This window comes from Notothenia rossii (genome assembly GCF_949606895.1).
Source record: "Notothenia rossii genome assembly, chromosome: 4".
Lineage (NCBI taxonomy): Eukaryota > Metazoa > Chordata > Actinopteri > Perciformes > Nototheniidae > Notothenia > Notothenia rossii.
The window spans coordinates 5,392,620-5,463,372 of record NC_136902.1 but is presented as its reverse complement, the minus strand read 5'-3'; the positions used below and the strand labels follow the sequence as shown (position 1 = coordinate 5,463,372).

The 70,753-nt window shown below is 39.1% G+C and overlaps 7 protein-coding genes and 2 long non-coding RNA genes across 9 annotated transcripts; all 9 read left to right on the top strand.

Annotated features, from left to right (window-relative positions):
• The first annotated feature begins 716 nt into the window (after positions 1-716).
• Positions 717-2,703, top strand: LOC307037868 (zona pellucida sperm-binding protein 3-like). Its single transcript, XM_079679064.1, has 8 exons — positions 717-800; positions 879-1,063; positions 1,142-1,245; positions 1,319-1,410; positions 1,485-1,665; positions 1,739-1,844; positions 1,920-2,008; positions 2,562-2,703. Exons 1-8 carry the CDS (start codon positions 734-736, stop codon positions 2,686-2,688), a joined length of 951 nt encoding a protein of 316 aa, XP_079535190.1. The 5' UTR covers positions 717-733; the 3' UTR covers positions 2,689-2,703.
• A 5,473-nt stretch (positions 2,704-8,176) lies between these two features.
• On the top strand, positions 8,177-9,107 carry LOC307037979 (zona pellucida sperm-binding protein 3-like; the record flags this gene model as incomplete). The annotated part of the gene is made up of 4 exons (XM_079679251.1): positions 8,177-8,410; positions 8,486-8,591; positions 8,690-8,775; positions 8,975-9,107. Exons 1-4 carry the CDS (start codon positions 8,202-8,204, stop codon positions 9,105-9,107), a joined length of 534 nt encoding a protein of 177 aa, XP_079535377.1. The 5' UTR covers positions 8,177-8,201.
• A 17,522-nt stretch (positions 9,108-26,629) lies between these two features.
• LOC307037946 (zona pellucida sperm-binding protein 3-like) lies at positions 26,630-29,586 on the top strand (the record flags this gene model as incomplete). Its single annotated transcript, XM_079679186.1, has 10 exons — positions 26,630-26,667; positions 27,050-27,191; positions 27,270-27,454; positions 27,533-27,636; positions 27,705-27,796; positions 27,871-28,051; positions 28,125-28,230; positions 28,306-28,394; positions 29,303-29,394; positions 29,477-29,586. The coding sequence occupies exons 2-10, from the start codon at positions 27,125-27,127 to the stop codon at positions 29,584-29,586; spliced, it is 1,026 nt and encodes a 341-aa protein (XP_079535312.1). The 5' UTR covers positions 26,630-26,667; positions 27,050-27,124.
• A 1,244-nt stretch (positions 29,587-30,830) lies between these two features.
• Positions 30,831-34,115, top strand: LOC307037933 (uncharacterized protein; the record flags this gene model as incomplete). The annotated part of the gene is made up of 4 exons (XM_079679162.1): positions 30,831-30,894; positions 30,976-31,142; positions 31,233-31,336; positions 33,763-34,115. 4 exons carry the CDS (start codon positions 30,831-30,833, stop codon positions 33,857-33,859), a joined length of 432 nt encoding a protein of 143 aa, XP_079535288.1. The 3' UTR covers positions 33,860-34,115.
• A 557-nt stretch (positions 34,116-34,672) lies between these two features.
• LOC307037876 lies at positions 34,673-35,118 on the top strand. The gene is made up of 2 exons (XR_013807797.1): positions 34,673-34,930; positions 34,998-35,118. It is a non-coding gene; the product is annotated as an uncharacterized lncRNA (long non-coding RNA).
• A 6,876-nt stretch (positions 35,119-41,994) lies between these two features.
• Positions 41,995-44,367, top strand: LOC307037867 (zona pellucida sperm-binding protein 3-like). Its single transcript, XM_079679063.1, has 10 exons — positions 41,995-42,141; positions 42,220-42,404; positions 42,483-42,586; positions 42,655-42,746; positions 42,821-43,001; positions 43,075-43,180; positions 43,256-43,344; positions 43,902-43,993; positions 44,077-44,181; positions 44,261-44,367. Exons 1-10 carry the CDS (start codon positions 42,075-42,077, stop codon positions 44,272-44,274), a joined length of 1,035 nt encoding a protein of 344 aa, XP_079535189.1. The 5' UTR covers positions 41,995-42,074; the 3' UTR covers positions 44,275-44,367.
• Positions 44,368-45,864: 1,497 nt separating this feature from the next.
• Positions 45,865-49,117, top strand: LOC307035315. The gene is made up of 4 exons (XR_013807065.1): positions 45,865-45,924; positions 48,562-48,650; positions 48,740-48,920; positions 49,010-49,117. It is a non-coding gene; the product is annotated as an uncharacterized lncRNA (long non-coding RNA).
• Positions 49,118-61,286: 12,169 nt separating this feature from the next.
• On the top strand, positions 61,287-63,458 carry LOC307037194 (zona pellucida sperm-binding protein 3-like; the record flags this gene model as incomplete). Its single annotated transcript, XM_079677972.1, has 9 exons — positions 61,287-61,368; positions 61,445-61,629; positions 61,711-61,814; positions 61,887-61,978; positions 62,053-62,233; positions 62,307-62,412; positions 62,488-62,576; positions 63,175-63,266; positions 63,349-63,458. Exons 1-9 carry the CDS (start codon positions 61,302-61,304, stop codon positions 63,456-63,458), a joined length of 1,026 nt encoding a protein of 341 aa, XP_079534098.1. The 5' UTR covers positions 61,287-61,301.
• A 1,394-nt stretch (positions 63,459-64,852) lies between these two features.
• Positions 64,853-70,118, top strand: LOC307037193 (zona pellucida sperm-binding protein 3-like). Its single transcript, XM_079677971.1, has 9 exons — positions 64,853-65,018; positions 65,107-65,210; positions 68,382-68,470; positions 68,560-68,740; positions 68,836-68,941; positions 69,040-69,125; positions 69,325-69,416; positions 69,485-69,551; positions 69,619-70,118. Exons 1-8 carry the CDS (start codon positions 64,854-64,856, stop codon positions 69,547-69,549), a joined length of 888 nt encoding a protein of 295 aa, XP_079534097.1. The 5' UTR covers position 64,853; the 3' UTR covers positions 69,550-69,551; positions 69,619-70,118.
• Positions 70,119-70,753: the final 635 nt, after the last annotated feature.

Sequence of the window (70,753 nt, the reverse complement as noted above, 5' to 3'; positions counted from 1 at the left end):
TCTTTTTGTTTCTTTTTGGAGTAACTGATGTATACAGAGGCCACCAGAGGACGCTGCTCTATTCATTTCAGTCCATGACAGCGGTCTGTCTGTTCTGGATTAACAACGTGTCACGTGTTCTGAATTGACCAATCAAAATCGAGTATTCAACTAAGCCATGTAATACAAGTCGTGAAATAACTGCACATAATTAACAGGGTTCTTTGTAGTACTTCCATTTACCGACGGTGGGGGCCAGGGACGTGCACAGACATTTTGGGGGGCGGGAGCTCAAGTGAGAAAAAGGGCACTTCCCATAATCATTTATTAATTAATGTAGAACAAAAGGTTAAATGTAGTTTCACATCTCTGACTTACTAACCTGTAGGTATATAGACCTGGAAGCATGTTATGGTTGGGCTGATTTTAGAAAATTGCCTTTAAGTAGTTTCATCTGAATTGTTGTATTGTTTTATAAATAGTGATGTATGTAAAATAATCAGGTAGTTTTTGAAAAATAAATTCAGTAGAATAAAAAAAAAGAAGCAATTAGGCAGATAAATAAAAATGTACTTGAATAAGTGTAATATAAATGATCCAAATGAAAACTCTACAATGAAATTGAATGTGAAATGACACCCCAGTATAAGTAGACAGGTGCTGCCCGGCTCTCACACAGGTGTTGCTCGTTCAGCTCATTTGGCAGGGAGTCTACAAATGGTGCCACTTCCTGTGTGATCTAGATCATTCAGTCATGGGGACTCATCTCTACCTAGGTGTGATAGTCGTGACTCTTTTTGCAACGACTGTTGCCAATGCAGGTATGCTTAGCACATGTATGTAAACATCTGCTTTTGTTGGGGAATGTAGGGAAATATATAATAATGATTTGTTTGCAGAAATCAAAGTACAGTGTGAAAAAGACTCCATAAGCATCACATGGACGATCCCCTCGAGGCTGCGGCAATATGCAGCTCGTCACTTCCTCGGAACCTGCATGCCATCTGGGTTTCATGTTCTGCCCAGGGGAGAGGGGAAAGCTGAGTTTAACTACAAACTAGATGACTGCAATTTTAAAAGACTGGTAATGTAACTGCCATGTTTCACCAAAATACCTCTCAGCCTTTTCAATGTCATAATGAGCTTCTTTTTGTTTCTTCAGGTGAAAGGGAAGAATCTCATCTACAAAAATGAGCTGACTTTCAGGCCCCAACCAAGGTCGAGTCCTGCAGCTTATGTGTATCCCATCGAGTGCGTTTATCCAAGGTAGGAGTTGCTTTCTTATTTAAATTCAAGTTTAAAGCTGATATATGGGATAAATGTTGTTAATATGTTTCAGACCTAAGGGGTGGGTTCCTCCTTTCCTGAACCCGGGGTCAGGTGTTGCCGAAGGCCGAGGAGGGCTGGAGTTCCACATGCTGCTCCTAAATGGTGAGGGCTCATGCTCCCAAAGGCAAACCACTCAAAAAATGCACACTAAGCTGTCTTTACTTTTCCCCTTACAGAACAAATGACAGCGGTAGCGGAGACAAATGTCATCCCCCTGGGCTCCTTCATGCCAATATGGGCAACCGTGGAGCAGAAGTCCCATCAGCCATTGCTGCTGCTCATGGAGGAATGTGTGGCAGCCACTACGCCTGAGCTGCAGGCTAACAGCAATGTGTACCCCATCGTTAGAAATAAGGGGTGAGATCCAGTCTCTGATTTCTTTCATTGTTTTCTGGAGTTTAGTCCTTATCGCTTATCTGAATTTCTTCAGGTGTCTCCTGGACAGTGTGAAGGGAAACTCCAGGTTTCTCCCTCGGTACCACTCGTCTGCAATCATCCTCTACCTGCAGTCCTTCAAGTTTGGTCTCGGCGAGGAGGTGAGGGGGTAAATGTAAAGTGCTCTAAAGAATATTTGGTTCCTAGCAAAGATGTATGTTTCATGTGCTCCTCAGGTGTACATTCACTGCAAACTGCTCGCATGGGATCCTGAAGTTCTAAGTGAGAGCAAGAAAGCTTGCCACTATGTAAAGGAAAATGAGCGGTAAGGGAAGAGTTTGATTTGTTGGAAGTATGTGAAAATGTTCTGGCCAGCAGTTTAATATGATGAATGCAACTGATGCCATGAGCAACAAGTATGCACCATTAGCCAAGGATGCTAGCTTATTCTAGCATAACATATCCAACTTGAAGTAGATCAATGCATGTACTTTGATCAGTATTGTGCTTTTATATATCTATAATAAATGATATCCTGCTAACTAACAAATTATAGATAACAATTGTGACGAATGATATTTTTAAAATATTTGAGAATAACAATATATTTGTTTTAAAAGGAGGGGCACTCAAATGATTAGCCAACCTATTGAGATTTATAAAATAAAAGCCCTGAGCTTTTGTAAAATGTTGAACTTTTTCTGCACTGTAGATGGAAATATATCTTTTGGTCATTAACTTGATATTTATAATTTTACCAGTTTTTGTTTTTTATAGAAACATCACACCTTTTTATAACGGCTTTTTTCTTCTGTGTATACAAAATGTTTTAAAGCCATGCTGATGTATTTGAGCCTTAACGATTGCTGCCTCCTCAGATGGGAACTCCTGGATGACCCCATGCAGAGCTCCATGTGTGACTGCTGTTCTAGGACCTGCAACACTCGCTCCAAGAGAGGAGACGAATGGGGTATCTCTTTCATGCTAACTTGTGTGCTTTTTTAATCTAGTCTTTTTCATTATGAAGTCATTGTTTTTTTTTTCCACCTCAGAATCCAACGGCTTCATGCACACTTCTGTGTTGGGACCCCTGATCATAATGGATCCAACGCAACAAAATGCCCACAATGCATCAGAAGTTTCCATTGCTGACCAAGGTTAATGAGTATTTATTTATGGTATTCGTCTTGAAGTTTTGTTCAAAACTTGCCATAAGACTAACGTTGCTAAACATTTTCTCAACAGGAAGTCCAGTCTAAGATTGGGGAGACTGAACAGAGGGCCCAGGTGGACGACATCCATATGCAGATTAAAGTAGTCTATAATCTCTGTATAAATAAAACTGTTGTTAACTCCTGTTGAGTATAAAACGAGTATCTTTACTTCATATGAAGGTCCTACTGTCCTCAACTGTGTCCATCTGTCCCATCAGTAGAACTTTCCTAATTATGTGTGACTTTTGTCATTGAAAGATACCGTCAATTATAATGTAACCTTTAATGGCCATGTGAGTTGGAGTATAGCCCCTGAATTTCTTTCACTTTCTATTTTAGATTGAGCTCTGTACATTCTGACATTACATACACCACCAGATTGAAAAGCTATTGGTGATCTGTCTGGTATTACAACTATGGCAATTATTTATGTTGAGCCTCATTTGAAAAGGCAATTCTGATCTGAATTTATTTTCTGGGCACTCATGCCTGCAGTTGAATGTAGCATAGTTTACTTTCTGGCCATGAATATAAAACCAATAGGGATGGCCTGCATGGCACGTGTTTATGCAGTTAAAAGAGGACATCATAGCACCAACTAATATTCAGATGTGTGAGTGTGGATATTTTCTCAATTACAACTTAAATGTACCTTTTTCCCTTACCTTGAGTTTCCATTAGGTCAAAGATATAAAAATGACACATTTGAATAGGGGAGGACATCTGATAAAGGAATACTACCTTCCCCCAAATGATCATTTGTTTAGAAATGACTCCTTTTAATTCTCAAAGAAAACCTTTTCTTGCATGACTTGAAGTTGAACAAAAAATCCCAACGTATACATATATTAATGTTAATATAAATAACAGCAAAACTAAATCAAAACATTAAGACAACCCATGCACTATCATCCTTAAAGTGTTTTAAATAAGAATGTAAGGTAGTCACACAGGATAATAAATTGATTAACAAATGGTGATTTTGTGCTGCTGATGAAGCTGAATAAAAATGAATTGGGTGTAAGGACTAATGTGATTGGATGCTCCCCATGCTGTAATCAGTGTGTTATCTGCTGCAGCTGGGACTGTTGACAGGCACCAGGTGAAATACGTTATCTTGATGAATGCCTCTCAGGAACAAGGTATAAGAACATGCACTGTGTCAGTAGCAAGCATTCGGTCATGATGGTTTCATTTTGTCAAGGTGCACTGCTTCTGAGCCTGGCAGCTGCCATGGCAGTATATGCAGGTAAGACTGGAAACAATTAAAGTCTTGTTATTAACCTTGACTCAAATATTTGAGTCTGAACTTAATTTATTTGTGTTGCAGACATGAAAGTGGACTGTGGGCCAGATGTTGTGACGCTGATGTGGACAGAAAGCCGACCCCAGGCCGATACGTCGCTTCTCCGTCTGGGTAACTGTTTCCCAACTAGCTTCTCAGCAGGAGAGGCCTACTTCTATGTGGATCTCACTGACTGTAACTTTAGGAGACTGGTATGTGTATATATATTTTAAACCTGCAAGCTGTGAGTCTGCTATATTTCCTACAGCTCTCTCAGGGGGATCTTTGTCTCTCTAACAGGTCACCGGGGATGCACTGGTGTACAGCAATGATCTGACCTACGTTGCTTCTGCAGATTCTTACAATTTGGCCTTCACCCACCCAGTTGTCTGTGCATATGAGAGGTTAGTTTCCGTACCAACATACTGTAAGGTGCTAAAGGGTGACACTACCCTTAACTAACAATTCCAATGTGGCATTTTCATGGCCTGGGAAAGTTCAATTTGTTAATAAGCTTCTCCCTCTCAATGCCACCAAGCATGGAAGTACATCCCAAACTTGTGATGTCATCAGGTATAAAGTCTGAAGCTGCTTTATCGACAATGAATGGGAGACTGATTTAGAGAATCTCCAGCCTGTTTCTGTTCTATTCCCAAATTAGCTTTATCTATTGACGTATTCTCAACAAAACATATACCCATTTACTGAGAACAATCCCTAAGGTACACTGTGTTTTCCCCAATTCATTGTCAATTGAGTTTTTCCCATAGTTTTAATTGAACATCATACATTTAAATTCACTCTAGTGTTTTGCATTTTGGAGGAAGTAGTTAATGTCTACTTATTTTTGGTCTATCTTTTAGCATAGGAGTAACAGTTCATAACTATAGAGAATGCAATTCCTGAAGAAATTGCTAGTGGGAAAACTTTATGCTGATGCTGAATTGCTATGCTGAAATGTAATATGTAAGAAGAAAGTGAAGAATTTTAGATTGAAATCATACATGAACACTGGGGGGGGCCTGGAATGTCTGAGAAGAAAAGAAAGTAAAAAAGCTTGGAAAAGCAGCAGAATATTTGAACTACAAACAATTGAACTAACTTGATGGCGAATGATCTGTCACCATGGCAATGGTATTTGATGACTCCCCATAATACGCTTAGATATGTGGATGGCTTCATCATTACCAAACCTGCGAAGTTTTGGGCAGTTTCATTTTCACTGAAGTTATGAGAACCATGTTTCATGGCGAGCATTGTGTTGCCATGGCAACGGAATTTGAAGAAATCTCAAAGCTGTCCCTTAGGTGTCTTCACGGCAGTACTGTTAGCACACATGTGAAGTTTTAGCACTTTTTGACACTTTTCATTGGAGTTATAGCAATACTGTGTTTTATTGCAAGCTTTTGAGGAAAATTCACTAATTGTACATTGACATATTGAGGGCTGGACAATTAACTGTCATCTGAAGTCTGGTGGTGTTTTGACCATTTTCATATCAGTTACGACAACATCGTGTTTTATGGCAAGGGGTGCGTTTCCATGGAAACAGCCTTTGGTGAGACCTCAGATTTTGCATAGAGCTGTTTAGGCATGGACAGGTGATGTACAAGCAAAGTTTTGGGGACGATCGGACCGTGACCATTGGAGTTACAGCAACATCGTGTTTTATGGCGAGGGATGCATTTCCATGGAAACGGCACATGATGAAACTCCATAATTTACATAGAGCTGTTGAGGGCCAGACCATTATCTGAAGTCAGGTGCTGTTTTAGACGATTTGCTTAGGTATCACAACCTCATTGTGTTTTAAGCTGAGGGATGCATTTCCATGGAAACGGCATATACTGAAATCTCAGATTTGGCGTAGAGCCATTGACCGGTGATATACAAGTGAAGATTGGGGGACGATTGGACCGTGTCCATTGGAGTTACAGAGATATCATGTTTTATGGTGAGGGATTCGTTGCCATAGTAACACCAGATTACTGCAAATCAGATTTGATGTAGAGCTGTTCAGGGCCACAGTGTTAACCATCATGTGTTTGGTGGCGTTCTGAGCATGCCAATTGGAGTTATGACATCATGATCCATCACACAGGTGTTTATATTTGAGCTAACAACGTTATGAAGCACCTGTCCTTGAGCCCAGAGATCAAAGGTTTCCATGGTGATGTGCAGTCATCAGTGAGAGGAGAGACTTTTCATTGTTCTGAATGAGAGATAAACCTCTTGTATGTGCACGTTTTGTTGAAGAACCGTAACAGTTATCGGTGAAATTTCAACGTGTGAAGCATCTCAAGAACCCTTGGAATCTGAAGTGTGCTTTTTTTGTTGTAGTTTTGGGTCAATAATGTGGCATTTTTGGCAGACTAACTAAAGGTGTGCGGCTGCTGCTGTGAGGAAAGATGAGCCTGAATGTACAACGGGCTTTAATGGAGCTACGACATGTTTTTCTACGTTTCTCATGAGAAAGGATGTCTCAGGAGTGTAGGGTTTGGGAATTATGGCAGGTTTAAAAATATATATATATATGAAGGCGAATTTCAAGCAGTCCTCCACTCTAGCTGTGACTCAAGCACTCCAGCATTAACGAGCTGCGCAATACAGACTAATGTTAAAATCTGAAGAAGGCCTATTTACCAAGGTCTGAGCAATGTTTAATATTTCTAAAAGTATAAATCTGATTTAAAAGTTGTTTAATATGAATAATGTCAGAAAGATGTGTAACATTTTAACACTAGAACCGCCAGAGGTCGCTGTATACCTAAAACCGCCAACGGGTAAAATGTACCCACTATTGATTTTCAAGGTCCAATGTTCTTTTATTTATCATACAGAACAGTGAGTTTTGATCGCACAGGGATGAAACTTATACCAATAGAATATGTGGACTCTCAGCTTTTCATATGATATAGTTTGTGCAGATTACATGAAGTATAAAATATCGCTAAGAGTGCTGATTTAAACGCCTGGTGTTAGACTTGTGTTTTGTTTAGGTACAAATCTCTCTATCTATAACTATATATCGATCTATCTGTAATGTTCTGTTCAATGGACATATAATTGTCTACAGTACATAAACAGACGACGCGGACTACTTCTCTCATTCCGAGTGTCCATCTTTATTCAACTGACACGTAACCTGCACACATGCATTACGTCCTCAACGTGAGCTCAGTCATCCAAAATCTTGTATTCTCCAAGATGTTACACTATCTATAACTCTCTCTCTCTCTCAATCTCTCTATCATAAGGAACCGCAGTAGACAAAAGGCGTTGCTATAGCAACACTTCATGTTTACGCTGCATTTTCAATGAGGTAAATATTACCCGCTGGCGGATATAGGTATAAATGGCATTTTTTGGGGCGATTTTTTTCAATCTGACTTCATATTGACAATTGTTAACAACAGAGGGTGCTACATAACACACTTTCAGGAAATGTCACGGACTGGGAGACTTTAATATGTTATTGAAAACAAGTTACATACAATCAAACAGCTGCAGGTAAAATTTACCCGTTGGCGGTTCTAGTGTTAAAGGTAGAATGATGTTTCGGAGTGGAAGTGTGAAGGAACAGTTTGCAGTTGAAGTTGCATGACGATTTTTCAAGTCTGAAGAGTTTCTCCATTGACTTCCATGTTAAAAATGGGAAATTCTGGGATGTATCGCGGGAATTATGAAAGTTATGAATGAGAAGTAATATTTGAACGGAGTTTCTGCGATGTGGGACAAGAAGATGGACAAAATAACCCGGCGGAATAAGAATAAAGAATTTGTCCGTAGGAGTAAACAAGCTTGCACTAAAAAGTTCAATAGTTTCACTTTGCAGCATTTTCTGTACCCTTCTGCTTTATTTTGTGCAGGCCCAAAGACTGGTATGCTACGATCTATGACCCGGTGTTTAAAACCTACAGTCTAGGAGATCTGCAGTTTAACATTGGCCTCATGAATGGTGGGTAAACAACATGAGAAACTCTCTACGAACGGCAGCTCTCCCTGACTTTTGTAACTTAATGACTCTTCCTCTGTTTACTGCCCTAGACGACTTCTCAGGCCCTGCTGAATCTACACGCTTTCCTCTGGGCTCCATCATCCCCATCATGGCTAGTGTGGTGCAGAACACCCATCAGCCCTTGCTGCTGCTTCTTGAGGAATGTGTAGCAGCTACCACGCCAGAGCTGTACCCTGAAAGCACCATGTACCCCATCATCTCCAATAAAGGGTACTCTCGGCAATGAGCATTGATTTTGGTGGAAACCTTGGTAGTAATGCTAATACATTTTCTTTAACCCAACAGATGTCTTTTGGAAAGTGTGTCGTCACGATCAAAATTCGAACCAAGGCAAAAGTCATCGGAGATCCGCCTATCACTTCAGACCTTTAAGTTTGCTATGGGAGAAGAGGTAAATTGGCCTTTACATTTTTTTCAGATTGAAGGTTTTATTGTGGATACTGAGATTAATTGATGCCATGACGCCTATATTTCCCCTCTACTCAACAGGTCTTTATCCACTGCAAACTTTTGGCTTGGGATCCCAATGGTCTTGACAGCACTAAGAAAGCCTGCCACTTTGTCGAAGGGCATGGGTAAAAATAGTACTTTAATATATCAGAATCTGACTTGTAAGTTAATTTGTTTTACATGAGATGACTTATTCAGCTTAAGCCCAGTCTACTGAAGATACAGATGGATCCCGTTCATAACTATTCAAACTTTGTGGAGACTTTATTTGAAAGAGTTGAGATGCATTTTAATTATCTTTTCATCCAATCTTCATGAACTCAGTTGGGAGTTGCTGGACAACTTGGCCCAGAGCAATCTTTGTGACTGCTGTGAATCGAAATGCAAGTCAAGGAGGCAGAGGAGTGTTGCGTCAGGTATGTACACAACTTCTGCTGTTTTACACTTGTTTGGTTGACTTGTACTAAAATATATATTTTTGCAGAGAACCATGGAATGGTACAAAAAGCAGTCATTGGGCCATTTACCATCACAGATGTGAATTCCTGAAGGTAAGGGTTTCGTATTACAATATACATTTATTCTGAACGAAAATATTAAACTTTGTTCTCCCAACAGGAATGGATCCATTTCGCTGACTGGTTTCTTCAATCTGAATTAGTTTTTTATTCTTGGTTCTCTTTGCATTTCAGATTGTATGTGGCCAATAAAAAAAAATAAAAAAGTTTCCAAACCACTTAATTGAAGTTCTGAAATTATTGGGTTTGACTTGCCTTTTGTGTGAAATGGTTTAAACTAAGCTGTATTACTGAATCTTGATGACCTTGTCTTATTTCTGGGAACATTTCCAGCTCTGTTCAATGTCATGAACTTTTTTCCTGTCAATTTCCCAGAAATATTGATCACACTAAATCTTTGAAAGCAATATGATTACGTTCAACTTTTTGTTCAAATTTCCAAACAAGAATTCTAAAAATACTTACATGATAAGCATTAACTGTTAATTCTGTATTCTTCAAGCAGGTCAAAGCTAAACTCAGTAATTTTCCAAAGAATATTATGGCTGAACAATGAAAAGAATGGATTCAAAGCTTTTCAGCACTGTACTCAATTGGCGTTGTTGTTGTATGGACTTGTTCCATAAGGTTCAACATGTAATTGTCAAACTGTCAATTGCAGACTGATTCTTGGTACATAATACACTCTATCGCTCCTATTCACCTTAGCTGAAATATGTTGCTGTTTTGCTTCATGACTAAAGAGACTATAATTTAGCCTAACAGGAGTCATTTGGGATAAAAGGTTGGGAACCACTGCTCTAAAGAATACTTGGTTCCTAGCAAACATGTATGTTTCATGTGCTCCTCCAACCCAGTCTCATGGCAGTTTGTGTTCACCAACACGATTTTCCCCTTTTTTTCGTGTTGCACAGCACGATTTTAAAAGCAATGTATTTCTACTGGTAATGTGTTTCGTGCCTGCAGCACGTCTTTTTCTCCGGTCGGGTTGTGGAAGACCGGAAGCTGTGTGGTTCATAAAAACATGTTCTTACCCAATATCAAGCCACAATTATTGCTTTTATTTTAAATCGTATAATTTCGGACTTTTGTTTCCGTCTGAGGAAAATAAATGGGGCCCAGAGCCTCAGAACATTGAAATCTGTATTTTTTAAATCTTTTTTTCCTTCTAATTTGTTATTCTTTTCTAAATAACACACTGTTATTTACTCACCAATAACACACAATCATCCTTGCTTTTATTTATTGGTTTGATTCTATAATCTCGGGCTTTTTTGGTGTCCGTCAGGAACTGAATTTCAAAATAAAAATAACCGGAAACAGACGTAGGCATTTCGAGCGATTACCCAAGATCCTCAGCTGTGGTTTAAGCTCGCTGATTGGATGTTTTAGCCGCAATGCATGCTGGGATTTGGTGTTTATATGATATGAAATCCGGAAAACATTTTAAAAGAATAAAATAATACTTAATTCCGAGTGTTTTTGCTTTTCTCTTTGAAAGTCATCACATAACGGCATTGTAATACACGGTTCGGCTGCAATAAATATTACAGATCTGCCGTAGTTCTTTATTTATAGAGCCCTGATGAGAAGACCTTTGGAAAAACTGGAAGAAATGCTGCCGAAACTGAATACTTAACGTGGATCATAAATATATCAACAATTAAACAACATCTTCAATTTCTCTTCACACAATACGTCTCCTTGCAGTATCGACCTTAATTCGGCCTACTTTTATATTTGATCTAATTCGTAGATAGGTTATATTTACACCATAACGGTGCACAGCTGATATAAAAGGACTTTGATTTTCTTTGAATATAAGAATGTAAATACTGAGTCTGAAATAGTATAGCAATATGCTATAAAATTATGTGAAAACATGAATAAAACTACACATCTTCAGATGTTGTACATACATAAGTGTCCTACACTAATAATACAAAGTCATTATGGCTGCGTGTACCTTGTGTGCACCGCCTAGTGGTTAAAGCACGTTATTGAATTATTGTTTTTATGTGTTATATTTGATTAAAAAAATATTAAGAGTACATACTTTCATAGGGGGAAAGTAGAAGGTCTGTGATAGAAATATAGAATATAAAAAATCAAGAAGATACTGTAAGTGATCTCTACAATAAAACAGTTTCGAGCAGGATGTACAAAGATATTAATAGGAGGAGGTGCAAAACAGAAAAACGAATTAACCTTTATTTAAACATTAAATAATACTTTAGATTAAGGTCCTCTTTTGAATAAGAAAAAAACTTTGGGGGTATCTCCAGATAAATATTTAGCCTGACAAAGTACTTAACGTCTAATATATTGCTTTCCTGCAATGTTAACTATGTTGAAGCACTTATTTTAACTGATATTATACATATGAATTATACTCTTATGTATGTAGATAGTATAAGAAATGTGCAGAATATGACAGTTTAATGGTGGAGGTACAAACACATATTGATAGATGTCTTGTAATGTGCTGTTGAGGAACCTGTGACCCAAGATTTTCATTCATTGCATACACCGTAGTTGTGTATATGATATGTTAATAACCTTTGAAAATCTTGAAATCTTGAAAGGGATGTGCAAAATAGCCATTATACAGTCTTTAATTAACTATTCGTAGAGAATAACAAGTAATGAATATACTTTATTACTCGTTTCCATTCATGTCAATTGTAGATAAATGTTTAGTCTTCTCAAGCACCAACTATCAAATATCTCTCCTGATTGTTGGCTCTTGACAATCAGGTTAACCTCTGAATTGTGGAGTAGAATTACAAAGTAACAATGAGCTGTCACGTGGGTATATATTAATGCTGCGCATTATGGACACAAGCGACTTTCACCCATTTATTAATTATATGTTTTACATTTGATAACACCAATGTGTTTAATAATGGCAACTTCTAATTGTGGGAAAAACGAAAACGTTCAGTCGAGACGTCCCATGGAACATTTTGCGAAACACAATAGCCAGCATGTGTAGTTCTGGGGGGGGGCGTTCGATTCTAGTTTTGGATAGTCTGGCGTGGTTTTGTTCCATTTCAAACAGCTGTTTGAAGCTCGGCGTAGCCTTGGCGCACTGCCACTCCAACATCCAATCCCAGCGCTTGAAGATTAATCACGGGGACTGTAGTCCTAAACGATAGCTGGGGATTATGGGTAGTGTAGTGTCTTCGGCCATCCTAAACTCCTAGAGGCCTACGTCTGTTTCCGGTTATTTTTATTTTGAAATTCAGTTCCTGACGGACGCCAAAAAAGCCAGAGATTATGGAATTAAACCAATAAATAAAAGCAATAATTGTGGCTTGATATTGAGTAAGAACATGTTTTTATGAACCACACAGCTTCCGGTCTTCCACGACCCGACCGGAGAAAAAGACGTGCCCGTAGGCACGAAACACATTACCAGTAGAAATACATAGCTTTTAAAATCGTGCTGTGCAACACGAAAAAAATGAGAAAATCGTGTTGGTGAACACGAAATTACATGAGACTGGGTTGGCTCCTCAGGTGTACATTCACTGCAAACTGCTCGCATGGGATCCTGAAGTTCTAAGTGAGAGCAAGAAAGCTTGCCACTATGTAAAGGAAAATGAGCGGTAAGGGAAGAGTTTGATTTGTTGGAAGTACGTGAAAATGTTCTGGCCAGCAGTTTAATATGATGAATGCAACTGATGCCATGAGCAACAAGTATGCACCATTAGCCAAGGATGCTAGCTTATTTTAGCATAAGATATACAACTTAAAGTAGATCAATGCATGTACTTTGATCAGTATTGTGCTTTTATATATCTATAAAAAAGAGAGGAGACGAATGGGGTATCTCTCTCATGCTAACTTGTGTGCTTTTTTAATCTAGTCTTTTTCATTATGAAGTTTTTGTTTTTTTTTCCACCTCAGAATCCAACGGCTTCATGCACACTTCTGTGTTGGGACCCCTGATCATAATGGATCCAACGCAACAAAATGCCCACAATGCATCACAAGTTTCCATTGCTGACCAAGGTTAATGAGTATTTATTTATGGTGTTTGTCTTGAAGTTTTGTTCAAAACTTGCCATAAGACTAACGTTGCTAAACATTTTCTCAACAGGAAGTCCAGTCTAAGATTGGAGACTGAACAGAGGGCCCAGGTGGACGACATCCATATGCAGATTAAAGTTGTCTATAATATCTGTATAAATAAAACTGTTGAGTATAAAACGAGTATCTTTACTTCATATGAAGGTCCTACTGTCCTCAACTCTCCATCTGTCCCATCAGTAGAACTTTACTAATTATGTGTGACTTTTGTCATTGAAAGATACCGTCAATTATAATGTAACCTTTAATGGCCATGTGAGTTGGAGTATAGCCCCTGAATTTCTTTCACTTTCCATTTTACATTGAGCTCTGCACATGATATACATTCTGAAATTACATACACCACCAGATTGAAAAGCTATGGTGATCTGTCTGGTATTACAACTATGGCAATTATTTATGTTGAGCCTCATTTGAAAAGGCAATTCTGATCTGAATTTATTTTCTGGGCACTCATGCCTGCAGTTGAATATAGCATAGTTTACTTTCTGGCCATGAATATAAAATCAATAGGGATGGCCTGCATGGCACGTGTTTATGCAGTTAAAAGAGGACATCATAGCAACACAGCTAATATTCAGATGTGTGGATATTTTCTCAATTACAACTTAAATGTACCTTTTTCCCTTACCTTGAGTTTCCATTAGGTCAAAGATATAAAAATGACACATTTGAATAGGGGAGGACATCTGATGAAGGAATACTACCTTCCCCCAAATGATCATTTGTTTAGAAATGACTCCTTTTAATTCTCAAAGAAAACTTTTTCTTGCATGATTTGAAGTTGAACAAAAAATCCCAACGTATACATATATAAATGTTAATATAAATAACAGCAAAACTAAATCAAAACATAAAGACAACCCATGCACTATCATCCTTAAAGTGTTTTAAATAAGAATGTAAGGTAGTCACACAGGATAATAAATTGATGAACAAATGGTGATTTTGTGCTGCTGATGAAGCTGAATAAAAATGAATTGGGTGTAAGGGCTAATGTGATTGGATGCTCCCCATGCTGTAATCAGTGTGTTATCTGCTGCAGCTGGGACTGTTGACAGGCACCAGGTGAAATACGTTATCTTGATGAATGCCTCTCAGGAACAAGGTATAAGAACATGCACTGTGTCAGTAGCAAGCATTCGGTCATGATGGTTTCATTTTGTCAAGGTGCACTGCTTCTGAGCCTGGCAGCTGCCATGGCAGTATATGCAGGTAAGACTGGAAACAATTAAAGTCTTGTTATTAACCTTGACTCAAATATTTGAGTCTGAACTTAATTTATTTGTGTTGCAGACATGAAAGTGGACTGTGGGCCAGATGTTGTGACGCTGATGTGGACAGAAAGCCGACCCCAGGCCGATACGTCGCTTCTCCGTCTGGGTAACTGTTTCCCAACTAGCTTCTCAGCAGGAGAGGCCTACTTCTATGTGGATCTCACTGACTGTAACTTTAGGAGACTGGTATGTGTGTGTATATATATTTTAAACCTGCAAGCTGTGAGTCTGCTATATTTCCTACAGCTCTCTCAGGGGGATCTTTGTCTCTCTAACAGGTCACCGGGGATGCACTGGTGTACAGCAATGATCTGACCTACGTTGCTTCTGCAGATTCTTACAATTTGGCCTTCACCCACCCAGTAGTCTGTGCATATGAGAGGTTAGTTTCCGTACCAACATACTGTAAGGTGCTAAAGGGTGACACTACCCTTAACTAACAATTCCATTGTGGCATTTTCATGGCCTGGGAAAGTTCAATTTGTTAATAAGCTTCTCCCTCTCAATGCCACCAAGCATGGAAGTACATCCCAAACTTGTGATGTCATCAGGTATAAAGTCTGAAGCTGCTTTATCGACAATGAATGGGGGACTGATTTAGGGAATCTACAGCCTGTTTCTGTTCTATTCCCAAATTAGCTTTATCTATTGACGTATTCTCAACAAAACATATACCCATTTACTGAGAACAATCCCTAAGGTACACTGTGTTTTCCCCAATTCATTGTCAATTGAGTTTTTCCCATAGTTTTAATTGAACATCATACATTTAAATTCACTCTAGTGTTTTGCATTTTGGAGGAAGTAGTTAATGTCTACTTATTTTTGGTCTATCTTTTAGCATAGGAGTAACAGTTCATAACTATAGAGAATGCAATTCCTGAAGAAATCGCTAGTGGGAAAACTTTATGCTGATGCTGAATTGCTATGCTGAAATGTAATATGTAAGAAGAAAGTGAAGAATTTTAGATTGAAATCATACATGAACACTGGGGGGGGGCTGGAATGTCTGAGAAGAAAAGAAAGTAAAAAAGCTTGGAAAAGCAGCAGAATATTTGAACTACAAACAATTGAACTAACTTGATGGCGAATGATCTGTCACCATGGCAATGGTATTTGATGACTCCCCATAATACGCTTAGATATGTGGATGGCTTCATCATTACCAAACCTGCGAAGTTTTGGGCCGTTTCATTTTCACTGAAGTTATGAGAACCATGTTTCATGGCGAGCATTGTGTTGCCATGGCAACGGAATTTGAAGAAATCTCAAAGCTGTCCCTTAGGTGTCTTCACGGCAGTACTGTTAGCACACATGTGAAGTTTTAGCACTTTTTGACACTTTTCATTGGAGTTATAGCAATACTGTGTTTTATTGCAAGCTTTTGAGGAAAATTCACTAATTGTACATTGACATATTGAGGGCTGGACAATTAACTGTCATCTGAAGTCTGGTGGTGTTTTGACCATTTTCATATCAGTTACGACATCGTGTTTTATGGCAAGGGGTGCGTTTCCATGGAAACAGCCTTTGGTGAGACCTCAGATTTTGCATAGAGCTGTTTAGGCATGGACAGGTGATGTACAAGCAAAGTTTTGGGGACGATCGGACCGTGACCATTGGAGTTACAGCAACATCGTGTTTTATGGCGAGGGATGCATTTCCATGGAAACGGCACATGATGAAACTCCATAATTTACATAGAGCTGTTGAGGGCCAGACCATTATCTGAAGTCAGGTGCTGTTTTAGACGATTTGCTTAGGTATCACAACCTCATTGTGTTTTAAGGCGAGGGATGCATTTCCATGGAAACGGCATATACTGAAATCTCAGATTTGGCGTAGAGCCATTGACCGGTGATATACAAGTGAAGATTGGGGGACGATTGGACCGTGTCCATTGGAGTTACAGAGATATCATGTTTTATGGTGAGGGATTCGTTGCCATAGTAACACCAGATTACTGCAAATCAGATTTGATGTAGAGCTGTTCAGGGCCACAGTGTTAACCATCATGTGTTTGGTGGCGTTCTGAGCATGCCAATTGGAGTTATGACATCATGTTCCATCACACAGGTGTTTGAGCTAACAACGTTATGAAGCACCTGTCCTTGAGCCCAGAGATCAAAGGTTTCCATGGTGATGTGCAGTCATCAGTGAGAGGAGAGACTTTCCATTGTTCTGAATGAGAGATAAACCTCTTGTATGTGCACGTTTTGTTGAAGAACCGTAACAGTTATCAGTGAAATTTCAACGTGTGAAGCATCTCAAGAACCCTTGGAATCTGAAGTGTGCTTTTTTGTTGTAGTTTTGGGTCAATAATGTGGCATTTTTGGCAGACTAACTAAAGGTGTGCGGCTGCTGCTGTGAGGAAAGATGAGCCTGAATGTACAACGGGCTTTAATGGAGCTACGACATGTTTTTCTACGTTTCTCATGAGAAAGGATGTCTCAGGAGTGTAGGGTTTGGGAATTATGGCAGGTTTAAAAATATATATATATGAAGGCGAATTTCAAGCAGTCCTCCACTCTAGCTGTGACTCAAGCACTCCAGCATTAACGAGCTGCGCAATACACACTAATGTTAAAATCTGAAGAAGGCCTATTTACCAAGGTCTGAGCAATGTTTAATATTTCTAAAAGTATAAATCTGATTTAAAAGTTGTTTAATATGAATAATGTCAGAAAGATGTGTAACACTAGAACCGCCAGAGGTCGCTGTATACCTAAAACCGCCAACGGGTAAAATGTACCCACTATTGATTTTCAAGGTCCAATGTTCTTTTATTTATCATACAGAACAGTGAGTTTTGATCGCACAGGGATGAAACTTATACCAATAGAATATGTGGACTCTCAGCTTTTCATATGATATAGTTTGTGCAGATTACATGAAGTATAAAATATCGCTAAGAGTGCTGATTTAAACGCTTGGTGTTAGACTTGTGTTTTGTTTAGGTACAAATCTCTCTATCTATAACTATATATCGATCTATCTGTAATGTTCTGTTCAATGGACATATAATTGTCTACAGTACATAAACAGACGACGCGGACTACTTCTCTCATTCCGAGTGTCCATCTTTATTCAACTGACACGTAACCTGCACACATGCATTACGTCCTCAACGTGAGCTCAGTCATCCAAAATCTTGTATTCTCCAAGATGTTACACTATCTATAACTCTCTCTCTCTCTCTCTCAATCTCTCTATCATAAGGAACCGCAGTAGACAAAAGGCGTTGCTATAGCAACACTTCATGTTTACGCTGCATTTTCAATGAGGTAAATATTACCCGCTGGCGGATATAGGTATAAATGGCATTTTTTGGGGCGATTTTTTTCAATCTGACTTCATATTGACAATTGTTAACAACGGAGGGTGCTACATAACACACTTTCAGGAAATGTCACGGACTGGGAGACTTTAATGTTATTGAAAACAAGTTACATACAATCAAACAGCTGCAGGTAAAATTTACCCGTTGGCGGTTCTAGTGTTAAAGGTAGAATGATGTTTCGGAGTGGAAGTGTGAAGGAACAGTTTGCAGTTGAAGTTGCATGACGATTTTTCAAGTCTGAAGAGTTTCTCCATTGACTTCCATGTTAAAAATGGGAAATTCTGGGATGTATCGCGGGAATTATGAAAGTTATGAATGAGAAGTAATATTTGAACGGAGTTTCTGCGATGTGGGACAAGAAGATGGACAAAATAACCCGGCGGAATAAGAATAAAGAATTTGTCCGTAGGAGTAAACAAGCTTGCACTAAAAAGTTCAATAGTTTCACTTTGCAGCATTTTCTGTACCCTTCTGCTTTATTTTGTGCAGGCCCAAAGACTGGTATGCTACGATCTATGACCCGGTGTTTAAAACCTACAGTCTAGGAGATCTGCAGTTTAACATTGGCCTCATGAATGGTGGGTAAACAACATGAGAAACTCTCTACGAACGGCAGCTCTCCCTGACTTTTGTAACTTAATGACTCTTCCTCTGTTTACTGCCCTAGACGACTTCTCAGGCCCTGCTGAATCTACACGCTTTCCTCTGGGCTCCATCATCCCCATCATGGCTAGTGTGGTGCAGAACACCCATCAGCCCTTGCTGCTGCTTCTTGAGGAATGTGTAGCAGCTACCACACCAGAGCTGTACCCTGAAAGCACCATGTACCCTATCATCTCCAATAAAGGGTACTCTCATGGCAATGAGCATTGATTTAAAAAAACTTATTTTGGTCTAAACCTTGGTAGTAATGCTAATACATTTTCTTTAACCCAACAGATGTCTTTTGGAAAGTGTGTCGTCACGATCAAAATTTGAACCAAGGCAAAAGTCATCGGAGATCCGCCTATCACTTCAGACCTTTAAGTTTGCTATGGGAGAAGAGGTAAATTGGCCTTTACATTTTTTTCAGATTCAAGGTTTTATTGTGGATACTGAGATTAATTTATGCCATGACGCCTATATTTCCCCTCTACTCAACAGGTCTTTATCCACTGCAAACTTTTGGCTTGGGATCCCAATGGTCTTGACAGCACTAAGAAAGCCTGCCACTTTGTCGAAGGGCATGGGTAAAAATAGTACTTTAATATATCAGAATTTGACTTGTAGGTTAATTTGTTTTACATGAGATGACTTATTCAGCTTAAGCCCAGTCTACTGAAGATACAGATGGATCCCGTTCATAACTATTCAAACTTTGTGGAGAATTTATTTGGAAGAGTTGAGATGCATTTGAATTATCTTTTCATCCAATCTTCATGAACTCAGTTGGGAGTTGCTGGACAACTTGGCCCAGAGCAATCTTTGTGACTGCTGTGAATCGAAATGCAAGTCAAGGAGGCAGAGGAGTGTTGCGTCAGGTATGTACACAACTTCTGCTGTTTTACACTTGTTTGGTTGACTGGTACTAAAATATATATTTTTGCAGAGAACCATGGAATGGTACAAAAAGCAGTCATTGGGCCATTTACCATCATAGATATGAATTCCTGAAGGTAAGGGTTTCGTATTGCAATATACATTTATTCTGAACGGCTATTTTAAACTGTGTTCTCCCAACAGGAATGGATCCATTTCGCTGACTGGTTTCTTCAATCTGAATTTGGTTTTTATTCTTGGTTCTCTTTGTATTTCAGATTGTATGTGGCCAATAAAAATTTAAAAAAAGTTTCCGAACCACTTAATTGAAGTTCTCAAATTATTGGGTTTGACTTGCCTTTTGTGTGAAATGGTTTAAACTGAGCTGTATTACTGAATCTTGATGACCTTGTCTTATTTCTTGGAACATTTCCAGCTCTGTTCAATGTCATGAACTTTTTTCCTGTGTCAATTTCCCAGAAATATTGATCACACTAAATCTTTGAAAGCAATATGATTAGGTTCAACTTTTTGTTCAAATTTCCAAACAAGAACTCTAAAAATACTTACATGATAAGCATTAACTGTTAATTCTATATTCTTCAAGCAGGTTAAGGCTAAACTCAGTAATTGTCCAAAGAATATTATGGCTGAACAATGAAAAGAATGGATTCAAAGCTTTTCAGCACTGTACTCAATTGGCCCTTTTTTGTTGTATGGACTTGTTCCATAAGGTTCAACATGTAATCGTCAAACTCTGTCAATTGCAGACTGATTCTTGGTACATAATACACTCTATCGCTCCTATTCACCTTAGCTGAAATATGTTGCTGTTCTGGTTCAATTAGTTTATTTATATAGCCCAATATCACAAATGTTACATTTGTCTCAGTGGACTTCACAGTTTGTACAGAATATCAGTATGACAATACGACACCCTCTGTCCTTAGACCCTCACATCGTACAAGGAAAAACTTCCAGAGAAAACTCACAGTTTAAAGGGAAAAAATCGAGAAACCTCAGGGAGAGCAACAGAGGAGGGATCCCTCTCCCAGGACAGACAGACGTGCAATAGATGCCGTGTGTAAATTGAAAAGATAATACATTTGCAACATAGGTAGTCCAAATGTTTGGAAATGCATGTGTATAATAGGAAGATGAATCCACGAGGATATCCATCCAGGACTTATGATCCAGGACCACAGCCACGACTCAAGATCCAGGACTCGCGATCCATGAAACAGGACCGCAGGATCATCCATGACTCCGGATCCCGGCGTATATAGACACCAAAAAGAAAGAAATTTGGGGAAGCTGGGTTAATCGGAACATGAGAGTACATAGGTATAGACCGAGAGAAGGAAGAAGTAAGATGTCCCCCGACAAACTAAGCCTATATCAGCAAAACTATATAGGGGCTGAATCTAATCAGCCCTAACTATAAGCTTTATCAAAAAGGAAGGTCTTAAGCGCACTCTTAAAAAAGGATAGGGTGTCTGCCGCCCGAACACAAACTGGAAGCTGATTCCACAAAAGTGGAGCTTGATAAGAAAAGGCTCTGGCTCCCATTGTACTTTTAGAGACTCTAGGAACAACCAACAACCCTGCATTCTTGGAACGCAATGCCCTAGTAGGACAGTAGGGTATAATGAGTTATTTAAGGTAAGATGGCGCCTGCCCATTAAGGGCTTTGTAGGCGAGAAGAAGAATTTTAAATGATATCCTGTGTTCTATAGGGAGCCAGTGTAAGGCAGCCAGAACAGGAGTAATGTGGTCCCTTTTCCTAACTCTGGTTAGTACACGAGCTGCAGCATTTTGAATCAGCTGAAGCAACTTGACTGACTTCTTGGTACACCCTGATAATGAGTTACAATAATCCAGCCTTGAAGTAACAAATGCATGGACTAGTTTCTCTGCATCGTTTTGAGGCAAGATATGCCTGATTTTTGCAATGTTACATAGATGTAAGTAGGCGGTCCTTGAAATTGATTTTATGTGGGCGTTAAAGGATAAATCCTGATCAAATATAACACCAAGATTCCTTACAGTCTCACTGGAGGCAAAATTAATGCCATCCATAGTTAGTATATCTTTAGATAATTTGTTTCGTAGATTCTTCGGGCCAAGTACAATAACTTCAGTTTTGGTCGTGTTTAACATCAAAAAAAGTAAGGTCATCCACGTTTTTAAGTTCTTGAGGCAGTCTTGAATTTTATTTAGATGATTAATTTCATCAGGCTTGATTGATAAATATAGTTGAGTATCATCCGCATAACAATGAAAGTTTACAGAATGATTCCTTATAATATTGCCTAACGGAAGCATATATAGTGTGAACAAAATAGGTCCAAGCACTGAGCCCTGTGGCACTCCATGGCTAACTTTGGTTTGCATGGAAGATTCATCGTTGACACGTACAAACTGAGAGCGTTCAGATAGATAGGACCTAAACCAGCCTAAAGCAGTTCCCTGTATGCCAACTAAGTGCTCTCGTCTTTGCAATAGGATATCATGGTCGATAGTATCAAATGCAGCACTAAGATCGAGCAAGACAAGAATAGAGACAAGTCCCTTGTCTGAGGCTATTAGAATGTCATTTGTGACTTTAACCAGAGCTGTCTCTGTGCTTCATGACTAAAGAGATGATGATTTAGCCTAATATTTGTTGAACTGGGAGAGGAACTGTCTTTTTTGTATCATGGGCGTCGCAGCCATTATATGACACTTTTTGAAATGATTAGTTTTGACCCCCCCACTTCAACCATGTAGAAAGTCCGTGAATCGGTCTATCCACTCGCCACACTTTGTAGAGAGCTGTGTCAGTGCTTCACTATCAAATCCATTCCACTTGCTTATTGGAGAGTGGTTTCTTAGCCTGCTTGTTATGTGTTTCTTAACAGAGAGAGGAGAGGGAGAGAGAGAGGTTAACATGTGTTTTGAGTTTTATGTATTTGTTTCTGTTCAAGAACCCAAATAGAGTTGTTATAAATAAAACATGTTATTCAGCCCCCTTGCAATTTGGGATTTTATTTTTGGTTGGTAGAGCTGGTCATTTCAAAAGTAGCTCACCAGCCAAAAAAGTGTGGGCACCCCTGACCTACAATATTCTGCTTGAAAAGGACTTTGCGTGCGATTGTGAACCACAACACTCAGGCTGCGACTCGTTCATGGTTCTGCCAGTCTTAATAATGACTTTCTTCACACTGTGGACAAACAGTTATTTTCAAAGTGCCTGTAGAAACTGGTGCTCATGCACTCAATGCCACGAAGTTCCTTGGTGTTTTTATTTCCTTCACATTCTCAAGGCTTTTTTAGTTTGTCTGCTGTGGGTTGCTTCTGTGCTCCTCGATGGAGACTGGTATGTTTGCTGTAAGAATGACGGCTCTGAGAAACAGGTACAGTTAGCCTGCAAAGCTGAGGCGAATATCACGGACAACCAGAGAGTCATCATTGAAGAACTGAAAAACTCTTCCCAGGTGAGTGCTTCCGCTCTCGATCTACTTTATCAGAATCACTTCCATATTAAAAAAAACAACAGGAATGCGGTTTTGCTGTTATAATCTAACCATCTTTCTTTCTTTATCTTTCTTCAGCATTACGGTGGCTTTTGGGCCTTTTGTATCACTATTGTGGCTTTCATCTTGTCATTCTGTGAACGATGCAAATGCTGTGAAAAAGTATCATGTTGTTTCGACAGTAAACATCTGATTGAGGAACTGATATTCACAGAAGAAGAAAATGTGCTGGAAGAGGTTTTGATGAAAGCATTGAAAGAGAAGTTGGCTGAAGAAGTCAAGGAGTAAACCCGAGATAAGCCATGGAGTGAGTATAAAGGGACTGCCAGAGCGCTGTTTGACGAGGCCATGACGCAACTGAGCAATTCTTAACAAGAGGAACAGCCAGGAGCATGTGAACGAGAACCAGGTAAAGAATACAGGAAAGTCTCAAGGCCTACAGAAAACACATTTTGTTGGTGGGTAACTTTTTTTTATGAGCAGTTTCTAATAACTAAGTTACTTCACATAATTCGGTTCAAGCAACAATGAGGTGCAGAGTATTTGTTTTATAACTGTAACTGTTTTAACTGGACATATTTTCTGTTCCTACCAGCAGGTGGATCAAACAGAAAAACGAATTTGATGTTTGTATTTAACCCTATCTGCAGGTTTACTGATTATGAAGAATGAAAAACATTTGTTTTAATAACTTGCAACAGGTCACATGCTTCAAATGTTTCTATTAAATCAGCAACTCCAAAACGTCTGGTCATGATCAAGTTGCTTTATCTTAGTGTTAGCCGTTTTACTACACCTTCATGCATAAATATGGCTTAACATGATTGCAATTAAAGACATTTTTTGTCAATATGACAACATTTATTTAGCTTTTACTTAGAGATACTGCATATTAAGGAATTAAGAATGTTATACAAAAACTTGCTTGATAATGATCTGATACAAAACAAATCTGGTTTTAATTAAATAATAAATATATATTTTGATTGAGTTCAGTAAACTTTCTATTTGAACATTTTGTTTTTGTGTCCTTTGTGAATTTTCTTTTTTTACGTGTAATTCAAATGTTATCAAATCTAAATAAATCAAAACATTTTTAATAGATGGAGCAGGATATTTTCATGCATGTTTTCAGGATAAATCATTTCTGATAATACTGAAACATGACGTGAGGTGAGTCAATATTTATGAGGTGAAAGTGAAAGAAAACAAGTTTAGGATGATTCTGAAATGTTTTATATATTTGTTGGAACATTTCCAGAGTGATCCATGACGGCACACAGCACGGAGTCACTCACAATGACGGTGAACGGCTCCGACTAAAAAGAGCCTTTTTAAAAACACAGAATATGACAAAACACCAACAATCAAAACTAAATCTGAGCCAGTTCCAATCCCAGTTGTTTAATAACATACTGTACATAAAATAAAAACGTTTATTTTCTCATCTGTGCAAAGATCCCCAAATTCCCTCGAACACCACCACCGCCAAAGTGCATAACTGGAAGAACACTGTATGCTATGCATATCTTCAACACTCACATACTGGAGGTTTTACTAAAGCACAGGACACTAGGAGTCATTATATGACAACGTCCAATGGAATTAGCTTAACGTAACACATGACACCTTACAAACGTGGAAATGTAGGTAGTCTCCTCATGCAACTTTTTTATAGTGTCCTTTTTCGCCTAGTATCACTTTTAATAGGCTTATAATGCAGTCTGTATGAGCTGTTAAAAGTGATACTAAGATTTATGTATTGGAAAAAAATACTTGAGACACAGCAGTCGTTTTCTCACCTAAAGCGAAAAGTACTTTAGTCAATTTGAACCTAAATCGAGAACTCCTTTTCAAGTTGGATCCAGGCCTCGGTCCGGGCCCGGCGCTCACTTTGAGCATCATTCATCCATCAAAAAGTACAATAAATGTCACAATTATTAAATAACTTTAAATAATTGTTTTCCACAATACACGTTACTATGTTTAGATCAGATATGTGGGCAGGCAGTCAAGCAACGTGTAAAAAAGCCTCAACCCCAAGTGAGCTAGTCTTAATGTTAGCGTGTGTGCTTAGCTGTAAACACAGTCGGATGGGTGACCAAAACGTCCCCGTTTTCGGTGATGGTACCCGGTTGAAACTCCCGAAAATGTTCCCGTTTTTGAACGTGCGTTAAAAAAAATAGAGCAAGGTGAAATCAAATGTTACATGTCAGTAACAACAGAGTAACAGTGTTGTGCCTGTTTGTAGCGTTAGCGTATTTATTTTTCTACTACTTCTTCTTCTTCTTCTTCTTTTGTCTTTATTGGCGAATCTTCTTCTTCTTTACTTTAATGGCGAATCTTCTTCTTCTTCTTCTTTTATTGAATGGCGAATCGCTTCCACTTGGAGCATATATCGCCACCTACTGTTGATTTATTAAATGTTCATATTAAATCCTTGTCCTCAGACCAGTGTTTTTGAGGAACTTGAAGATCAGCTTGTTTGCTTAAGTTCTTGATTTACTTTCGTATATTGACTTGAAATCCATGTTGTTTGACATCAACAAAAAATAAGACAAACAACTACAGATAGCACCACACGTGATGGTTACTTGTTATTATTTAGGTCTGAATGGATCAGGTTTTTGCCAAAGCGAGCTCTTTTACTAGAATAATAATATGTTATGTATTATATCAACCATATTGGTACAATGAGCGACATCTCGTGACAGATTTTGGAACATTGATTTGATTTTTCTCATGGCAGTTAGACTCTAGGGACAAACCAGGGGACTTTATTTTAATTTTTAATCTGTGTCTGTCCATTTGGTGTAGTATTTGATCCAATATTACATTTGGTTTATATATTAGTCACTTTCTTATGAAATGCCAGGTTTTAGGCCTTGATTTGAACATTCAATCCTGAAAATAAAAAATCAACCAGATTAATGTTTATTTAATCCTGACTTGACTAGAGGTAAGTAAATCTGTATAGGAAGACGAGTTAAGGGATAGAGGAGAAAAGGTTATGGTATAATTACAGAGCCTGTCCATTTATAAATTGAGGAAATCAATGTTAGTCTGTTAAACAAAGTTCGGCCATCTAATAATGTACTATCTAATATTAAAGATCAGAGGAAAAGAACAGAACGACAGAGGTAAATCCAGAATAACAAATAAAGAAGCAAAGAGATTGTAAAGCAGTGAGAAGGAAAAAAGCTTGGTGTGTCAATTCATTACATTGCCAGTATTTTTCGTTGTTGTGAAAAAAAAATCGCCCCCTCGGATTTTTTAACAGCCCCCTCAGTCATTTCATCCTGGAGCCGGGCCTGCCTCGGTATCTGATGTGAAAGCCTCCTTACAAAGATCATCTGTTGGAGCGTTACACTCTGTACATCTTTCCCACCTTAATGCACTTTGGGCATCTGCACCAACACAATCAAAAAGGCTAAAGCTAACTTTAAATAAATGTCTCTTACACTTTAATGTTGGTAATTATCTTTTTGTTTCTTTTTGGAGTAACTGATCTATACAGAGGCCACCAGAGGGCGCTGCTCTATTCATTTCAGTCCATGACAGCGGTCTGTCTGTTCTGGATTAACAACGTGTCACGTGTTCTGAATTGACCAATCAAAATCGAGTATTCAACTAAACCATGTAATACAAGTCGTGAAATAACTGCACATAATTAACAGGGTTCTTTGTAGTACTTCCATTTACCGACGGTGGGGGCCAGGGACGTGCACAGACATTTTGGGGGGCGGGAGCTCAAGTGAGAAAAAGGGCACTTCCCATAATCATTTATTAATTAATGTAGAACAAAAGGTTAAATGTAGTTTCACATCTCTGACTTACTAACCTGTAGGTATATTGACTTGGAAGCTTGTTATGGTTGGGCTGATTTTAGAAAATTGCCTTTAAGTAGTTTCATCTGAATTGTTGTATTGTTTTATAAATAGTGTTGTATGTAAAATAATCAGGTAGTTTTTGAAAAATAAATTCAGTAGAATAAAAAAAAAAAGCAATTAGGCAGATAAATAAAAATGTACTTGAATAAGTGTAATATAAATGATCCAAATGAAAACTCTACAATGAAATTGAATGTGAAATGACACCCCATATAAGTAGACAGGTGCTGCCCTGCTCTCACACAGGTGTTGCTCGTTCAGCTCATTTGGCAGGGAGTCTACAAATGGTGCCACTTCCTGTGTGATCTAGATCATTCAGTCATGGGGACTCAACTCTACCTAGGTGTGATCGTCGTGGCTCTTTTTGCAACGACTGTTGCCAATGCAGGTATGCTTAGCACATGTATGTAAACATCTGCTTTTGTTGGGGAATGTAGGGAAATATATAATAATGATTTGTTTGCAGAGATCAAAGTACAGTGTGAAAAAGACTCCATAAGCATCACATGGACGATCCCCTCGAGGCTGCGGCAATATGCAGCTCGTCACTTCCTCGGAACCTGCATGCCATCTGGGTTTCATGTTCTGCCCAGGGGAGAGGGGAAAGCTGAGTTTAACTACAAACTAGATGACTGCAATTTTAAAAGACTGGTAATGTAACTGCCATGTTTCACCAAAATACCTCTCAGCCTTTTCAATGTCATAATGAGCTTCTTTTTTTTTCTTCAGGTGAAAGGGAAGAATCTCATCTACAAAAATGAGCTGACTTTCAGGCCCCAACCAAGGTCGAGTCCTGCAGCTTATGTGTATCCCATCGAGTGCGTTTATCCAAGGTAGGAGTTGCTTTCTTATTTAAATTCAAGTTTAAAGCTGTGGGATAAATGTTGTTAATATGTTTCAGACCTAAGGGGTGGGTTCCTCCTTTCCTGAACCCGGGGTCAGGCGTTGCCGAAGGCCGAGGAGGGCTGGAGTTCCACATGTTGCTCCTAAATGGTGAGGGCTCATGCTCCCAAAGGCAAAACACTCAAAAAATGCACACTGAGCTGTTTTTACTTTTCCCCTCACAGAACAAATGACAGCGGTAGCGGAGACGAATGTCATCCCCCTGGGTTCCTTCATGCCAATATGGGCAACAGTGGAGCAGAAGTCCCATCAGCCATTGCTGCTGCTCATGGAGGAATGTGTGGCAGCCACTACGCCTGAGCTGCAGGCTAACAGCAATGTGTACCCCATCATTAGAAATAAGGGGTGAGATCCAGTCTCTGATTTCTTTCACTGTTTTCTGGAGTTTAGTCCTTATCGCTGATCTGATTTTCTTCAGGTGTCTCCTGGACAGTGTGAAGGGAAACTCCAGGTTTCTCCCTCGGTACCACTCGTCTGCAATCATCCTCTACCTGCAGTCCTTCAAGTTTGGTCTCGGCGAGGAGGTGAGGGGGTAAACGCAAAGTGCTCTAAAGAATATTTGGTTCCTAGCAAACATGTATGTTTCATGTGCTCCTCAGGTGTACATTCACTGCAAACTGCTCGCATGGGATCCTGAAGTTCTAAGTGAGAGCAAGAAAGCTTGCCACTATGTAAAGGAAAATGAGCGGTAAGGGAAGAGTTTGATTTCTTGGAAGTATGTGAAAATGTTCTGGCCAGCAGTTTAATATGATGAATGCAACTGATGCCATGAGCAACAAGTATGCACCATTAGCCAAGGATGCTAGCTTATTTTAGCATAACATATCCAACTTGAAGTTGATCAATGCATGTACTTTGATCAGTATTGTGCTTTTATATATCTATAATAAATGATATCCTGCTAACTAACAAAGTATAGATATCAATACAACATATTTGAGAATAACAATATTTGTTTTAAAGGCCCAAAATATATTTCTGACCTCCTGCTAAATGATGAACCATCCAGGTCTCTCAGGTCTTCAGGGACTGGTCAGCTTTCTGTCCCCAGAGTCAGAACTAAACATGGAGAAGCAGCGTTCAGTTATTATGCTCCAAACATCTGGAACAAACTCCCAGAAACCTTCAGTTTCGCTGCAACTCTTACTACTTTTAAATCCAGGCTGAAGACTTTTCTTTTTGTCGCTGCTTTTAATTGAACTATTCACATCTTAAACTGCACTCTACTTTTAATGTTTATTTTATTATCTTTTCTTTTTAATGACTGATTTTAAAATGCCATTTTCTTAATGTGTTTCATTTTTTGTAAAGCACTTTGAATTGCCTTGCCTTTAAAGGAAGGGCACTCAAATGATTAGCCAACCTAATGAGATTTATGAAATAAAAAAAGCCCTGAGCTTTTGTAAAATGTTGACCTTTTTCTGCACTGTAGATGGAAATATATCTTTTGGTCATTAACTTGATATTTATAATTTTACCAGTTTGTTTTTTATAGAAACATCACACCATTTTATAACGGCTTTTTTCTTCTGTGTATACAAAATGTTTTAAAGCCATGCTGATGTATTTGAGCCTTAACGATTGCTGCCTCCTCAGATGGGAACTCCTGGATGACCCCATGCAGAGCTCCATGTGTGACTGCTGTTCTAGGACCTGCAACACTCGCTCCAAGAGAGGAGACGAATGGGGTATCTCTTTCATGCTAACTTGTATGCTTTTTTTAATATAGTCTTTTTCATTCTGAAGTTATTGTTTTTTTTTCCACCTCAGAATCCAACGGCTTCATGCACACTTCTGTGTTGGGACCCCTGATCATAATGGATCCAATGCAACAAAATGCCCACAATGCATCAGAACTTTCCATTGCTGACCAAGGTTAATGAGTATTTATTTATGGTATTTGTCTTGAAGTTTTGTTCAAAACTTGCCTTAAGACTAACGTTGCTAAACATTTTCTCAACAGGAAGTCCAGTCTAAGATTGGGGAGACTGAACAGAGGGCCCAGGTGGACGACATCCATATGCAGATTAAAGTAGTCTATAATCTCTGTATAAATAAAACTTTTAACTCCTGTTGAGTATAAAACGAGTATCTTTACTTCATATGAAGGTCCTACTGTCCTCAACTGTGTCCATCTGTCCCATCAGTAGAACTTTCCTAATTATGTGTGACTTTTGTCATTGAAAGATACTGTCAATTATAATGCAACCTTTAATGGCCATGTGAGTTGGAGTATAGCCCCTGAATTTCTTTCACTTTCTATTTTACATTGAGCTCTGTACATGATATACATTCTGACATTACATACACCACCAGATTGAAAAGCTATGGTGATCTGTCTGGTATTACAACTATGGCAATTATTTATGTTGAGCCTCATTTGAAAAGACAATTCTGATCTGAATTTATTTTCTGGGCACTCATGCCTGCAGTTGAATGTAGCATAGTTTATTTTCTGGCCATGAACATAAAATCAATAGGGATGGCCTGCATGGCACGTGTTTATGCAGTTAAAAGAGGACATCATAGCAACACAGCTAATATTCAGATGCGTGAGTGTGGATATTTTCTCACTGAATACAACTTAAATGTACCTTTTTCCCAAACCTTGAGTTTCCATTAGGTCAAAGATATAAAAATGACACATTTGAATAGGTCAGGACATCTGATAAAGGAATACTACCTTCCCCCAAATGATAATTTGTTTAGAAATGACTCCTTTTAATTCTCAAAGAAAACTTCTTGCATGACTTGACGTTGAACAAAAAATCCCAACGTATACATATATTAATGTTAATATATATAACGGCAAAACTAAATCAAAACATTAAGACAACCCATGCACTATCATCCTTAAAGTGTTTTAAATAAGGATGTAAGGTAGTCACACAGGATAATAAATTGATGAACAAATGGTGATTTTGTGCTGCTGATGAAGCTGAATAAAAATGAATTGGGTGTAAGGACTAATGTGATTGGATGCTCCCCATGCTGTAATCAGTGTGTTAGCTGCTGCAGCTGGGACTGTTGACAGGCACCAGGTGAAATACGTTATCTTGATGAATGCCTCTCAGGAACAAGGTATAAGAACATGCACTGTGTCAGTAGCAAGCATTCGGTCATGATGGTTTCATTTTGTCAAGGTGCACTGCTTCTGAGCCTGGCAGCTGCCATGGCAGTATATGCAGGTAAGACTGGAAACAATTAAAGTTTTGTTATTAACCTTGACTCAAATATTTGAGTCTGAACTTAATTTATTTGTGTTGCAGACATGAAAGTGGACTGTGGGCCAGATTTTGTGACGCTGATGTGGACAGAAAGAAGACCCCAGGCCGATACATCGCTTCTCCGTCTGGGTAACTGTTTCCCAACTAGCTTCTCAGCAGGAGAGGCCTACTTCTATGTGGATCTCACTGACTGTAACTTTAGGAGACTGGTATGTGTGTATATATATTTTAAACCTGCAAGTTGTGAGTCTGCTATATTTCCTACAGCTCTCTCAGGGGGATCTTTGTCTCTCTAACAGGTCACCGGGGATGCACTAGTGTACAGCAATGATCTGACCTACGTTGCTTCTGCGGATTCTTACAATTTGGCTTTCACCCACCCAGTTGTCTGTGCATATGAGAGGTTAGTGTTCATACCAACATAAGGTGCTAAAGGGTGACACTACCCTTAACAAACCATTCCAATGTGGAATTTTCATGGCCTGGGAAAGTTCAATTTGATAATAAGTTGCTCCCTCTCAAAGCCACCAAGCATGGATGTCAGTCTTAAACTTGTGATGTCATCAAGTATGAAGTCTGAAGCTGCTCTACAGACAATTAATGGGAGACTGATTTAGGGAATCTATAGCCAGTTTCTGTTCTATTCCAAAATTAGCTAAATCTATTGAAGTATTCTCAACAAAAAAATGTATATTTACTGAGAACAATCCCTAAGGTACACTGTGTTCCCAATTCATTGTCAATTGAGTTTTTCCCATAGTTTTAATTGAACATCACAAATTTAAGTTCACTCTAGTTTTTTGCATTTTGGAGGAAGTCTTTTAGCTTAGGCGTAACAGTTCATAACTAGAGAATGCAATTCCTGAAGAAATTACTAGTGGCAATACTTTATGCTGATCCTGAATTGCTATGCTTAAATGTAATGTGTAAGAAGAAAGTGAAGAATTTAGATTGAAATGATACATGAACACTGGGGGCTTGAATGTGTGAGAAGAAAAGAAAGTGGAAAAGCAGCAGAATATTTGAACAGCAAACTATTGCACTAACTTGATGACAAATGATCTGTCGCCATGGCAACGGTATTTGACACCCCATAATATGCTTAGATATGTGGATGGCTTCATCGTTATCGAACCTGTTACATTTTGGGCAGTTTGGAGCGTTTTCACTGAAGAGATCCATGTTTCAAGGTGAGCATCGTGTTACCATGGCAACGGAATTTGAAGAAATCTCAACTGTCCCGTAGATGTCTTCACGGCTGGACTGTTGGCACACATGTGAAGTTTTAGCACTTTTTGACCATTTCCATAGGAGTTAAAGCAATATTGTGTTATTGCAAGGGATGCGTTCCCATGGCAACAGCTTTTTGAGGAAAATTCACTAATGGCACAGATATGTTGAGGGCTGGACCATTAACTGTCATCTGAAGTCTGGTGGTGTTTTGACCATTTTCATATTAGTTACGACAACATTGTGTTTTATGGCGAGGGATGCGTTTCCATGGAAACGGCATAGGATGAAACCCCATAATTGACATAGAGCTGTTGAGGGCCAGATCATTAACCATTATCTGAAGTATGGTGCTGTTTCAGACCATTTGCTTAGGTATCACGACATCGTGTTTTAAGGCGAGGGATGCATTTCCATGGAAACGGCAGATGGTGAGATCTCAGATTTGGCATAGAGCTGTTAAGGCATGGACCGGTGATATACAAGCGAAGTTTGGCGGACGATCGGACTGTGTCCATTGAAGTTACAGCGACATCGTGTTTTAAGGCGAGGGATGCTTTGCCATAGTAACACCACATTACGTAACATCAGATTTGATGTAGAGCTGTTCAGGGCCACAGTGTTAACCATCATGTGATGGTTGGTGGCGTTCTGAGCATGTCAGTTGGAGTTATGACATCATCATGTTCCATCACACAGGTGTTTGAGCTAACAACGTTATGAAACACCTGTCCTTGAGCCCAGAGATCAAAGGTTTCCATGGTGATGTGCAGTTATCAGTGAGAGGAGAGCCTTTCCATTGTTCTGAATGAGAGATAAACGTGTTGCATGTCAAAGTTGTTGAAGAACCGTAACATATCGGTGAAATTTCAACGTGTGAAGCATCTCAAGAACCCTTGGCATCTGAAGTGTGCTTTTTTTTTTTTTTTTTTGGGGTCAATAATGTGGCATTTGTGCTGTGAGGAAAGATGAGCCTGAATGTACAACGGGCTTTAATTGAGCTACGAGATGTTTTTCTACGTTTCTCATGAGAAATGATGTCTCAGGAGTGTAGGGTTTGGGAATTATGGCAGGTTTAAAATATATATATGAAGGCGAATTTCAAGCGGCCTCAACTTTAGCTGTGACTCAAGCACTCTAGCATTAACGAGCTGCGCAATACACACTAATGTTAAAATCTGAAGAAGGCCTCTTTACCAAGGTCTGAGCAATGTTTAATATTTCTAAAAGTATGAATCTGATTTAAAAGTTGTTTAATATGAATAATGTCAGAAAGATGTGTAACATTTTAAAGTTGGAATGATGTTTATGAGTGAAAGTGTGAAGGAACAGTTTGCAGTTGAAGTTGCATGACGATTTTTCAAGTCTGAAGAGTTTCTCCATTCACTTCCATGTTAAAAATGGGATGTATCTCGGGAATTATGAATGAGATGTAATATTTGAACGAAGTTTCTGCGATGTGGGAGAAGAAGACGGACAAAATAACCCGGCGGAATAAGAATAAAGAATTTGTCTGTAGGAGTAAACAAGCTTGCACAAAAAAGTTCAATAGTTTCACTTTGCAGCATTTTCTGTACCCTTCTGCTTTATTTTGTGCAGGCCCAAAGACTGGTATGCTACGATCTATGACCCGGTGTTTAAAACCTACAGTCTAGGAGATCTGCAGTTTAACATTGGCCTGATGAATGGTGGGTAAACAACATGAGAAACTCTCTACGAACGGCAGCTCTCCCTGACTTTTGTAACTTAATGACTCTTCCTCTGTTTACTGCCCTAGACGACTTCTCAGGCCCTGCTGAATCTACACGCTTTCCTCTGGGCTCCATCATCCCCATCATGGCTAGTGTGGTGCAGAACACCCATCAGCCCTTGCTGCTGCTTCTTGAGGAATGTGTAGCAGCTACCACACCAGAGCTGTACCCTGAAAGCACCATGTACCCTATCATCTCCAATAAAGGGTACTCATGGCAATGAGCATTGATTTAAAAAAAAAAAAGTATTTTGGTCTAAACCTTGGTAGTAATGCTAATACATTTTCTTTAACCCAACAGATGTCTTTTGGAAAGTGTGTCGTCACGATCAAAATTCGAACCAAGGCAAAAGTCATCGGAGATCCGCCTATCACTTCAGACCTTTACGTTTGCTATGGGAGAAGAGGTACATTGGCCTTTACATTTTTTTTAAGATTCAAGGTTTTATTGTGGAAACTGAGATTAATTGATGCCATGACGCCTATATTTCCCCTCTACTCAACAGGTCTTTATCCACTGCAAACTTTTGGCTTGGGATCCCAATGGTCTTGACAGCACTAAGAAAGCCTGCCACTTTGTCGAAGGGCATGGGTAAAAATATTACTTTAATATATCAGAATTTGACTTGTAGGTTAATTTGTTTTACATGAGATGACTTATTCAGCTTAAGCCAGTCTACTGAAGATACAGATGGATCCCGTTCATAACTATTCAAACTTTGTGGAGACTTTATTTGAAAGAGTTGAGATGCATTTTAATTATCTTTTCATCCAATCTTCATGAACTCAGTTGGGAGTTGCTGGACAACTTGGCCCAGAGCAATCTTTGTGACTGCTGTGAATCGAAATGCAAGTCAAGGAGGCAGAGGAGTGTTGCGTCAGGTATGTACACAACTTCTGCTGTTTTACACTTGTTTGGTTGACTTGTACTAAAATATATATGTTTGCAGAGAACCATGGAATGGTACAAAAAGCAGTCATTGGGCCATTTACCATCACAGATATGAATTCCTGAAGGTAAGGGTTTCGTATTGCAATATACATTTATTCTGAACGGCTATATTAAACTTTGTTCTCCCAACAGGAATGGATCCATTTCGCTGACTGGTTTCTTCAATCTGAATTTGGTTTTTATTCTTGTTTCTCTATGCATTTCAGATTGTATTTGGCCAATAAAAATTTAAAAAGGTTTCCGAACCACTTAATTTAAGTTCTCAAATGATTGGGTTTGACTTGCCTTTTGTGTGAAATGGTTTAAACTGAGCTGTATTACTGAATCTTGATGACCTGGTCTTATTTCTGGGAACATTTCCAGCTCTGTTCAATGTCATGAACTTTTTTCCTGTGTCAATTTCCCAGAAATATTGATCACTAAATCTTTGAAAGCAATATGATTACGTTCAACTTTTTGTTCAAATTTCCAAACAAGAACTCTAAAATACTTACATGATAAGCATTAACTGTTAATTCTGTATTCTTCAAGCAGGTCAAGGCTAAACTCAGTAATTGTCCAAAGAATATTATGGCTGAACAATGAAAAGAATGGATTCAAAGCTTTTCAGCACTGTACTCAATTGGCCCTTTTTTTGTTGTATGGACTTGTTCAACATGTAATTGTCAAACTCTTTCAATTGCAGACTGATTCTTGGTACATAATACACTCTATCGCTCCTATTCACCTTAGCTGAAATATGTTGCTGTTCTGGTTCATCAATGAGTTTATTTATATATCACAAATGTTACATTTGTCTCAGTGGACTTCACAGTTTGTACAGAATGTCAGTAGGACAATACGACACCCTCTGTCCTTAGACCCTCACATCGTACAAGGAAAAACTTCCAGAGAAAACCCACAGTTTAAATGGAAAAAAGGGAGAAACCTCAGGGAGCGCAACAGAGGGATCCCTCTCCCAGGACAGACAGACGTGCAATAAATGCCGTGTGTAAATTGAAAAGATAATACATTTGCAACATAGGTAGTCCAAATGTTTGGAAATGCATGTGTGTATAATAGGAAGATGAATCCACGAGGATATCCATCCAGGTCTTATGATCCAGGACCACAGCCACGACTCAAGATCCAGGACTCGCGATCCATGAAACAGGACCGCAGGATCATCCATGAGTCCGGATCCCGGCGTATATAGACACCAAAAAGAAAGACATTTGGGGAAGCTGGGTTAATCGGAACATGAGAGTACACAGGTATAGACAGAGAGAAGGAAGAAGTAAGATGTCCCCCGACAAACTAAGCCTATATCAGCAAAACTAGGGGCTGAATCTAATCAGCCCTAACTATAAGCTTTATCAAAAAGGAAGGTCTTAAGCGCACTCTTAAAAACGGATAGGGTGTCTGCCGCCCGAACACAAACTGGAAGCTGATTCCACAAAAGTGGAGCTTGATAAGAAAAGGCTCTGGCTCCCATTGTACTTTTAGAGACTCTAGGAACAACCAACAACCCTGCATTCTTGGAACGCAATGCCCTAGTAGGACAGTAGGGTATAATGAGTTCTTTAAGGTAAGATGGCGCCTGCCCATTAAGGGCTTTGTAGGCGAGAAGAAGAATTTTAAATGATATCCTGTGTTCTATAGGGAGCCAGTGTAAGGCAGCCAGAACAGGAGTAATGTGGTCCCTTTTCCTAACTCTGGTTAGTACACGAGCTGCAGCATTTTGAATCAGCTGAAGCGACTTGACTGACTTCTTGGTACACCCTGATAATAAGGAGTTACAATAATCCAGCCTTGAAGTAACAAATGCATGGATTAGTTTCTCTGCATCGTTTTGAGGCAAGATATGCCTGATTTTTGCAATGTTACGTAGATGGAAGTAGGCGGTCCTTGAAATTGATTTTATGTGGGTGTTAAAGGATAAATCCTGATCAAATATAACACCAAGATTCCTTACAGTCTCACTGGAGGCAAAATTAATGCCATCCATAGTTAGTATATCTTTAGATAATTTGTTTCGTAGATTCTTCGGGCCAAGTACAATAACTTCAGTTTTGGTCGTGTTTAACATAAAAAAAAAGTAAGCTCATCCACGTTTTTAAGTTCTTGAGGCAGTCTTGAATTTTATTTAGATGATTAATTTCATCAGGCTTGATTGATAAATATAGTTGAGTATCATCCGCATAACAATGAAAGTTTACAGAATGGTTCCTTATAATATTGCCTAACGGAAGCATATATAGTGTGAACAAAATAGGTCCAAGCACTGAGCCCTGTGGCACTCCATGGCTAACTTTGGTTTGCATGGAAGATTCATCGTTGACATGTACAAACTGAGAGCGTTCAGATAGATAGGACCTAAACCAGCCTAAAGCAGTTCCCTGTATGCCAACTAAGTGCTCTAGTCTTTGCAATAGGATATCATGGTCGATAGTATCAAATGCAGCACTAAGATCGAGCAAGACAAGAATAGAGACAAGTCCCTTGTCTGAGGCTATTAGAATGTCATTTGTGACTTTAACCAGAGCTGTCTCTGTGCTTCATGACTAAAGAGACGATGATTTAGCCTAATATTTATTGAACTAGGAGAGGAACTGTCTTTTTTGCATCATGGGCGTCGCAGCCATTATATGACACTTTTTGAAATGATTAGTTTTGACCCCCCCACTTCTACCATGTAGAAAGTCCGTGAATCGGTCTATCCACTCGCCACACTTTGTAGAGAGCTGTGTCAGTGCTTCACTATCAAATCCATTCCACTTGCTTATTGGAGAGTGGTTTCTTAGCCTGCTTGTTATGTGTTTCTTAACAGAGAGGGAGGAGAGGGAGAGAGAGAGGTTAGTATGTGTTTTTAGTTTTATGTATTCATGTATTTGTTTCTGTTCAAGAACTCAAATAGAGTTGTTGTAGTTATATCTGCTGTGGGTTGCTTTTGTGCTCCTCGATGGAGACTGGTATGTTTGCTGTAAGAATGACGGCTCTGAGAAACAGGTACAGTTAGCCTGCAAAGCTGAGGCGAATATCACGGACAACCAGAGAGTCATCATTGAAGAACTGAAAAACTCTTCCCAGTTGAGTGCTTCCACTCTCGATCTACTTTACCAGAATCACTTCCATATTAAAAAAAACAACAGGAATGCAGTTTTGCTGTTATAATATAACCATCTTTCTTTCTTTATCTTTCTTCATCATTACGGTGGCTTTTGGGCATTTTGTATCACTATTGTGGCTTTCATCTTGTCATTCTGTGAACGATGCAAATGCTGTGAAAAAGTACCAAGTTGTTTCGACAGTAAACATCTGATTGAGGAACTGATATTCACAGAAGAAGAACATGTGCTTGAAGAGGTTTTGATGAAAGCAGTAAAAGAGAAGTTGGCTGAAGAAGTCAAGGAGAAAACCCGAGATAAGCCATGGAGTGAGTATAAAGGGACTGCCAGAGCGCTGTTTGACGAGGCCATGACGCAACTGAGCAATTCTTAACAAGAGGAACAGCCAGGAGCATGTGAACGAGAACCAGGTAAAGAATACAGGAAAGTCTCAAGGCCTACAGAAAACACATTTTGTAGGTTGGTAACTTTTTTTTATGAGCAGTTTCTAATAACTCAGTTACTTCATCTCATTCGGTTCAAGCAACAATGAGGTGCAGAGTATTTGTTTTATAACTGTAACTGTTTTAACTGGACATATTTTCTGTTCCTACCAGCAGGTGGATCAAACAGAAAAACGAATTTGGTGTTTGTATTTAACCCTATCTGCAGGTTTACTGATTATGAAGAATGAAAAACATTTGTTTTAATAACTTGCAACAGGTCACATGCTTAAAATGTTTCTATTAAATCAGCAACTCCAAAACGTCTGGTCATGATCAAGTTGCTTTATCTTAGTGTTAGCCGTTTTACTACACCTTCATGCATAAATATGGCTTAACATGATTGCAATTAAAGACATTTTTTGTCAATATGAAAACATTTATTTAGCTTTTACTTAGAGATACTGCATATTAAGGAATTAAGAATGTTATACAAAAACTTGCTTGATAATGATCTGATACAAAAAAAATCTGGTTTGAATTAAATAATAAATATATATTTTGATTGAGTTCAGTAAACTTTCTATTTGAACATTTTGTTTTTGTGTCCTTTGTGAATTTTCTTTTTTTACGTGTAATTCAAATGTTATCAAATCAAAATAAATCAAAACATTTTTAATAGATGGAGCAGGATATTTTCATGCATGTTTTCAGGATAAATCATTTCTGATAATACTGAAACATGACGTGAGGTGAGTCAATATTTATGAGGTGAAAGCAAAAGAAAAGAAGTTTAGGATGATTCTGAAATGTTTTATATATTTGTTGGAACATTTCCAGAGTGATCCATGACGGCACACAGCACGGAGTCACTCACAATGACGGTGAACGGCTCCGACTAAAAAGAGCCTTTTTAAAAACACAGAATATGACAAAACACCAACAATCAAAACTAAATCTGAGCCAGTTCCAATCCCAGTTGTTTAATAACATACTGTACATAAAATACAAACGTTTATTTTCTCATACATCTGTGCAAAGATCCCCAAATTCCCACGAACACCACCACCGCCAAAGTGCATAACTGGAAGAACACTGTATGCTATGCATATCTTCAACACTCACATACTGGAGGTTTTACTAAAGCACAGGACAGTAGGAGTCATTATATGACAACATCCAATGGAATTAGCTTAACGTAACACATGACACCTTATAAACGTGGAAATGTAGGTAGTCTCCTCATGCAACTTTTTTATAGTCCTTTTTCGCCTAGTATCACTTTTAATAGGCTTATAATGCAGTCTGTATGAGCTGTTAAAAGTGATACTAAGATTTATGTATTGGAAAAAAATACTTGAGACACAGCAGTCGTTTTCTCACCTAAAGCGAAAAGTACTTTAGTAAATTTGAACCTAAATCGAGAACTCCTTTTCAAGTTGGATCCAGGCCTCGGTCCGGGTCCGGGCCCGGCGCTCACTTTGAGCATCATTCATCCATCAAAAAGTACAATAAATGTCACAATTATTAAATAACTTTAAATAATTGTTTTCCACAATACACGTTACTAGTTTTAGATGAGATATGTGGGCAGGCAGTCAAGCAACGTGTAAAAAAGCCTCAACCCCAAGTGAGCTACAGTAGTCTTAATGTTAGCGTGTGTGCTAGCTGTAAACACAGTCGGATGGGTGACCAAAACGTCCCCGTTTTCGGTGATGGTACCCGGTTGAAACTCCCGAAAATGTTCCCGTTTTTGAACGTGCGTTAAAAAAAATAGAGCAAGGTTAAATCAAATGTTACATGTCAGTAACAACAGAGTAACAGTGTTGTGCCTGTTTGTAGCGTTAGCGTATTTCTTCTTCTTCTACTACTTATTCTTCTTCTTCTTCTTCTTTTGTCTTTATTGGCGAATCGCTTCCCCTTGGAGCATATATCGCCACCTACTGTTGATTTATTAAATGTTCATATTAAATCCTTGTCCTCAGACCAGTGTTTTTGAGGAACTTGAAGATCAGCTTGTTTGCTTAATTTCTTGATTTACTTTCGTATATTGACTTGAAATCCATGTTGTTTGACATCAACAAAAAATAAGACAAACAACTACAGATAGCACCACACGTGATGGTTACTTGTTATTATTTAGGGCTGTATGGATCAGGTTTTTGCCAAAGCGAGCTCTTTTACTAGAATAATAATATGTTATGTATTATATCAACCATATTGGTACAATGAGCGACATCTCGTGACAGATTTTGGAACATTGATTTGATTTTTCTCATGGCAGTTAGACTCTAGACTAGAGACAAACCAGGGGACTTTATTTTAATTTTTAATCTGTGTCTGTCCATTTGGTGTAGTATTTGATCCAATATTACATTTGGTTTATATATTAGTCACTTTCTTATGAAATGCCAGGTTTTAGGCCTTGATTTGAACATTCAATCCTGAAAATAAAAAATCAACCAGATTAATGTTTATTTAATCCTGACTTGACTAGAGGTAAGTAAATCTGTATAGGAAGACGAGTTAAGAGGATAGAGGAGAAAAGGTTATGGTATAATTACAGAGCCTGTCCATTTATAAATTGAGGAAATCAATGTTAGTCTGTTAAACAAAGTTCGGCCATCTAATAATGTGCTATCTAATATTAAAGATCAGAGGAAAAGAACAGAACGACAGAGGTAAATCCAGAATAACAAATAAAGAAGCAAAGAGATTGTAGAGCAGTGAGAAGGAAAAAAGCTTGGTGTGTCAATTCATTACATTGCCAGTATTTTTCGTTGTTGTGAAAAAAAAATCGCCCCCTCGGATTTTTTAACAGCCCCCTCAGTCATTTCATCCTGGAGCCGGGCCTGCCTCGGTCTCTGATGTGAAAGCCTCCTTACAAAGATCATCTGTTGGAGCGTTACACTCTGTACATCTTTCCCACCTTAATGCACTTTGGGCATCTGCACCAACACAATCAAAAAGGCTAAAGCTAACTTTAAATAAATGTCTCTTACACTTTAATGTTGGTAATTATCTTTTTGTTTCTTTTTGGAGTAACTGATCTATACAGAGGCCACCAGAGGACGCTGCTCTATTCATTTCAGTCCAACTAAGCCATGTAATACAAGTCGTGAAATAACTGCACATAATTAACAGGGTTCTTTGTAGTACTTCCATTTACCGACGGTGGGGGCCAGGGACGTGCACAGACATTTTGGGGGGCGGGAGCTCAAGTGAGAAAAAGGGCACTTCCCATAATCATTTATTAATTAATGTAGAACAAAAGGTTAAATGTAGTTTCACATCTCTGACTTACTAACCTGTAGGTATATTGACTTGGAAGCTTGTTATGGTTGGGCTGATTTTAGAAAATTGCCTTTAAGTAGTTTCATCTGAATTGTTGTATTGTTTTATAAATAGTGTTGTATGTAAAATAATCAGGTAGTTTTTGAAAAATAAATTCAGTAGAATAAAAAAAAAGAAGCAATTAGGCAGATAAATAAAAATGTACTTGAATAAGTGTAATATAAATGATCCAAATGAAAACTCTACAATGAAATTGAATGTGAAATGACACCCCAGTATAAGTAGACAGGTGCTGCCCTGCTCTCACACAGGTGTTGCTCGTTCAGCTCATTTGGCAGGGAGTCTACAAATGGTGCCACTTCCTGTGTGATCTAGATCATTCAGTCATGGGGACTCAACTCTACCTAGGTGTGATCGTCGTGGCTCTTTTTGCAACGACTGTTGCCAATGCAGGTATGCTTAGCACATGTATGTAAACATCTGCTTTTGTTGGGGAATGTAGGGAAATATATAATAATGATTTGTTTGCAGAGATCAAAGTACAGTGTGAAAAAGACTCCATAAGCATCACATGGACGATCCCCTCGAGGCTGCGGCAATATGCAGCTCGTCACTTCCTTGGAACCTGCATGCCATCTGGGTTTCATGTTCTGCCCAGGGGAGAGGGGAAAGCTGAGTTTAACTACAAACTAGATGACTGCAATTTTAAAAGACTGGTAATGTAACTGCCATGTTTCACCAAAATACCTCTCAGCCTTTTCAATGTCATAATGAGCTTCTTTTTTTTTCTTCAGGTGAAAGGGAAGAATCTCATCTACAAAAATGAGCTGACTTTCAGGCCCCAACCAAGGTCGAGTCCTGCAGCTTATGTGTATCCCATCGAGTGCGTTTATCCAAGGTAGGAGTTGCTTTCTTATTTAAATTCAAGTTTAAAGCTGTGGGATAAATGTTGTTAATATGTTTCAGACCTAAGGGGTGGGTTCCTCCTTTCCTGAACCCGGGGTCAGGTGTTGCCGAAGGCCGAGGAGGGCTGGAGTTCCACATGCTGCTCCTAAATGGTGAGGGCTCATGCGCCCAAAGGCAAAACACTCAAAAAATGCACACTAAGCCGTTTTTACTTTTCCCCTTACAGAACAAATAACAGCGGTAGCAGAGACGAATGTCATCCCCCTGGGCTCCTTCATGCCAATATGGGCAACAGTGGAGCAGAAGTCCCATCAGCCATTGCTGCTGCTCATGGAGGAATGTGTGGCAGCCACTACGCCTGAGCTGCAGGCTAACAGCAATGTGTACCCCATCATTAGAAATAAGGGGTGAGATCGAGTCTCTGATTTCTTTCATTGTTTTCTGGAGTTTAGTCCTTATCGCTGATCTGAATTTCTTCAGGTGTCTCCTGGACAGTGTGAAGGGAAACTCCAGGTTTCTCCCTCGGTACCACTCGTCTGCAATCATCCTCTACCTGCAGTCCTTCAAGTTTGGTCTCGGCGAGGAGGTGAGGGGGTAAATGTAAAGTGCTCTAAAGAATATTTGGTTCCTAGCAAACATGTATGTTTCATGTGCTCCTCAGGTGTACATTCACTGCAAACTGCTCGCATGGGATCCTGAAGTTCTAAGTGAGAGCAAGAAAGCTTGCCACTATGTAAAGGAAAATGAGCGGTAAGGGAAGAGTTTGATTTGTTGGAAGTATGTGAGAATGTTCTGGCCAGCAGTTTAATATGATGAATGCAACTGATGCCATGAGCAACAAGTATGCACCATTAGCCAAGGATGCTAGCTTATGTTAGCAAAACATATCCCACTTGAAGTAGATCAATGCATGTACTTTGATCAGTATTGTGCTTTTATATATCTATAATAAATGATCTCCTGCTAACTAACAAAGTATAGATAACAATTGTGACGAATGATAATTTTAAAATATTTGAGAATAACAATATATATGTTTTAAAAGGAGGGGCACTCAAATGATCAGCCAACCTAATGAGATTTATGAAATAAAAAAAGCCCTGAGCTTTTGTAAAATGTTGACCTTTTTCTGCACTGTAGATGGAAATATATCTTTTGGTCATTAACTTGATATTTATAATTATAATTACGTTTTGTTTTTTATAGAAACATCACACCATTTTATAACGGCTTTTTTCTTCTGTGTATACAAAATGTTTTAAAGCCATGCTGATGTATTTGAGCCTTAACGATTGCTGCCTCCTCAGATGGGAACTCCTGGATGACCCCATGCAGAGCTCCATGTGTGACTGCTGTTCTAGGACCTGCAACACTCGCTCCAAGAGAGGAGACGAATGGGGTATCTCTTTCATGCTAACTTGTATGCTTTTTTTAATCTAGTCTTTTTCATTATGAAGTTATTGTTTTTTTTTTCCACTTCAGAATCCAACGGCTTCATGCACACTTCTGTGTTGGGTCCCCTGATCATAATGGATCCATCGCAACAAAATGCCCACAATGCATCAGAAGTTTCCATTGCTGACCAAGGTTAATGAGTATTTATTTGTCTTGAAGTTTTGTTCAAAACTTGCCATAAGACTAATGTTGCTAAACATTTTCTCAACAGGAAGTCCAGTCTAAGATTGGAGACTGAACAGAGGGCCCAGGTGGACGACATCCATATGCAGATTAAAGTTGTCTATAATCTCTGTATGAATAAAACTATTAACTCCTGTTGAGTATAAAACGAGTTTCCTTACTTCATATGAAGGTCCTACTGTCCTCAACTGTGTCCATCTGTCCCATCAGTAGAACTTTACTAATTATGTGTGACTTTTGTCATTGAAAGATACCGTCAATTATAATGTAACCTTTAATGGCCATGTGAGTTGGAGTATAGCCCCTGAATTTCTTTCACTTTCCATTTTACATTTTGCTCTGCACATGATATACATTCTGACATTACATACACCAGCAGATTTAAAAGCTATGGTGATCTGTCTGGTATTACAACTATGGCAATTATTTATGTTGAGCCTCATTTGAAAAGACAATTCTGATCTGAATTTATTTTCTGGGCACTCATGCCTGCAGTTGAATGTAGCATAGTTTACTTTCTGGCCATCATTATAAAATCAATAGGGATGGCCTGCATGGCACGTGTTTATGCAGTTAAAAGAGGACATCATAGCAACACAACTAATATTCAGATGTGTGAGTGTGGATATTTTCTAACTGAATACAACTTAAATGTACCTTTTTCCCTTACCTTGAGTTTCCATTTGGTCAAAGATATAAAAATAACACATTTGAATAGGTCAGGACATCTGATAAAGGAATACTACCTTCCCCCAAATGATCATTTGTTTAGAAATGACTCCTTTTAATTCTCAAAGAAAACTTTTTCTTGCATGACTTGAAGTTGAACAAAGAATCCCAACGTATACATATATTAATGTTAATATATATAACAGCAAAACTAAATCAAAACATCAGTAAGACCATGCACTATCATCCTTAAAGTGTTTTAAATAAGAATGTAAGGTAGTCACACAGGATAATAAATTGATTAACAAATGGTGATTTTGTGCTGCTGATGACGCTGAATAAAAATGAATTGGGTGTAAGGACTAATGTGATTGGATGCTCCCCATGCTGTAATCAGTGTGTTATCTGCTGCAGCTGGGACTGTTGACAGGCACCAGGTGAAATACGTTATCTTGATGAATGCCTCTCAGGAACAAGGTATAAGAACATGCACTGTGTCAGTAGCAAGCATTCGGTCATGATGGTTTCATTTTGTCAAGGTGCACTGCTTCTGAGCCTGGCAGCTGCCATGGCGGTATATGCAGGTAAGACTGGAAACAATTAAATCCATGTTATTATCCTTGACTCAAATATTTGAGTCTGAACTTAATTTATTTGTGTTGCAGACATGAAAGTGGACTGTGGGCCAGATTTTGTGACGCTGATGTGGACAGAAAGCCGACCCCAGGCCGACACGTCGCTTCTCCGTCTGGGTAACTGTTTCCCAACTAGCTTCTCAGCAGGAGAGGCCTACTTCTATGTGGATCTCACTGACTGTAACTTTAGGAGACTGGTATGTGTATATATATTTTAAACCTGCAAGCTGTGAGTCTGCTATATTTCCTACAGCTCTCTCAGGGGGTCTTTGTCTCTCTAACAGGTCACCGGGGATGCACTGGTGTACAGCAATGATCTGACCTACGTTGCTTCTGCGGATTCTTACAATTTGGCTTTCACCCACCCAGTAGTCTGTGCATATGAGAGGTTAGTTTTCGTACCAACATAAGGTGCTAAAGGGTGACCCTACCCTTAACTAACAATTCCAATGTGGCATTTTCATGGCCTGGGAAAGTTAAATTTGTTAATAAGCTTCTCCCTCTCAAAGCCACCAAGCATGGAAGTACGTCTCAAACTTGTGATGTCATCAGGTATAAAGTCTGAAGCTGCTATATAGACAATGAATGGGAGAATGATTTAGAGAATCTACAGCCTGTTTCTGTTCTATTCCCAAATTAGCTTAATCTATTGAAGTATTCTCAACAAAAAAAATGTACATTTACTGAGAACAATCCCTAAGGTACACTGTGTTCCCAATTCATTGTCAATTGAGTTTGTCCCACAGTTTTAATTGAACATCACAAATTTAAGTTCACTCTAGTTTTTTGCATTTTGGAGGAAGTAGTTCATGTCTACTTATTTTTGGTCTATCTTGTAGCATAGGAGTAACAGTTAATAACTAGAGAATGCAATTCCTGAAGAAATTGCAAGTGGGAATACTTTATGCTGATGCTTAAATGTAATATGTAAAAAGAAAGTGAAGAATTTGATTGAAATGATACATGAACACTGGGGGCTTGAATGTCTGAGAAGAAAATAAAGTGGAAAAGCAGCAGAATATTTGAACTGCAAACTATTGAACTAACTTGATGGCAAATTATCTGTCACCATGGCAATGGTATTTGATGACTCCCCATAATACGCTTAGATATGTGCATGGCTTCATTGTTACCAAACCTGTTACATTTTGGGCAGTTTGGAGCGTTTTCACTGAAGAGAACCATGTTTCATGGCGAGCATCGTGTTACCATGGCAACGGAATTTGAAGAAATCTCAACTGTCCCTTCGATGTCTTCACGGCTGGACTGTTAGCACACATGTGAAGTTTTAGCACTTTTTGACCATTTCCATAGGAGTTATAGCAATATTGTGTTATTGCAAGGGATGCGTTCCCATGGCAACAGCTTTTTGAGGAAAATTCACTAATGGCACAGATATGTTGAGGGCTGGACCGTTAACTGTCATCTGAAGTCTGGTGGTGTTTTGACCATTTTCATATCAGTTACGACAACATCGTGTTTTATGACGAGGGATGCGTTTTCATGGAAACAGCCTATGGTGAGATCTCAGATTTTGCGTAGAGCTGTTAAGGCATGGACCGGTGATATACAAGCGAAGTTTGGGGGACGATTGGACTGTCTCCATTGGCATTACAGCGACATCGTGTTTCATGCCGAGGGATGCGTTTCCATGGGAACGGCATGGGATGAAACCCCATAATTGACACAGAGCTGTTGAGGGTCAGATCATTAACCATTATCTGAAGTATGGTGCTGTTTCAGACCATTTGCTTAGGTATCACGACAACATCGTGTTTTAAGGCGATGGATGCGTTTCCATGGAAACGGCATATGGTGAAATCTCAGATTTGGCGTACAGCTGTTGAGGCATGGACCGGTGATATACAAGTGAAGATTGGGGGACGATTGGACCGTGTCGATTGGAGTTACAGCGACATCGTGTTTTAAGGCGAGGGATGCGTTGCCATAGTAACACTGGCATTAACGAGCTGCGCAAAACACACTAATGTTACGTAACATCAGATTTGATGTAGAGCTGTTCAGGGCCACAGTGTTAACCATCATGTGTTGGTTGGTGGCGTTCTGAGCATGTCAGTTGGCGTTATGACATCATCATGTTCCATCACACAGGTGTTTGAGCTAACGACGTTATGAAACGCCTTTCCTTGAGCCCAGAGGTCAAAGGTTTCCATGGTGATGTGCAGTTATCAGTGAGGGGAGAGCCTTTCCATTGTTCTGAATGAGAGATAAACGTGTTGCATGTGAACGTTTTGTCTAAGAACCGTAACATATATCGTTGAAGCATCTCAAGAACCCTTGGCATCTGAAGTTTGCTTTGTTTGTAGTTTTGCATCAGTAATTTGCCATTTTTGGCAGACTAACTAAAGGTGTGCGGCTGCTGCTGTGAGGAAAGATGAGCCTGAATGTACAACATGCTTTAATGGAGCTACGAGATGTTTTTCTACATTTCCCATGAAAAATGATGTCTCAGGAGTGTAGGGTTTGGGAACTGAGGCAGGTTTAAAAATATATATATGAAGGCGAATTTCAAGCGGTCCTCCACTCTAGCTGTGACTCAAGCACTCTAGCATTAACGAGCTGCGCAATACACACTAATGTTAAAATCTGAAGAAGGCCTCTTTATCAAGGTCTGAGCAATGGTTAATATGAATCTGATTTAAAAGTTGAATATGAATAATGTCAGAAAGATGTGTAACATTTTAAAGTTGGAATGAGGTTTCTGAGTGAAAGTGTGAAGGAACAGTTAGCAGTTGAAGTCACATGACGATTTTTGAAGTCTAAAGCGTTCCTCCATTGACTTCCATGTTAAAAATGTGATGAATTATGGGATGTATCTCGGGAATTATGAATGAGAAGTAATATTTGAACGGAATTTCTGCAATGTGGGAGAAGAAGACGGACAAAATAACCCGGCGGAATAAGAATAAAGAATTTGTCCGTAGGAGTAAACAAGCTTGCACTAATAAGTTCAAAGGTTTCACTTTGCAGCATTTTCTGTACCCTTCTGCTTTATTTTGTGCAGGCCCAAAGACTGGTATGCTACGATCTATGACCCGGTGTTTAAAACCTACAGTCTAGGAGATCTGCAGTTTAACATTGGCCTGATGAATGGTGGGTAAACAACATGAGAAACTCTCTACGAACGGCAGCTCTCCCTGACTTTTGTAACTTAATGACTCTTCCTCTGTTTACTGCCCTAGACGACTTCTCAGGTCCTGCTGAATCTACACGCTTTCCTCTGGGCTCCATCATCCCCATCATGGCTAGTGTGGTGCAGAACACCCATCAGCCCTTGCTGCTGCTTCTTGAGGAATGTGTAGCAGCTACCACACCAGAGCTGTACCCTGAAAGCACCATGTACCCTATAATCTCCAATAAAGGGTACTCATGGCAACGAGCATTGATTAAAAAAAAACGTATTTTGGTGGAAACCTTGGTAGTAATGCTAATACATTTTCTTAATCCAACAGATGTCTTTTGGAAAGTGTGTCGTCACGATCAAAATTCGAACCAAGGCAAAAGTCATCGGAGATCCGCCTATCACTTCAGACCTTTACGTTTGCTATGGGAGAAGAGGTACATTGGCCTTTACATTTTTTTCAGATTCAAGGTTTTATTGTGGATACTGAGATTAATTTCTGCCATGACGCCTATATTTCCCCTCTACTCAACAGGTCTTTATCCACTGCAAACTTTTGGCTTGGGATCCCAATGGTCTTGACAGCACTAAGAAAGCCTGCCACTTTGTCCAAGGGCATGGGTAAAAATAGTACTTTAATATATCAGAATTTGACTTGTAGGTTAATTTGTTTTACATGAGATGACTTATTCAGCTTAAGCCCAGTCTACTGAAGATACAGATGGATCCCGTTCATAACTATTCAAACTTTGTGGAAACTTTATTTGGAAGAGTTGAGATGCATTTTAATTATCTTTTCATCCAATCTTCATGAACTCAGTTGGGAGTTGCTGGACAACTTGGCCCAGAGCAATCTTTGTGACTGCTGTGAATCGAAATGCAAGTCAAGGAGGCAGAGGAGTGTTGCGTCAGGTATGTACACAACTTCTGCTGTATTACACTTGTTTGGTTGACTTGTACTAAAATATGTATTTTTGCAGAGAACCATGGAATGGTACAAAAAGCAGTCATTGGGCCATTTACCATCATAGATATGAATTCCTGAAGGTAAGGGTTTCGTATTGCAATATAGATTTATTCTGAACGGCTATTATAAACTTTGTTCTCCCAACAGGAATGGATCCATTTCGCTGACTGGTTTCTTCAATCTGAATTTGGTTTTTATTCTTGGTTCTCTTTGCATTTCAGATTGTATTTGGCCAATAAAAATAAAAAAAAGTTTCCAAACTACTTAATTGAAGATCTGAAATTATTGGGTTTGACTTGCCTTTTGTGTGAAATGGTTTAAACTGAGCTGTATTACTGAATCTTGATGACCTTGTCTTATTTCTGGGAACATTTCCAGCTCTGTTCAATGTCATGAACTTTTTTCCTGTGTCAATTTCCCAGAAATATTGATCACTAAATCTTTGAAAGCAATATGATTACGTTCAACTTTTTGTTCAAATTTCCAAACAAGAACTCTAAAATACTTACATGATAAGCATTAACTGTTAATTCTGTATTCTTCAAGCAGGTCAAGGCTAAACTCAGTAATTGTCCAAAGAATATTATGGCTGAACAATGAAAAGAATGGATTCAAAGCTTTTCAGCACTGTACTCAATTGGCCCTTTTGTTGTTTTATGGACTTGTTCCATAAGATTCAACATTTAATTGTCAAACTCTGTCAATTGCAGACTGATTCTTGGTACATAATACACTCTATCGCTCCTATTCACCTTAGCTGAAATATGTTGCTGTTTTGGTTCATGACTAAAGAGACGAGGATTTAGCCTAATATTTATTGAACTAGGAGAGGAACTGTCTTTTTTGCATCATGGGCGTCGCAGCCATTATATGACACTTTTTGAAATGATTAGTTTTGACCCCCCCACTTCTACCATCTAGAAAGTCCGTGAATCGGTCTATCCACTCGCCGCACTTTGTAGAGAGCTGTGTCAGTGCTTCACTATCAAATCCATTCCACTTGCTTATTGGAGAGTGGTTTCTTAGCCTGCTTGTTATGTGTTTCTTAACAGAGAGAGGGAGAGAGGTTAACATGTCAAAAAGTCTTGAGAAAGCAGTCGCAAAACAGCTGTGTGATTACTTAAAACTAGGATTTATTTGAAGATTTTCAGTCCGGCTTTAGAACACAACATAGCACAGAGACAGCTCTGGTTAAAGTCACAAATGACATTCTTATAGCCTCTGACAAGGGACTTGTCTCTATTCTTGTCTTGCTCGATCTTAGTGCTGCATTTGATACTATCGACCATGATATCCTATTGCAAAGACTAGAGCATTTAGTTGGCATACAGGGAACTGCTTTAGGCTGGTTTAGGTCCTATCTATCTGAACGCTCTCAGTTTGTACGTGTCAACGATGAATCTTCCATGCAAACCAAAGTTAGCCATGGAGTGCCACAGGGCTCAGTGCTTGGACCTATTTTGTTCACACTATATATGCTTCCGTTAGGCAATATTATAAGGAATCATTCTGTAAACTTTCATTGTTATGCGGATGATACTCAACTATATTTATCAATCAAGCCTGATGAAATTAATCATCTAAATAAAATTCAAGACTGCCTCAAGAACTTAAAAACGTGGATGACCTTAAATATTTTGATGTTAAACACGACCAAAACTGAAGTTATTGTACTTGGCCCGAAGAATCTACGAAACAAATTATCTAAAGATATATTAACTATGGATGGCATTAATTTGGCCTCCAGTGAGACTGTAAGGAATCTTGGTGTTATATTTGATCAGGATTTATCCTTTAACACCCACATAAAATCAATTTCAAGGACCGCCTACTTCCATCTACGTAACATTGCAAAGATCAGGCATATCTTGCCTCAAAACGATGCAGAGAAACTAGTCCATGCATTTGTTACTTCAAGGCTGGACTATTGTAACTCCTTATTATCAGGGTGTACCAAGAAGTCAGTCAAGTCGCTTCAGCTGATTCAAAATGCTGCAGCTCGTGTACTAACCAGAGTTAGGAAAAGGGACCACATTACTCCTGTTCTGGCTGCCTTACACTGGCTCCCTATAGAACACAGCATAGAATTTAAAAAATTTCTTCTGGCCTACAAAGCCCTTAATGGGCAGGTGCCATCTTACCTTAAAGAACTCATTATACCCTACTGTCCTACTAGGGCATTGCGTTCCAAGAATGCAGGGTTGTTGGTTGTTCCTAGAGTCTCTAAAAGTACAATGGGAGCCAGAGCCTTTTCTTATCAAGCTCCACTTTTGTGGAATCAGCTTCCAGTTTGTGTTCGGGCGGCAGACACCCTATCCGTTTTTAAGAGTGCGCTTAAGACCTTCCTTTTTGATAAAGCTTATAGTTAGGGCTGATTAGATTCAGCCCCTAGTTTTGCTGATATAGGCTTAGTTTGTCGGGGGACATCTTACTTCTTCCTTCTCTCTATCTATCTCTGTCCGGAGTCATGGATGATCCTGCGGTCCGGTGTCATGGATCGCGAGTCCTGGATCTTGAGTCGTGGCTGTGGTCCTGGATCATAAGTCCTGGATGGATATACTCGTGGATTCATCTTCCTATTATACACACATGCATTTCCAAACATTTGGACTACCTATGTTGCACATTTATTATCTTTTCAATTTACACACGGCATCTATTGCACGTCTGTCCGTCCTGGGAGAGGGATCCCTCCTCTGTTGCTCTCCCTGAGGTTTCTCCCATTTCTCCCTTTAAACTGTGGGGTTTCTCTGGAAGTTTTTCCTTGTACGATGTGAGGGTCTAAGGACAGAGGGTGTCGTATTGTCATACTGATATTCTGTACAAACTGTGAAGTCCACTGAGACAAATGTAACATTTGTGATATTGGGCTATATAAATAAACATTGATTGATTGACATGTGTTTTTAGTTTGATGTATTCATGTATTTGTTTCTGTTCAAGAACCCGAATAGAGATGTTATAAATAAAACATGTTATTCAGCCCCCTTGCAATGTGGGATTTTATTTTTGGTTGGTAGAGCTGGTCATTTCAAAAGTAGCTCACCAGCCAAAACAGTGTGGGCACCCCTGACCTACAATATTCTGCTTGAAAAGGACTTTGCGTGCGATTGCGAACCACAACACTCAGGCTGCGACTCGTTCATGGTTCTGCCAGTCTTAATAATGACTTTCTTCACACTGTGGACAAACAGTTATTTTCAAAGTGCCTGTAGAAACTGGTGCTCATGCACTAAATGCCACGAAGTTCCTTGGTGTTTTTATTTCCTTCACATTCTCAAGGCTTTCTTAGTTGGTCTGCTGTGGGTTGCTTTTGTGCTCCTCGATGGAGACTGGTATGTTTGCTGTAAGAATGACGGCTCTGAGAAACAGGTACAGTTAGCCTGCAAAGCTAAGGCGAATATCACGGACAACCAGAGAGTCATCATTGAAGAACTGAAAAACTCTTCCCAGGTGAGTGCTTCCACTCTTGATCTACTTTACCAGCATCACTTCCATATTAAAAAAAACAACAGGAATGCAGTTTTGCTGTTATAACGAGAACCAGGTAAAGAATACAAGAAAGTCTCAAGGCTACAGAAAACACATTTTGTAGGTTGGTAACTTTTTTTTATGAGCAGTTTCTAATAAATAAGTTACTTCATCTAATTCGTTCAAGCAACAATGAGGTGCAGAGTATTTGTTTTATAACTGTAACTGTTTTAACTGGACATATTTTCTGTTCCTACCAGCAGGTGGATCAAACAGAAAAACGAATTTGGTGTTTGTATTTAACCCTATCTGCAGGTTTACTGATTATGAAGAATGAAAAACATTTGTTTTAATAACTTGCAACAGGTCACATGCTTAAAATGTTTCTATTAAATCAGCAACTCCAAAATGTCTGGTCATGATCAAGTTGCTTTATCGTAGTGTTTATGGATTTTTAAACCTATTTTGATATTAGAATGTGCTTTTTATGTTAAAAATCATCATCACATTTATTTAAATAAATGTAAATGCTCTGTGCTCAATGTGACAGGCGTTGGTTCCAGACAGTCTGCTAGTGTGTTTGTTTTCTTCACCTCCTGCTCTCTTTTCTCTTGGATTAGGGGTAAAGTCCAGGATGGTGATGAGATACCCTTGCTCCCTTTATCTACATGGGCTGATAATTGAAGAGGCACACCCTGAAGAGATCTGTCTCTCCATGGATCATGATCTGTTGCTGAATACAGAGCTTAAGTGTAGACAACATCTCCCAGTATGGCTGGCAAATGTTATAGATGCCATTGCTCCCCACCAAGGTAAAGGAAGTGTATGGCAAGAAAATATCTCCATGCAGAAAAGGCCATGACCTGCTAAATGCAGGTGGCGAAAAAAACAAATCTCCAGGTTCATTTTGAAATCTATAAAGAGAGACTTGGCTTTTATCATTTGGAATTGAAAAGTGCACGAAAGTCTTTCTTCTCTGACATCATTGCCAAAAAACAACGCACGTGCCTTGTTTGCTACCGTCGACAGACTAACAAACCCCCCAGTGTCAGTAGCCTCTGAACTTCTATCCACCAGGGCGTGCAATGATTTTAACTCCTTCTTCACTGACAGAAAATCAGAGAATCAGACAAGCAGTCAGTGCCTCCTGCATCAGGTACAGCAAATGTGTTGTCTCTCTAACCACCTAAAATAAATTCAAACACCATGACACAATTCCATCAGATTAATGGTAAAAAACCTAGAGGACATTATTCAACTTCTGAAATCCTCCTCCAGCTGTCTTGATATTATTCCAAAATGATTTGATGTTTCATTTTCATTTTCATTGCATGGCCTCAGATCTACTTCATATAGTAAACAAGTCTCTTCACTCAGGTGTTTCTCCACAGGCCCTGAAAAATGCAGTCATCAAACCGCTCTTAAAAAATAATAATCTAGATGCTTCAGTAATGAACAATTACAGGCCCATATCAAACCTGCCATTTCTAGGTAAAATCATTGAAAACGTAGCTTTTCAACAGTTGAGTAATTTCTTGCATTCAAATAACTGTTGCGATGTGTTCCAGTCAGACCAAACCACATCACTGAGACTGCTCTTGTAAAGGTCTTCAATGACATCCACTTAAACACAGACAGTGGCAGAACTTCAGTGTTAGTATTAGATCTCAGTGCTGCGTTTGACACTGTTGACCACAACATATTACTAGACCGACTGGAAAACTGGGTGGGACTTTCGGAAACAGTTCTAAATTGGTTTGAATCCTACTTAAAGGACAGAAACCACTTTGTTTCTATAGGTAAATACACATCTGAGTTGACAAATATGACATGTGGGGTTCCTCAAGGCTCCATCTTGGGGCCTCTTCTCTTTAACATCTACATGCTACCTCTGGCTCAGATAATGAAGAACAACAAAATAAGCTACCATACTGTAGCTTGACACACACATTTACATAACCATTTCACCAGGAGACTATGCTCCAATTCTAACACTGAGTAAGTGCATTGAACAAATCAATGGCTGGATGTGTCAGAACTTTCTCCAATTAAACAAAGAAAAAACTGCGGTAATGGTTTTTGGAGCCAAGGCAGAACGTATAAAAGTTAGCGCTGAGCTTCAGTCTGCAATGTTCAAAACAACAGATAAAGCCAGAAGTCTAGGTGTAGTCATGGACTCTGACCTGAGTTTCAACAGTCACATTAAAACAGTTACTAAATCAGCTTACTATCACCTAAAGAACATATCTAGGATTAAAAGACTGATATCACAGCAGGATTTGGAAAAACTTGTCCATGCTTTTATCTTCAGTAGACTGGACTACTGCAATGGTGTCTTCACAGGTCTCACTAAAAAATATATTAGAAAGCTGCAGCTGATTCAGAACGCTGCTGCTCGAGTCCCTCACTAACATTAAGAAAGTGGATCACATCACTCCAGTTCTGAAGTCTTTACACTGGATTCCTGTGTGTCAAAGAACAGATTTCAAAATACTGCTGCTGGTTTATAAAGCTTTGAATGGTTTAGGCCCAAAATACATTTCTGACCTCCTGCTAAATTATGAACCATCCACAACTCTCAGGTCTTCAGGGACTGGTCAGCTTTCTGTCCCCAGAGTCAGAACTAAACATGGAGAAGTTTAGTTATCATGCTCCAAATATCTGGAACAAACCAGAAACCTTGCAGGTCCGCTGCAACTCTTACTACTTTGAAATCCAGGCTGAAGACTTTTCTTTTTGTCACTGCTTTTAATTGATATATTCATATCTTAAACTGCACTGTAACTTTTATTCATGTTTTATAATATTTGCTTTTAAATTAATGTCTTAAAATGCCATTTAATACATTATTTCTTAATTCTCTTAAAGGTCCCCTATTACACTGTTTTTCATCAATAAATTATACAAAACATGTCTCTGAAGTTTTTGGCTCCAGACACCAAACAGATCATTGCAGCATTACCCATAATCCCCTCTGTTTCAGCCCTGTTTCCAAAGTGCTGATTCTCTGTCTGTTACTTTAGATGAAAATAAGGAGCCTCTCCCCACGCCCCTCTGCAGGGCCGTGGGAAGTAGGGGTGCTGGGGGTGCTGCAGCACCCCCTGGTGGAGGACAGGGGATCTGCACTTCCACAAGATATCATTTAAAAAACGAATTTTCAGCCTTGATGTAACAACATTCATAATTAAGTAAAGATAACAACCTTTTCACCCCGGTTACATTTTCCATTTGCCCTGTACGATGGGCGCTGTACGTGATGAAAGTGAGGGATGTTGGCTTCAGGCGCCCGCAGCTCACAGCCAAAGTGAGAGAGATAGAGAGAGGGGGTGCACTGGTGCCGGCGGGGATTGTTGTTAGCTTCTGCTGCGCTAACGGATATAAGAAGCTGTTTCTACAATAATGTGGAGGGAGAGTCCTCTCCTGTCAGATGAGAGGCTCAGTGAGGTAAAGGACTCTGAGGGCTTAGATATTTCACTTTAGTCTAAGTTATCTCAGTGAGTCTCAAACGTATTGATCACAATTATGTAAACAAATATTTCCAAGGCACTCCTTTATAATTATTAGGATCAATAAAAACAGTTTTGAAATCATTCCAATGTATAGCCTACTATAGGACAGTAAACCAAAAATATCGTTTAAAACTGGAGAGATTTAAAAATATGCAAAAAAAATAAATGTTAACTGATAAAATAAGATATAAATGAACAACAAAAATAAAATAAGTTACATTTATTTGTTATTGGCTATGGTAGGTTATTGGAAATGTTCACATACCTGCTGATTTGATTAATAAAATGCAAACCGATCTTTTTCATATGGGTGTTTAGAGTTTATCCCTGAGATCAGTCTCTAGTAATTGGGCGCTCAAAGTGCACCAGATTGAAGCATTTTACTTTAAAATGTTAAAAATATCTTCCCGGGGGGGCACCCCCGGACCCCCCTAGAGGATGTGAAGTCCACCCCCCAATTAAAACATGTTATAATACTAAATACATTTGAAGCCTTGTTATATAAGCTGTCCACCATGTCAATATGTTTCTCTGTTTGTAACTTTTGCAGAGGTTTTTCATTGCCAGCTAAAATCTTGCCTATAGGGCAGCACATTGGTCAGAACCAGCCCTGGTGTCATCCCACAGCACCCCCCATTTGAAACATGTTCCCACGGCTATGCCCCTCTGAGAGACATTTGGTTACAAAGAACACAATGCTGCTCTAAGAGGAGATTCAGGTGATAAGGGGGGGGGGGGGGGGGGGGGGGGGTTACCTTGGTTGCTGATTGGCTAATGGTTACTCAAGCCAAAACATTGTTATGACATCATAAAGTGGCCAAAAATCTGATCAGCTCATTTTCAGACAGGTTTTTATAGAAATGGATCAAAAAGAGAGAGAATCTTTGTTCCTGAAACTTTCAGATTCTCTTTCCACAGAGGGGACACATGTTGATGTAGAAGAGACATGAAGAAGAGGGGACACATGTTGATGTAGAAGAGACATGAAGAAGAGGGGACACATGTTGATGTAGAAGAGACATGGAGAAGAGGGGACACATGTTGATGTAGAAGAGACATGAAGAAGAGGGGGACACATGTTGATGTAGAAGAGACATGAAGAAGAGGGGACACATGTTGATGTAGAAGAGACATGAAGAAGAGGGGGCACATGTTGATGTAGAAGAGACATGAAGAAGAGGGGACACATGTTGAGTAGAAGAGACATGAAGAAGAGGGGACACATGTTGATGTAGAAGAGACATGAAGAAGAGGGGGCACTGTTGATGTAGAAGACATGAAGAAGAGGGGACACATGTTGATGTAGAAGAGACATGGAGAAGAGGGGACACATGTTGATGTAGAAGAGACATGAAGAAGAGGGGACACATGTTGATGTAGAAGAGACATGAAGAAGAGGGGGACACATGTTGATGTAGAAGAGACATGAAGAAGAGGGGACCACATATTGATGTAGAAGAGACACAAACTGTATTCTTGTTTGTTAATAACAACTTTTTTTACTGTCATATAGTATTTTATACTATAAGTTAACTTATTTTTGTATAACTATAATGATCATATAAAGGTGTGCCTTTACCTCACTGAGCTGAGGTTATCAGAGCCGCTCAGTCTTTCAGGAGAGAGCTCTCTAAAGCTCTCCCCCCCGTGGCCGCTTACACAGTAAATTCCAATGTTAATAAAAGCTGTATACGTTTTTTGGGAGTTAGATTTATTTTAAATGAACACAAATACAACATTTAAAACCTATAATTGCACACTAAAACCATTATTTCAAAAAAGAACTATTTCACATAAACCCATAGTTTATGGGCGCTGTACGCAATATAGGCGTAGTTCTGTTAGTATAAGATAATAAGATGTACTTTGTTGATCCAAAATCGGGAAATTGTGTTGTATGAAATTAAATAAAAAATAAAAAAATTAATTTCTAAATTTTTTTAAATTTTTTGATTTTTATTTTTGGCGTCCCCCATTGATTGATGCTCCCTTAGCATTCGCCTATACTGCCTATGCCAAGGGGCCGGCCTTGTCTACACCGGCTGATAATCTAGAAAGCACAGCCTTTAGAGTTCTGTCTCTCCATGGATCATGATCTGATGCTGACTGCAGAGCTGAAGTGTACCTTGTTTAAATGTCAACTGTAAAATGTGTTATACGAGGTTTAGGACTTTAGGTGGTACATCTCTTCCTCACGTAGTTCAGCTTTATTTAGGTTTATTGGTCTTTGCCTAGGCGAGATTTCAGCTGGCTCAGTCTGACAGGAGAGGGACTCTCCCTCCATATTATTGTAGAAACATCTTCTTCTTATATCCGTTAGAGCAGCTAGCACCAGATTCTAATAATAACAGGCCGGTACTGGTGCACCCTCCCTCTCTCCCTCACTCACTCGCACTTTGGCTGTGAGCTGCGGGCGCCAGATAAACCAACATTCGCCATTTTCATCACTTACAGCGCCCATCGTACAGGGCAAATGAAACGTGTAACCTGGGTGAAAAGGGTGTTACATTTATTTAATTATGAATATTGTTACATCAAGGCCGAAAATTAGGATGAGCACCAACGCTCAAAAAAAAAGTTTCCCTCCCAGAACTGCCAGCGCAGCGCCTCCCCAGATCTGGCGCCCGAGGCGAACATCTATAACGCCAGTGCTGCGGGCCGGCCCTGTGTATAGTGGATCTAGGCTGCAGTAGCTCAGTCTGTACAGACGGTGCTTTGTAACGGAGGGGCGCCGTTTTACTACACCTTCATGAATAAATATGGCTTAACATTATTGTAATTAAAGACATTTGTTGTCAATATGACAACATTTATTTAGCTTTTACTTGGAGATACTGCATATTAAAGAATTAAGAATGTTGTACAAAAACTTGCTTGATAATGATCTAATGCAAAAATCTGGTTTTAATTAAATAATAAATATATGTTTTGATTGAGTTCAGTAAACTTTCTATTTGAACATTTTGTTTTTGTGTCCTTTGTGAATTGTCTTTTTTTACGTGTAATTCAAATGTTATTAAATCAAAAACATTTTTAATAGATGGAGCAGGATATTTTCATGCATGTTTTCAGGATGAATCATTTCTGATAATACTGAAACATGACGTGAGGTGAGTCAATATTTATGAGGTGAAAGCGAAAGAAAAGAAGTTTAGGATGATTCTGAAATGTTTTATATATTTGTTGGAACATTTCCAGAGTGATCCATGACGGCGCACAGCACGGAGTCACTCACAATGACGGTGAACGGCTCCGACTAAAAAGAGCCTTTTTAAAAACACAGAATATGACAAAACACCAACAATCAAAACTAAATCTGAGCCAGTTCCAATCCCAGTTGTTTAATAACATACTGTACATCAAATAAAAAGGTTTATTTTCTCATACATCTGTGCAAAGATCCCCAAATTCCCTCGAACACCACCACCGCCAAAGTGCATAACTGGGAGAACACTGTATGCTATGCATATCTTCAACACTCACATACTGGAGGTTTTACTAAAGCTCAGGACAGTAGGAGTCATTATATGACAACATCCAATGGAATTAGCTTAACGTAACACATGACACCTTGCAAACGTGGAAATGTAGGTAGTCTCCTCATGCACCTTTTTTATAGAGTCCTTTTTCGCCTAGTATCACTTTTAATAGGCTTATAATGCAGTCTGTATGAGCTGTTAAAAGTGATACTAAGATTTATGTATTGGAAAAAAATACTTGAGACACAGCAGTCGTTTTCTCACCTAAAGCGAAAAGTACTTTTGTAAATTTGAACCAAACTCGAGAACTCCTTTTCAAGTTGGATCCAGGCCTCGGTCTCTGATGTGAAAGTCTGTACACCTTTCCCTACATAATGCACTTTGGGCATCTGCACCAACTCAATCAAAAAGGCTAAAGCTAACTTCAAATAAATGTCTCTTACACTTTAATGTTGGTAATTATCTTTTTGTTTCTTTTTGGAGTAACTGATCTATACATAGGCCACCAGAGGACGCTGCTCTATTCATTTCAGTCCATGACAGCCGTCTGTCTGTTCTGGATTAACGACGTGTCACGTGTTCTGAATTGACCAATCAGAATCGAGTATTCAACTAAACCATGTAATACAAATCGTGAAATAACTGCACATAATTATCAGGGTTCTTTGTAGTACTTCCATTTACCGACGGAGGGGGCCAGGGACGTGCATAGACGTTTTGGGGGGCGGGAGCTCAAGTGAGAGAAAGGGCACTTCCTATAATCATTTATAAAAAAATGTTTTAAAACAAAAGGTTAAATGTAGTTGCACATCTCTGACTTACTAACCTGTAGGTATATAGACTTGGAAGCTTGTTATGGTTGGGCTGATTTTAGAAAATTGCCTTTAAGTAGTTTCATCTGAATTGTTGTATTGTTTTATAAATAGTGTTGTATGTAAAATAATCAGGTAGTTTTTGAAAAATAAATTCAGTAGAATAAAAAAAAAAAGCAATTAGGCAGATAAATAAAAATGTACTTGAATAAGTGTAATATAAATGATCCAAATGAAAACTCTACAATGAAATTGAATGTGAAATGACACCCCAGTATAAGTAGACAGGTGCTGCCCTGCTCTCACACAGGTGTTGCTCGTTCAGCTCATTTGGCAGGGAGTCTACAAATGGTGCCACTTCCTGTGTGATCTAGATCATTCAGTCATGGGGACTCAACTCTACCTAGGTGTGATAGTCCTGACTCTTTTTGCAATGACTGTTGCCAATGCAGGTATGCTTAGCACATGTATGTAAACATGCTTTTGTTGGGGAATGTAGGGTAATATATAATAATGATTTGTTTGCAGAAATCAAAGTACAGTGTGAGAAAGACTCCATAAGCATCACATGGACGATCCCCTCGAGGCTGCGGCAATATGCAGCTCGTCACTTCCTCGGAACCTGCATGCCATCTGGGTTTCATGTTCTGCCCAGGGGAGAGGGGAAAGCTGAGTTTAACTACAAACTAGATGACTGCAATTTTAAAAGACTGGTAATGTAACTGCCATGTTTCACCAAAATACCTCTCAGCCTTTTCAATGTCATAATGAGCTTCTTTTTTTTTTTTCTTCAGGTGAAAGGGAAGAATCTCATCTACAAAAATGAGCTGACTTTCAGGCCCCAACCAAGGTCGAGTCCTGCAGCTTATGTGTATCCCATCGAGTGCGTTTATCCAAGGTAGGAGCTTCTTTCTTATTGAAATTCAAGTTTAAAGCTGATATATGGATTAATGTTGTTAATATGTTTCAGACCTAAGGGGTGGGTTCCTCCTTTCCTGAACCCGGGGTCAGGTGTTGCCGAAGGCCGAGGAGGGCTGGAGTTCCACATGCTGCTCCTAAATGGTGAGGGCTCATGCTCCCAAAGGCCAAACACTCAAAAAATGCACACTGAGCCGTTTTTACTTTTCCCCTTACAGAACAAATGACAGCGGTAGCGGAGACGAATGTCATCCCCCTGGGCTCCTTCATGCCAATATGGGCAACAGTGGAGCAGAAGTCCCATCAGCCATTGCTGCTGCTCATGGAGGAATGTGTGGCAGCCACTACGCCTGAGCTGCAGGCTAACAGCAATGTGTACCCCATCATTAGAAATAAGGGGTGAGATCCAGTCTCTGATTTCTTTCATTGTTTTCTGGAGTTTAGTCCTTATCGCTTATCTGAATTTCTTCAGGTGTCTCCTGGACAGTGTGAAGGGAAACTCCAGGTTTCTCCCTCGGTACCACTCGTCTGCAATCATCCTCTACCTGCAGTCCTTCAAGTTTGGTCTCGGCGAGGAGGTGAGGGGGTAAATGTAAAGTGCTCTGAAGAATATTTGGTTCCTAGCAAACATGTATGTTTCATGTGCTCCTCAGGTGTACATTCACTGCAAACTGCTCGCATGGGATCCTGAAGTTCTAAGTGAGAGCAAGAAAGCTTGCCACTATGTAAAGGAAAATGAGCGGTAAGGGAAGAGTTTGATTTGTTGGAAGTATGTGAAAATGTTCTCGCCAGCAGTTTAATATGATGAATGCAACTGATGCAATGAGCAACAAGTATGCACCATTAGCCAAGGATGCTAGCTTATTTTAGCATAACATATCCAACTTGAAGTAGATCAATGCAGGTACTTTTATCAGTATTGTGCTTATATATATATATATATATATATATATATATATATATATATATATATATATCTATGAAAAATTATCTGCTGCTAACTAACAAAGTATAGACGACAATTGTGACGAATGATAATTGTAAAATATTTGAGAATAACAATATATTTGTTTTAAAAGGAGGGGCACTCGAATGATTAGCCAACCTAATGAGATTTATAAAATAAAAAAAGCCCTGAGCTTTTATAAAATGTTGACCTTTTTCTGCACTGTAGATGGAAATATATCTTTTGGTCATTAACTTGATATTTATAATTTTACCAGTTTTTGTTTTTTATAGAAACATCACACCATTTTATAACGGCTTTTTTCTTCTGTGTATACAAAATGTTTTAAAGCCATGCTGATGTATTTAAGCCTTAACGATTGCTGCCTCCTCAGATGGGAACTCCTGGATGACCCCATGCAGAGCTCCATGTGTGACTGCTGTTCTAGGACCTGCAACACTCGCTCCAAGAGAGGAGACGAATGGGGTATCTCTTTCATGCTAACTTGTGTGCTTTTTTAATATAGTCTTTTTCATTATGAAGTTATTGTTTTTTTTTTCCCCCTCAGAATCCAACGGCTTCATGCACACTTCTGTGTTGGGACCCCTGATCATAATGGATCCATCGCAACAAAATGCCCACAATGCATCAGAAGTTTCCATTGCTGACCAAGGTTAATGAGTATTTATTTATGGTATTTGTCTTGAAGTTTTGTTCAAAACTTGCCATAAGACTAACGTTGCTAAACATTTTTTCAACAGGAAGTCCAGTCTAAGATTGGGGAGACTGAAGAGAGGGCCCAGGTGGACGACATCCATATGCAGATTAAATTAGTCTATAATCTCTGTATAAATAAAACTGTTGTTAACTCCTGTTGAGTATAAAACGAGTATCTTTACTTCATATGAAGGTCCTACTGTCCTCAACTGTGTCCATCTGTCCCATCAGTAGAACTTTACTAATTATGTGACTTTTGTCATTGAAAGATACCGTCAATTATAATGTAACCTTTAATGGCCGTGTGAGTTGGAGTATAGCCCCTGAATTTCTTTCACTTTCCATTTTACATTGAGCTCTGCACATGATACACATTCTGACATTACATACACCACCAGATTGAAAAGCTATGGTGATCTGTCTGGTATTACAACTATGGCAATTATTTATGTTGAGCCTCATTTGAAAAGACAATTCTGATCTGAATTTATTTTCTGGGCACTCATGCCTGCAGTTGAATGTAGCATAGTTTACTTTCTGGCCATGAACATAAAACCAATAGGGATGGCCTGCATGGCACGTGTTTATGCAGTTAAAAGAGCACATCATAGCGACACAGCTAATATTCAGATGTGTGAGTGTGGATATTTTCTCACTGAATACAACTTAAATGTACCTTTTTCCCTTACCTTGAGTTTCCATTAGGTCAAAGATATAAAAATAACACATTTGAATAGGACAGGACATCTGATAAAGGAATACTACCTTCCCCCAAATGATCATTTGTTTAGAAATGACTCCTTTTAATTCTCAAAGAAAACTTTTTCTTGCTTGACTTGAAGTTGAACAAAGAATCCCAACGTATACATATATTAATGTTAATATAAATAACAGCAAAACTAAATCAAAACGGTAAGACAACCCATGCACTTTCATCCTTAAAGTGTTTTAAATAATGATGTAAGGTAGTCACACAGGATAATAAATTGATTAACAAATGGTGATTTTGTGCTGCTGATGAAGCTGAATAAAAATGAATTGGGTGTAAGGACTAATGTGATTGGATGCTCCCCATGCTGTAATCAGTATGCTAGCTGCTGCAGCTGGGACTGTTGACAGGCACCAGGTGAAATACGTTATCTTGATGAATGCCTCTCAGGAACAAGGTATAAGAACATGCACTGTGTCAGTAGCAAGCATTCGGTCATGATGGTTTCATTTTGTCAAGGTGCACTGCTTCTGAGCCTGGCTGCTGCCATGGCGGTATATGCAGGTAAGAATGGAAACAATTAAAGTCTTATTATTATCCTTGACTCAAATATTTGAGTCTGAACTTAATTTCTTTGTGTTGCAGACATGAAAGTGGACTGTGGGCCAGATGTTGTGACGCTGATGTGGACAGAAAGCCGACCCCAGGCCGATACGTCGCTTCTCCGTCTGGGTAACTGTTTCCCAACTAGCTTCTCAGCAGGAGAGGCCTACTTCTATGTGGATCTCACTGACTGTAACTTTAGGAGACTGGTATGTGTATATATATTTTAAACCTGCAAGCTGTGAGTCTGCTATATTTCCTACAGCTCTCTCAGGGGGATCTTTGTCTCTCTAACAGGTCACCGGGGATGCACTGGTGTACAGCAATGATCTGACCTACGTTGCTTCTGCGGATTCTTACAATTTGGCTTTCACCCACCCAGTAGTCTGTGCATATGAGAGGTTAGTTTTCATACCAACATAAGGTGCTAAAGGGTGACACTACCCTTAACTAACAATTCCAATGTGGCATTTTCATGGCCTGGGAAAGTTCAATTTGTTAATAAGCTTCTCCCTCTCAAAGCCACCAAGCATGGAAGTCCGTCCCAAACTTGTGATGTCATCAGGTATAAAGTCTGAAGCTGCTATAGACAATGAATGGGAGACTGATTTAGGGAATCTACAGCCTGTTTCTGTTCTATTCCCAAATTAGCTTTATCTATTGAAGTATTCTCAACAAAAAAATGTACCCATTTACTGAGAACAATCCCTAAGGTACACTGTGTTCCCAATTAATTGTCAATTGAGTTTTTCCCATAGTTTTAATTGAACATCACAAATTTAAGTTCACTCTAGTTTTTTGCATTTTGGAGGAAGTCTTTTAGCTTAGGCGTAACAGTTCATAACTAGAGAATGCAATTCCTGAAGAAATTGCTAGTGGCAATACTTTATGCTGAAATGTAAGAAGAAAGTGAAGAATTTAGATTGAAATGATACATGAACACTGGGGGCTTGAATGTGTTCGAAGAAAATAAAGTGGAAAAGCAGCAGAATATTTGAACTGCAAACTATTGCACTAACTTGATGACGAATGATCGTCGCCATGGCAACGGTATTTGACACCCCATAATATGCTTAGATATGTGGATGGCTTCATCGTTATCGAACCTGTTACATTTTGGGCAGTTTGGAGCGTTTTCACTGAAGAGAACCATGTTTCACGACGAGCATCGTGTTACCATGGCAACGGAATTTGAAGAAATCTCAACTGTCCCGTAGATGTCTTCACGGCTGGAAGTTTTAGCACTTTTTGACCATTTCCATAGGAGTTATAGCAATATTGTGTTATTGCAAGGGATGCGTTCCCATGGCAACAGCTTTTTGAGGACAATTCACTAATGGCACAGATATGTTGAGGGCTGGACCATTAACTGTCATCTGAAGTCTGGTGGTGTTTTGACCATTTTCATATCAGTTACGACAACATCGTGTTTTATGGCAAGGGGTGCGTTTCCATGGAAACAGCCTTTGGTGAGACCTCAGATTTTGCATAGAGCTGTTTAGGCATGGACAGGTTATGTACAAGCAAAGTTTTGGGGACGATCGGACCGTGACCATTGGAGTTACAGCAACATCGTGTTTTATGGCGAGGGATGCATTTCCATGGAAACGGCACATGATGAAACTCCATAATTTACATAGAGCTGTTGAGGGCCAGACCATTATCTGAAGTCAGGTGCTGTTTTAGACGATTTGCTTAGGTATCACAACCTCATTGTGTTTTAAGGCGAGGGATGCATTTCCATGGAAACGGCATATACTGAAATCTCAGATTTGGCGTAGAGCCATTGACCGGTGATATACAAGTGAAGATTGGGGGACGATTGGACCGTGTCCATTGGAGTTACAGAGATATCATGTTTTATGGTGAGGGATTCGTTGCCATAGTAACACCAGATTACTGCAAATCAGATTTGATGTAGAACTGTTCAGGGCCACAGTGTTAACCATCATGTGTTTGGTGGCGTTCTGAGCATGCCAATTGGAGTTATGACATCATGATCCATCACACAGGTGTTTATATTTGAGCTAACAACGTTATGAAGCACCTGTCCTTGAGCCCAGAGATCAAAGGTTTCCATGGTGATGTGCAGTCATCAGTGAGAGGAGAGACTTTCCATTGTTCTGAATGAGAGATAAACCTCTTGTATGTGCACGTTTTGTTGAAGAACCGTAACAGTTATCGGTGAAATTTCAACGTGTGAAGCATCTCAAGAACCCTTGGAATCTGAAGTGTGCTTTTTTTGTTGTAGTTTTGGGTCAATAATGTGGCATTTTTGGCAGACTAACTAAAGGTGTGCGGCTGCTGCTGTGAGGAAAGATGAGCCTGAATGTACAACGGGCTTTAATGGAGCTACGACATGTTTTTCTACGTTTCTCATGAGAAAGGATGTCTCAGGAGTGTAGGGTTTGGGAATTATGGCAGGTTTAAAAATATATATATATGAAGGCGAATTTCAAGTAGTCCTCCACTCTAGCTGTGACTCAAGCACTCCAGCATTAACGAGCTGCGCAATACAGACTAATGTTAAAATCTGAAGAAGGCCTATTTACCAAGGTCTGAGCAATGTTTAATATTTCTAAAAGTATAAATCTGATTTAAAAGTTGTTTAATATGAATAATGTCAGAAAGATGTGTAACATTTTAACACTAGAACCGCCAGAGGTCGCTGTATACCTAAAACTGCCAACGGGTAAAATGTACCCACTATTGATTTTCAAGGTCCAATGTTCTTTTATTTATCATACAGAACAGTGAGTTTTGATCGCACAGGGATGAAACTTATACCAATAGAATATGTGGACTCTCAGCTTTTCATATGATATAGTTTGTGCAGATTACATGAAGTATAAATGCATTACGTCCTCAACGTGAGCTCAGTCATCCAAAATCTTGTATTCTCCAAGATGTTACACTATCTATAACTCTCTCTCTCTCTCTCTCAATCTCTCTATCATAAGGAACCGCAGTAGACAAAAGGCGTTGCTATAGCAACACTTCATGTTTACGCTGCATTTTCAATGAGGTAAATATTACCCGCTGGCGGATATAGGTATAAATGGCATTTTTTGGGGCGATTTTTTTCAATCTGACTTCATATTGACAATTGTTAACAACAGAGGGTGCTACATAACACACTTTCAGGAAATGTCACGGACTGGGAGGCTTTAATATGTTATTGAAAACAAGTTGCATACAATCAAACAGCTGCAGGTAAAATTTACCCGTTGGCGGTTCTAGTGTTAAAGGTAGAATGATGTTTCGGAGTGGAAGTGTGAAGGAACAGTTTGCAGTTGAAGTTGCATGACGATTTTTCAATTCTGAAGAGTTTCTCCATTGACTTCCATGTTAAAAATGGGAAATTCTGGGATGTATCGCGGGAATTATGAAAGTTATGAATGAGAAGTAATATTTGAACGGAGTTTCTGCCATGTGGGAGAAGAAGATGGACAAAATAACCCGGCGGAATAAGAATAAAGAATTTGTCCGTAGGAGTAAACAAGCTTGCACTAAAAAGTTCAATAGTTTCACTTTGCAGCATTTTCTGTACCCTTCTGCTTTATTTTGTGCAGGCCCAAAGACTGGTATGCTACGATCTATGACCCGGTGTTTAAAACCTACAGTCTAGGAGATCTGCAGTTTAACATTGGCCTTATGAATGGTGGGTAAACAACATGAGAAACTCTCTACGAACGGCAGCTCTCCCTGACTTTTGTAACTTAATGACTCTTCCTCTGTTTACTGCCCTAGACGACTTCTCAGGCCCTGCTGAATCTACACGCTTTGCTCTGGGCTCCATCATCCCCATCATGGCTAGTGTGGTGCAGAACACCCATCAGCCCTTGCTGCTGCTTCTTGAGGAATGTGTAGCAGCTACCACACCAGAGCTGTACCCTGAAAGCACCATGTACCCTATCATCTCCAATAAAGGGTACTCTCGGCAATGAGCATTGATTTAAAACAAAAAAAACGTATTTTGGTGGAAACCTTGGTAGTAATGCTAATACATTTTCTTCAACCCAACAGATGTCTTTTGGAAAGTGTGTCGTCACGATCAAAATTCGAACCAAGGCAAAAGTCATCGGAGATCCGCCTATCACTTCAGACCTTTACGTTTGCTATGGGAGAAGAGGTACATTGAACTTTACATTTTTTTCAGATTGAAGGTTTTATTGTGGAAACTGAGATTAATTTATGCCATGACGCCTATATTTCCCCTCTACTCAACAGGTCTTTATCCACTGCAAACTTTTGGCTTGGGATCCCAATGGTCTTGACAGCACTAAGAAAGCCTGCCACTTTGTCGAAGGGCATGGGTAAAAATAGTACTTTAATATATCAGAATTTGACTTGTAGGTTAATTTGTTTTACATGAGATGACTTATTCAGCTTAAACCCAGTCTACTGAAGATGCAGATGGATCCCGTTCATAACTATTCAAACTTTGTGGAGACTTTATTTGAAAGAGTTGAGATGCATTTTAATTATCTTTTCATCCAATCTTCATGAACTCAGTTGGGAGTTGCTGGACAACTTGGCCCAGAGCAATCTTTGTGACTGCTGTGAATCGAAATGCAAGTCAAGGAGGCAGAGGAGTGTTGCGTCAGGTATGTACACAACTTCTGCTGTATTACACTTGTTTGGTTGACTTGTACTAAAATATATATTTTTGCAGAGAACCATGGAATGGTGCAAAAAGCAGTCATTGGGCCATTTACCATCATAGATATGAATTCCTGAAGGTAAGGGTTTCGTATTGCAATATACATTTATCCTGAACGGCTATATTAAACTTTGTTCTCCCAACAGGAATGGATCCATTTCGCTGACTGGTTTCTTCAATCTGAATTTGGTTTTTATTCTTGGTTCTCTTTGCATTTCAGATTGTATGTGGCCAATTTATATATAAAAAAAAAAAAAGTTGAAGTTATTGGGTTTGACTTGCCTTTTGTGTGAAATGGTTTAAACTGAGCTGTATTACTGAATCTTGATGACCTGGTCTTATTTCTGGGAACATTTCCAGCTCTCTTCAATGTCAAGAACTTTTTTTCCTGTGTCAATGTCCGAGAAATATTGATCACACTAAATCTTTGAAAGCAATATGATCACGTTCAACTTTTTGTTCAAATTTCCAAACAAGAACTCTAAAAATACTTACATGATAAGCATTAACTGTTAATTCTGTATTCTTCAAGCAGGTTAAGGCTAAACTCAGTAATTGTCCAAAGAATATTATGGCTGAACAATGAAAAGAATGGATTCAAAGCTTTCCGCACTGTACTCTATTGGCCCTTTTTTTGTTGTATTGACTTGTTCAACATGTAATTGTCAAACTCTGTCAATTGCAGACTGATTCTTGGTACATAATACACTCTATCGCTCCTATTCACCTTAGCTGAAATATGTTGCTGTTTTGCTTCATCAATCAATGTTTATTTATATAGCCCAATATCACAAATGTTACATTTGTCTCAGTGGACTTCACAGTTTGTACAGAATATCAGTATGACAATACGACACCCTCTGTCCTTAGACCCTCATTGTACAAGGAAAAACTTCTGGAGAAAAACCAAAGTTTAAAGGGAAAAATGGAGAAACCTCAGGGAGAGCAACAGAGGAGGGATCCCTCTCCCAGGACAGACAGACGTGCAATAGATGCCGTGTGTAAATTGAAAAGATAATACATTTGCAACATAGGTAGTCCAAATGTTTGGAAATGCATGTGTGTATAATAGGAAGATGAATCCATGAGGATATCCATCCAGGACTTATGATCCAGGACTCGCGATCCATGACACAGGACCGCAGGATCATCCATGACTCCGGATCCCGGCGTATATAGACACCAAAAAGAAAGACATTTGGGGAAGCTGGGTTAATCGGAACATGAGAGTACATAGGTATAGACAGAGAGAAGGAAGAAGTAAGATGTCCCCCGACAAAC

Bases quoted from the DNA above. Each gene is read 5' to 3' on its own strand.
- LOC307037193 (XM_079677971.1), top strand. From the start codon at position 64,854: ATGAAAGTGGACTGTGGGCCAGATGTTGTGACGCTGATGTGGACAGAA. The intron at 68,471-68,559 runs GTGGGTAAACAA...TTACTGCCCTAG, and splicing joins TAACATTGGCCTTATGAATG to ACGACTTCTCAGGCCCTGCT. The intron at 68,942-69,039 runs GTACATTGAACT...TCTACTCAACAG, and splicing joins CGTTTGCTATGGGAGAAGAG to GTCTTTATCCACTGCAAACT.
- LOC307037868 (XM_079679064.1), top strand. From the start codon at position 734: ATGGGGACTCATCTCTACCTAGGTGTGATAGTCGTGACTCTTTTTGCA. The intron at 1,064-1,141 runs GTAATGTAACTG...TTGTTTCTTCAG, and splicing joins ACTGCAATTTTAAAAGACTG to GTGAAAGGGAAGAATCTCAT. The intron at 1,246-1,318 runs GTAGGAGTTGCT...AATATGTTTCAG, and splicing joins ATCGAGTGCGTTTATCCAAG to ACCTAAGGGGTGGGTTCCTC.
- LOC307037867 (XM_079679063.1), top strand. From the start codon at position 42,075: ATGGGGACTCAACTCTACCTAGGTGTGATCGTCGTGGCTCTTTTTGCA. The intron at 42,142-42,219 runs GTATGCTTAGCA...ATTTGTTTGCAG, and splicing joins AACGACTGTTGCCAATGCAG to AGATCAAAGTACAGTGTGAA. The intron at 43,002-43,074 runs GTGAGATCGAGT...GAATTTCTTCAG, and splicing joins CCCATCATTAGAAATAAGGG to GTGTCTCCTGGACAGTGTGA.